General features: G+C 38.6%; 2 protein-coding genes, 1 long non-coding RNA gene and 1 pseudogene across 3 annotated transcripts; 3 read left to right on the forward strand and 1 right to left on the reverse strand.

The window, feature by feature from the left end:
• Positions 1–10,804: 10,804 nt before the first annotated feature.
• LOC145786318 (uncharacterized) lies at positions 10,805–11,679 on the forward strand. Its single transcript, XR_014291283.1, has 3 exons — positions 10,805–11,035; positions 11,268–11,386; positions 11,662–11,679. It is a non-coding gene; the product is annotated as an uncharacterized LOC145786318 (long non-coding RNA).
• An 8,631-nt stretch (positions 11,680–20,310) lies between these two features.
• On the forward strand, positions 20,311–24,316 carry LOC145786837 (uncharacterized). Its single transcript, XM_082598577.1, has 4 exons — positions 20,311–20,923; positions 21,158–22,693; positions 22,923–23,471; positions 23,841–24,316. Exons 1-4 carry the CDS (start codon positions 20,311–20,313, stop codon positions 24,314–24,316), a joined length of 3,174 nt encoding a protein of 1,057 aa, XP_082454703.1.
• Positions 24,317–34,500: 10,184 nt separating this feature from the next.
• LOC145787028 (U6 spliceosomal RNA) lies at positions 34,501–34,597 on the forward strand (annotated as a pseudogene).
• Positions 34,598–43,704: 9,107 nt separating this feature from the next.
• LOC145786645 (uncharacterized) lies at positions 43,705–46,584 on the reverse strand. Its single transcript, XM_082598340.1, has one exon. The coding sequence runs from the start codon at positions 46,499–46,501 to the stop codon at positions 45,599–45,601; it is 903 nt and encodes a 300-aa protein (XP_082454466.1). The 5' UTR covers positions 46,502–46,584; the 3' UTR covers positions 43,705–45,598.
• Between the last annotated feature and the right edge of the window lie 8,082 nt (positions 46,585–54,666).

Here is a 54,666-nt window from a genome sequence, read left to right on the forward strand (position 1 = left end):
TTGCTCTGAAAATAAATGAACCAAATATTCGTACCAGCCGATGTCGTTCAAGCAGCAACACCCCTTCTTCTTCTGATGATTATTTTGGACAAGTTTATGCAGACGTTCTATCCAATGCTTCCAATTTTTTTAGCACACGCTACTCTGCGAACAACTTAGAGTTTGTAGAAATTATGGAAGACTTGCTGAAAGGAGATGTAAAAGCTTCATCAAAAGATATAACACGCCATTTTCCGGATATTAATTCAGCGGAATTGATTTCCGAAATCCGAAGATTCAGTACTTATAAAATCTTCAAAAATTTAGCTCTCACAACTAGTGACGATTTGTGTTCGTATTTAACCCTTTTTCCTGTGACGTATTTGGTCACAGCGGTAAACCATAATCTCTTCGTGGGAAAATTGTAACATAAGATTCCCAAATCCGTTCGTCTGCATGCAATGACCGAACAAGAAACACGCCTTTGAAACGTCTATTCAAATTGTATTTCTGTAAAATTAGCCCGCGGCTACCGAAAACGAGGGGGTGCAACGCCGTACACCTCTAAAAACTGTCACTACAGAACAGATTAATTGGATAAAAGACGGAACTTTTGTCCAGCTAGCAAGCACTAGGCCAACAGTTAAATGTGCGGCCAACTTTCAAGCAACCATTTCACGAATGACCAGAATAGATATCAATATCTCAAATTCACGTATGCAGTAGGCTACTGTGACGCAATAGAAAGACATTGTCACGCAATTCAAAACAGGTGTTCGAAGCTGGTAATCCTATGTTTCCTGTTTAAACAGGTTTCAAACTGAAACAGGCCTAAACAGGTTTAAACAGGTTTGACACAAGTCTTATGAACGATGTGCAATTTTGGCACATTTTCTAGCAATTTCCATGACGTAATATTCAGTAGAGCTGAACGGTTTTTATATGACGTTTGATTTGGTGAAAAATTGTCTGGAACAGTATTTTGGCCAGTTGACTTGCGGACGGGGGGGTCGGTTCAACACTATCACTTTGAGCTCGTGTAACTCAAAAACTACGCAAGATAGATCAATCAAATTTTCACATGGTGTAGATAATTTATCTGACAACATAACATCGAAACTCTTTTGCAATTTGTTCAACAGCGCAACTTGAAAAATCAAATAATTTGATGGTTAATCATATTTTTTTATTTGACTGAATTGCTTCTTAATTAACTTATAATTGAGTGTGACGGGTTAATTTCATTGTGTAGATTTTAATCTCTTACGCGGAGACGTCGTCTACGCTTCAATGAAATCGTAATTGGCGTCCGACTTGCGTTTGCTTGTTGTTTTGCCGGAGGCATTGTAAAAAAAATTTGCTTTGTTTCAACATTTGCAGAGAATGAGACAAAATCACCACAAAAAAAACTATTTCAAGTTCTTTTTGAGCCACATGTTTATTAGGGTGGCTCATTTTCCTTGATGTTCTTTAAATTTTTTGTCAGTTTGGAATAATGTTCCATTTTGCTCACTGATATTTGTAAACCAAAATTTTTTGTTAGGTTTTGACCTTTGACCCTGGTTCACCCAAGGAGAAATTCTGAATTTTTCTGAAAAATTAGTAAATTTCGAAGTGGTTTAGCAATATCTGAAGAGGGGATTTCTCAAAATTTGACCACGTGATTTTGACGTCACTTCCTCTGTTAACTTCCACATGGAACATCTTCACCCTACTCCTAGTCTGAGAGTCACTAATAGTGCATGCTTTTAGTGTCATTTTAGTTGATTTTACAGCCTTTTCGCAGTCAGTGAATTTATAACACAGACCAACAAAAAAAATTTGGCACAAAAGATGAGAGTCATTTTAGAGTATTTCAGGGCACCTGATTCCGAAAATGCACTTAGTTTTTTCGAATTGGCTCTAGTTTTCGAGATATTCGACAAGAAAAATATTTTTGAAATCGTTTCTCAAAAGCTCTCAATTTGCAAATCACTTATTTTCAGCCCTGTTTACCATTATGATGTCATAGTTCCACTTGTCTAGTTCAATTGGTTCATATTGCAGGAAAGTTCAAAACTCAAGCAAAGGTTGAAATGAACTGTGTTTAACGTAAGGGAGACATAAATATTCAATGAGAACAGTTGTGAATCAGTAGGCCTACATCACAAAAAAAATATCCCGAAAGTCATGTGTTTATGAATGCAGCTGTATATTGAATAGGTAGGCCTACTGAAATGGATACTGTACAAATGAAATTTTATTCTAAAGCCTTTGCTAAGGCCAAGTCTTTGCTGCAAGAAGTTTTTTTCTGGTCTATAGGCTAAATAAATGGCATATAGGCTAATAAAATATGCCTTTGACAAGTAGGATGCTGTACAAACAACCCAGATATATTTTGCTGCATGAGGCAACGCAGAGGAGCAACGCATTCTGCGATAGATACAGCGCTATATAAAAACAAGCATTATTATTACTTTGACATGAAGCTGGGTGATCAAGATAAGTCCTGGGTTACTCCTATAAAGTATGCAAACATTGCACGCAAACCCGCTTCTGGGCTCAAGGCTAAGAAGTTCAGAGTGCCATGGCATCACCATGAAAATTGATACTTCTGCACGGTGAGGATGTTCGAAGGAAGTTGGAACATTATGTTTACATGGAGTGTGCAAGGCAGTCATTGCATAGACGTTGCTATTTCTGTTTTTTGTTTGCCCTCTCTAGTTTCAAGTGGTGATTTGCTTGAAACAATAAGAAAACGGGCATGACTGAGAGTAACCTCAATACCTTCAGTAGTGTTTTGGAGCAAGGTCAAGTTTTTTTCTCAAAACCATTTCTACCACCTACTGTAGTAGTTAAAGATTTAGTTATCAAAGTGGTAGCTGGAATCTTGGCTCCTCATCTCGATCAACATGGCATTCTTGACTCCAAGGCCGAGATTACGTTCTTCCGCAGCAAGGATAAAATTCTAAGCAGCTACTTTACTGAATAACATAACTTTGTATTCTGTAATTATATAAATGGCCTTAATACCTTGATGGGGTGTTGCTCAGTAGGCCAATCATAATAAAGAGTTGCGTTTGTTCATCGATAGCTTTGTTTTGCTCATTTGTCTAGTTTGTTAGCAAAACAATGTATGCATTTTGTTTGTACTTAGTAGCTTACTTAGCAAGTCTGATACTGTTGAAGTCAACAAATATATTAATGCAAAACGAAAGTTATATATTCTACATCTTGTATCCTCAGGCTTACTTCACATCATATTTTGATTGTTACTAGGCCAGTAAACGTTAAATAGCTGTTTGTTTGGGTTGTAATCAACGTGATTGGTTCCAAATAGCGTTTATACAACTCAGAAATGTGCCTGGGATTACTTCCAGTTTTGTCTATGTAGTAAACGACACGACGTTAAATCTATAGGGCCTCAAAATTACGAAAAAAATAGTTTTGCTGTAACTCAACAACTAGAGCCAATTCGAGAAAACTTAGTGCATTTTCAGAATAAGGGGCCTCGAAATACCTTAAAATGACCTTAAAATGCCTGCCTTTATATAAAAAAAAGTTTTGTTGGCCTGTGAAAATCGATAAACATCGTCAAATGATTCAAGAAACTGAAAGCAGTAGATATTTACTACGGTGAAGGGTGCACAAAGAAAATCATGTCTGAAATGTGGTAGAATTCGATATTTTGAGAGTAATACAGGTGTCAGTGTTCATGGAGTTGCTAATTAAACCACTTTGCTTGCTACAAGTTTGTGTTACTGCCTCTTATTGTGTCCATTAAGATGCTAGAGTGCATTGGAAGATAGCGGGTGAGCAGTTTCGGGGATAAGCAAAAATTCGATATTTTGAAAAAATTCAAACCAGGTGAACCAGGGTCAAACGTTAATATTTTTTTGTGAAATTTGGTGTAGGAGATACATTTACCAAAAGGAACAATATTCCAAACTGACGAAAAGTTTAAAAGAAAAAAAAAATTTTTTCGAGATTTTGCGCCAGCCTAATGTTTATAGTCTACACTTTTTCAAACGTACTGTCATTACTTGATATTGGAACTAAATCAAGCAAATTTTTTTTCACATTCACACTGTCGAATTTGGTTATGCATGATCAAGAAACACTTTGTATTTCACAGCACATCTCAGGAAGCTATTTATTCGTTTTTAACATTATTTCAACGTCTAAAGAGGTTGAATCGATGTAAAAAGTGTCTGATTTGCTGTCTGGGTAGCGGTTGAATACAGAAAAGTAAGGTAGCCTAATGGTGTCACGTGGTATTTGACCAACAACCTATCCAAAGGTAGTGACTTGCTTCGATAGGAGCTTGTTCCATTTTAGGCCATCATGCACTCCAAAAACAAAGAGCGTCTAAAACTCCTGACTGATAAACTATGTCACGATGCATTCCAAAGTGATATGTTTCAATACTTACCAACAATGATCACTTTGAATGAAACAATTTTGCAAACAGTTGTGACAAAATGTAGTGATAATAATTGTTTAGTCAAATCGTGTTGGTAGGCTATAGAAGAGGTCGTTTGCCAAATGGAACTCCCGTTCTGCGTGACAAACTCAAAGTCGTGGCATAACGATACAAAAAATAGAAAAAAAATCTTTTTCAGGCCGAGTGCTATTGTCGTAAAAAAACAAAAAATCACTAAAGTGTTGACTTTTTCCTTGGGCAAAATTGAAGGTTATTGATATTTTAAAAATGCACGTTTGTGTCAAAATGATGGAAGTGTTTTTTTTTCATGTTGTTAACTGGATTTGCAAAATAACGTTTTTTACATTTTTTTTCTAATTTGTTGGACATGCATTTTGTGTCAAGTTATTTATTACGCATTAGAAGATTTCTTTCTGTTCAAACTTTGAAATAGCATTTTAGATGCAGTTTGCGGTTGATGGCGTTACTGCAAAAGTCATCTTTTGTCATTGACACACATCCAAAAACAAAAGACGCATAAACTACTGCTGGCTGATAGACCACGTCACAATACATCATAATGATGTTTTTCCGAACCGAAGACCCAGAAAACCAATTTTGTCGTATATTAGTTTAGACGTCTGCAGACGTTGAACCAATGACAAAAAGTGATTTGCTGATTTGAAACAAAGTGATTGCTGTTTCCAATGTGCAAACATTTTGATAAAAAGTAATCAAGTTTAGGCCACGCTTTCTGGTCCATTTAGGCTACTATGGTCAATCAACTCACGTTGCAAACAACTTGTTTTGTGTAAAGTCTTGCTTGTAAAAAATCGAAGTATAAACACAAAAATGAAGTAAGCTATATTTACAAAGTATTATATTCTTGAATAAACCATAGTTTTAAAAAAAAATACTTTGAACAGGTTTCATCTGATAGAAACTATAATTGATATCATCGCGAAGGATCAAATAGCTGCGAAAATCACTTCAAGCAATTCTTTGGGGTGATTTTCATTATGCAAACCAAGGTGAACCTCAATATACATATTTTTATGCCAAACGATAAAAATCGTTCTTTCTTTTTTTCAAGGACAAGGAAAACGATCCGTATAAAATATAATTCAATTCAACATATTTTCCCTATTTTGTCAGATATGCATTTTGTGTAACAAAGCTTTAGAAAAATTGCTGAGTATGGTATAGCGTTTGAGATGCAGTCAGGGAATACCACTCTATGGTTGATGGCGTTATTACAAAAGCCAATCTTTTGTCACGAAAATGTATTCGAAAACAAAAAGGCGCAAAAGCGCTGACTGATAGATTACGTTACGATACGTTACAAAAACGAGGCATTGATTTCAGATTCTTTCAACCCAACAAACAACTTTGCTCCAAATGACACAAACGTCCAAATTTATGGAGAAAAAGATATAGGCCTACACTGTTTTGTGAAAATAAGCTTTTGAAGACCAAAACTTGAATAAAAAGTTTGCAATTATTGAGTTGGTCCTAATAGTGTTTCTGCTGAGATATATCAAAACTTTTCAATCCTCGTATAAAAAAATAGTTTTGTAATCTCTCAAGCAACTGCAAAATTACCATTTAGGTAAAGATTCAGTGCTGATACAATATGCACAATGCTTGTCAAAGCACAGTAATTTAGCTGCGCGTGTTTTTCCACAAAAGCCAAGCAGTTTAGATAGTCTGTGCCAAGTTCTTTTCAGTATCCATCAATCTCTCGTTTTCATAAAACACTTTCACAACATCCATAAATATTCATGTGAATATAAGTGTACAGGTAGGCTACATGCAAAAGTTTATTGGCGGGTCAAGAACGCATTCCTTGCTTTCCGACAAGAAATCAAGAAACTTACCACATCAGTCTGTTTGTTTTATGAGATAAACAGAGTTTTGTCAAGAATTTTCCTACTGCTTCTTGTTATAAGTTAGAAACAAAATGTATTCGCCATAGAAAACAACGTAAAATTACATTTTTTTAGCATAGCTTATCGGATGCTCTCTGATAATTTCAAAGCAACTCAGATGTAATTAAAAGATTAATCAAAGCAACTCAAAACTCGAGTTTGCAAACAAAAGGCGGAATCATTACGGTTGAAAGCTTTACAACAAAACCAACTCATGAGATATCTGCGTCGCAGTTCCACGCACGGCGGCGCTCAGTAATCCTATTAATCCGTATAATTTGAAAACAAAAGGGCTAGCTAGTAGCTAGCTAAAATATCAGAGTATGTTATGAAAATCATGCCATATCTCTAAAACTATAGACAATAGCAACGTCATTTAAAGCGGAATAAATACTTGAATAACTTTTAGGAAAAGTCAAGAAATTTCAAAGGTGTGGATTGCGTAGTGCTTTAATGATATTGCTTTGAAAAGTACCAAGTCCCCACCGACCCCCCCCCCCCCCCCAACAGGAAATAGAGTTAAGAAAAGAAGAAGAAAAGCAGCTAGTTTATCCGAACATCACTAAACTTGCCAAGCTGTATTTGACCTTGCCGTGCACTTCATGCGAGGCGGAGCGATCTTTTAGCACACTGCGAAGAGTGAAAACCTACTTGCGAACGACCATGACGCAGAAACGTCTTAACCATGCCTGCATCATGACCGCTCACAAAGAAGAAGTTGATGCATAGGTGTACGAGCCAGGGGTGCAGGGGGTGCAATCGCACCCCCCAATCTGTCGAGAATTTGGGCAAGAATTCATATTTGGGCAAGATTTCATACTTATCTACCCTCCCCAGCAAACATTGATTGCTGGGCCAGCGTTGGCTATAAGCTGGGTATGTTGGCACAAGGCTGGCAATTTTGTCCAACATGTTGCCAACATTGCCAACATTACGCCAACAATTTCAATACTTCTTATTATGCGTTGAAAAAGGTCTTAAAGATTTTATTTCAGGTTTATTTGTTTTTAACTTTAAAAATACTAACACAAACCTCTTTTCATGTGGTATTGCTTCAAAACACAGTTGTGTGATTGGCTAACATTGGTCAGAAGCATTGCCAGCGTTGTGCCAATTCATAACAATTTTGGTGTTTTCTTTAAAATTATGCAAATGTATGCCATCATTTTGCTACAATTTTAATAATAGGCTATCAATGCTGTTATTATTTTCTGATACCGTACAAGTATACTATGAATACTTAAGACCAGCGTTGGTTAGAAGGGTAGCCAACAGTTTGCCAACAAAGTAGTTTCATTTCAGTTTGTTTATGCCAAACGAAGCAGAGGTCTAGAAAAAGGCAGGAGCAACAAAACGCGAACGCGATAACGTGCTTGATACCCAAACAGTTTAAACTTTCCATTAGCCCGACACGTTTCCACAAAATAAACAATTGCAACGTCGGCTATATGCTGGATGTGAGGGCACAAGATTGGCAATTATGTCCAACATTGCCAACATTACGCCAACAATTTCAATACTTCTTATTAAGCGTTGAAAAAGGTCTTAAAGATTTTATTTCAGGTTTATTTGTTTTAAACTTGAAAAATACTAACACAAACCTCTTTTCATGTGGTATTGCTTCAAAACACAGTTGTGTGGTTGGCTAACATTGGTCAGAAGCATTGCCTGCGTTGTGCCAATTCATAACAATTTTGGTGTTTTCTTTAAAAGTATGCAAATGTATACCATCATTTTGCTACAATTTTGCATTTTTATAATAGGCTATCAATGCTGTTATTGTTTTTATAATACCGTACAAGTATACTATGAATATTTAAGACCAGCGTTGGTCAGAAGAGTAGCCAATGCTTTGCCAACAAAGTAATTTCATTTCAGTTTGTTTATGCCAAACTGAGCAGAAGTCTAGAAAAAGGTAGGAGCAACAAAACGCGAACGTGATTTCGTGCTTGATACTGAAACCGTTTAAGTTTCCATTTGCCCTACGCGTTTCCACAAAATAAACAATTGCAATTCGGATGTGAGAGCACAAGATTGGCAATTATGTCCAACATGTTGCCAACAATACGCCATCAATTTCAATAGGGTAGCTTATTTCTTATTATGCGTTCAAAAAGGTCTCAAAGATTTTATTTCAGGTTTATTTGTTTTAATTTTTAAAATTACTAACACAAACCTCTTTTCATGTGGTTGCTTCAAAACACAGTTGTGTGGTTGGCTAACATTGGTCAGAAGCATTGCCCGCGTTGTGCCAATTCATAACAATTTCGGTGTTTTCTTTAAAATTATGCAAATGTATACCATCATTTTGCTACAATTTTACATTTTTATAATAGGCTATCAATGCTGTTATTATTTTCTGATACCGTACAAATATACTATGAATATTTAAGACCAGCGTTGGTCAGAAGTGTAGCCAACAGTTTGCCAAGTTTGTTTATGCCAAACGGAGCAGAGGTCTAGAAAAAGGTAGGAGCAACAAAACGCGAACGCGATAACGTGCTTGATACCCAAACAGTTTAAAGTTTCCATTAGCCGACACGTTTCTACAAAATAAACAATTGCAACGTTGGCTACTTCATTTCAGTTTCACTTGATTTATTCTTTGAAAATATTAATAGCCAACAATAAAATGACTCTTTAACTAAATGACTCATGTGGTTTAGCGGAGAAACACAGTTTCTTTAGCATACCGTATTCTTGTAGCAACAACGCCATGATAAAAATCGTTTGTTCATATTCAATTGCTTCAGACAATTTAGTGCAATAAATGTCTTGTGATTCAGAGGGCACATCCAGAAAGTTTAGGCTTTGGCGCCTCCAATACCCAACTAGCATAATCTGTTCTTGTTACATTGATTCAACGTCTGCAGACGTTGGTAAGGTAACTAACAAGCGATAAACTTAAAAACGTGGTTGCTAATTCAAGTTGCCAGGTCTTCATTTTTTTCTTGTGTTCAACAAAAGCTTTTTTAATTTTCAAGTTTAACTATACTAAAATGTGTTGTAATAAGTTATTTTTGAAAACATTTTTTCAGTACTAACCTCAAAATTTGCGTGCAGTTTAAGAAAATTTAAAACAACTTGTAAGCTTAATCGAATTCACTTGTTGATGTTTGGTAGCGCTCGACACAGCAGCATGATTGTGGTGATCATGTGATCATTGAGTTGCGACTGCACTGCCGCCGCGCTGCTGACCTGTCTGCAGACGCTGAATCAATGTAAAAAATTAACGATTGATGCGCTATCACTTATCGACTGTGTTCTGAGAGCAGTCTCGCTCACTGTCTGATTTTGACCACGTGGATGAGATTCTCGTGTCGCCAACAAAGGGGCGTCTTTACTTTAAATGTAGCAAAGCTTGCACAATAGGCCAGCTTCAGGAGCAGTCATGTTGCGTCGAAATCTCTCCTCAATTTCTCGAAGCGAGATTTCACAAAACGATCGCTACTTTTACTTTCAACGATTCGGCAATCGTTTTTTCTTCTCCCGCGGTGCATAGAACAATGCTGCAGGCACAATAATTGTAGTGAAAACTCCATTATGACGTCACTACTTAAACTTTGACTGGGCAATATGACGCGTTAAAGTGAAATAGGCAACAAAGCTTTAGAATGCGGCGATGTGTTATATCAACGTGAGGAGATGCAATTTAGCAGAAGAACTTGGTTTTTTTTGATGAAGGAAGACAAAGGCCATGACTTAATCCTTTGCTAAAGGGATTATGACGTCACTCGATTCACTTCGACTGTTCAAACATGGCGGTTGTGCGCAATACACAATTACGTGGAGAGCCGAAAGCACAATGCTTATGTGAACAGCGCTAAGAGGAATTTTCGCTTCTTGCATCGAAAATATAAAAAATCGAATTCAATTGAGATATTATGGCCGAAAGAAGTTTTAGAAATGATCAAAATGAAACAATAGGAATGACTTAGGACAATGTTTATGAAAACCTGGTAAGTGAATGTCTTTTATTCATTGAACCTGAAATAATTGTGTAAAGTCGTTTTTGTCACTAGGCTACGTTTACACAATTTAAAGAAAGTTATAAAACTCAATTTAGAGAAAGTTATAAAACTCATCAAATTTAGTGCCAGTGCTCATAGATGAGTGCTAAGAAGATATCAGCAAAGTAGCAGAGCTTGTGATGTCCCACAAAATGTGTAGGGTTTTACTCAATCTTTGATTTTGCTGCTCCGGCAGTGTTTGCCTGACTGCTTGAATGTGTTTGTATTTTTATGTCGTGTGGATAGGTCTGTGATGGTTGTAGAGTATTTGCAAATGTAGCTTTCATTGCCGTCAACTGAATAATAATAATAATACGGTAACATGTTTTATTTTGCGCCCATTGCGACAACGTAGCCTACAGTAGCCTACACTGCGACCTACATACGCAACACAACAGACGACTGGAATCCCAAAATAAACTTTAAACGTTGGCTGTCATTTGTAAAAGTCGAAAATTTCTGTAACAAGTGCTGAAGCTTTTTAATATGATGGATGAAACCCCTGTCATTACATTCGATTTACATTTTGCAGGTGGCAAATTTAAGTCAAGTTGTTGGCAAAAATGCAAGCGATTGTATCAGTGGACTTATTCCAACTATTATTATCGAACACAACACAGTTCAAGTCATGTCGAGAACAAAAAAAGAAAAAAACATCGTGAAGTCTAAGCACTCGTTTGATTGTTTAAAAAAGAATCTGAAAAAGGTTGCTCTTGGTGAGTACGGATAAATGTTTCTACTATGACTAAATGATTATGTCATAACTATGCCATTTTGCTCTTTTGATTAATGTATGATGTAATTGTGAAGTATATTGAGTAATGTATGAAAATGTTTTAGTGGTGTACTCGCATTGATGTGAACAACGAACATGGTGGTTAGTAGGCTATGTCGATGGTCGGCATTTATATACTGATTTAACACTTCTTTTTTTACTTTCATGATTAGACATGGTGATGGCGCACGACAAAGCTGCTGCCGTGCAGCAAATTGGGGAAGAGTTTCAGAGTGATTTCGAAATGGGAAGGACAGGCAAGGTGGCCGAAAACGGCAAAAACTAACTTTTGGTGAGCTTGTTATATGTTTGAAAGACAACAGTGAATGTGTTGCTTTAGTTGTTGAATAACTACTGTACACACAGAATGTATTGGAACTTGATTATCGCTCTGCGTGGCGCAGAATCGAATGATAAGTTTTTTGTCACGCACGTTGGAGAAAGGGATATTACATTGATATTGCAGATTGTCAATTAACTTCGTATTATCTTGGACGACAACTGATCAAAATCCTACACTGTTGCCAAACAGCCCTCTTGAATTAGATATTTTTGTTTCATTCGCAGGAATTCAGAATGATAAAGATACATAAGAAAAACCTGATGATGTGCAATGAATCTCCATCTATCAATACGATTTGATGTGGCTTGTTTCTAATAAATGTGAAAATATACGAAGCTCGACTGTTACTTTGCTTTGTCACAAAGGGAGTAGTGTTGCTTATAAATCCGTGTTGCTGCTGTTCTTTCGCCCAAGGATTAGCTAGGTTCAACAATAAACTTTTGGTGATGAGCAAGGTTTAGGTACAGAGACGTTTGGCAAATGTAGATGCCAATGCTATTCAGATGTTTTATGCACCAGCTTGCTTCGCATGACCAACCTTGGTCAAAGCGCGGGCATCACAATAGTCAATAGGTCAGATGAAGCAGCGTCATGGTGCATAAACGTCAACCAGAATTTAGGCGCCGGATGAAGCAAATGGTGCACAAGCCATCTTGCCAACGTTGGCCAGATACAGATGCCAACGTTGGCAAGATACAGAAGCCAACGTTGGCTAGATGCAGAAGTCGACGTTGGCCAGATGCATCCAAATGGTGCATAAAACATTTTGCCAACGTTGGCAAGATGCAGAAGCCAATATTGGCAAGATGCAGAAGCCAGCGTTGGCAAGATGCAGACGCCAACGCTGGCCAGATGCATCCAAATGGTGCATAAAACATTTTGCCAACGTTGGCAAGATGCAGAAGCCAACGTTGGCAAGATGCAGAAGCCAGCGTTGGCAAGATGCATAATCCAATGTTGGCAAGATGCAGAAGCCAACGGTGGCAAGATGCAGAGGCCAACGCTGGTCAGATGCATCCAAATGGTGCATAAAACATCTTGCCAGCGTTGGCGTCTGCATCTTGCCAATGTTGCGGCCAACTTCTTGCCAATGTTGCCCCAACAATCAATGTTTACTGGGTCTTTAGTCTTCAAAAAGAGAATTTTCGGAACATAGTCTACCTTGCTAAAAAAAAACTTGCATTGAAGCAGTGCAGTAGGCCTATTGAAAAGAACCCAGAAACCTATGTTGATAGCAGTGGCGTAGCTAGGGAATGTGCCGCCCGGGGCGGATTTAGATTTTTTCGCCTCTTCAAGAAAAAGCATGTGAAAATGAAATTTTTTTAATTGACTTAAAGTGGAATTATTGTATGTTTTGAACCAGTAGCGTAGCCAGTAATTTTGAAAGGGGGGGTTTTAAAGGCCGGCGGGCGAAGCCCGACGGCGTCCTCGCCAAAAACGACACCCAGCGGCGAGGGGTCTGGGGGGCCTCCCCCAGAAAATTTTGAAAAATTACTTTGGATTTGGTGCATTCTGAGAGCATTTACAACAAAAATGTGGGTATAAATCCCCTAGTATAAATATTCCTGTAAAATGGTGCTGTCCGGTGGCATAGCAAAAGGGTAAGATCATGTTTTCTTGGGAATTTTTCGGTAACTTAATAAAGCTAAGTCTCTATGTTTTCTTGTTGCTAATTCCTGGCTGAGATATTTGAATGTTTGGTATTGGCAAAACTCGCTCTTTTAATGAAGTTTCGTTTAAGATTAGGCAAACTTTGTTTTTGAGACATAGAGACTGAAAGCATCATTCTCAGTATCGTGACGTCACATGCGTGCCAAAGGGGGGTTGTAACCCCAAAACCCCTCCTCCCCCTTGGCTACGCCACTGTTTTGAACGTTGCCATTCTGTTTTCTTTTATTTTCCGTGTACTTTTGCATTATCAACAAAAAAACAAAACGTCCTGTCTGAAAGTGCCGCCCCCCAGACGTGCCGCCCGGGGCGGTCCGCCCCCCCCCCCCCCCCCCTAGCTACCCCACTGGTTGATAGCAGGAGTTTATTTGTAGCCATTTGTGATGTCCAGTTCCTTCTGGGACTAGAAGTTTTGAAATTTATATTGTCATTTACAAATCTCCTGGCAACATACTTACGGTATAGGGAAAGAAAATGGACATAGCAACAGCCCAACAAACTGCACTTGGAACTATTTCCACTTCAAGAAATCACAGGAATGAGGAAAAGTTCATTAACATTTGGAATGACGTTCATAAAGCCTTCAAAAGTTTTCAAACACACAGTGAACGAGACTTAAGTACCTGTATTTCTTTTCATCGTCAATCAAAACCTTCAAAAAGGATGCAAGCATTGTGTGGTAAAAATACAGCTATAAAAACAGAAAATGAACAAACTGACATGGAAAGAGCACGTGTTGATGTATGCTATGATATGAATATGATGCTATTGACAGGGTCACTGCGGAATTAACTGGAAAGGTTTACGAACAAAAGTTCGAAAGTACGGCTTTCTCCTTGCAGATGTAGGCTAGTGCTGAAAAATAATGTCAACCAACAAAGCTTGAAGTTGATATCTAAATTCTACACCGTGGAACAGGATTTCCTGGAATCGGAATATCTACTTTTTCACCAACTTACAAACAGCAGCGAAATCAAAACTGCTGTAGGCTACATTTAATTTGTACAACGTACAAAATTCCTAATTTCAAATGGATTAGATAAAACTATGCCCCACTTTGCAAAAGCTGCAAAAATTCTAGCAACAAGTCCTGCAACTTCATGTTTAGCTGAGAGCAGGCCCGTAGCCAGGGGGGTTCTCAGGGTTCCCGGGAACCCCCCCTTGAGCCGAAAAGGTCCACATTTTGGGGAAGGTGTAGGCAGTAGGCTAGTGTACATACGATCACAGGATCAGCTGAAACCTTCCAGATAGTTCTAAATAAGAGGTTTCTGGAAGATAAATGGAAGATTGAAAACATTTTCGTCCCGGACGCGTTTGACGAAAAATAAAATGATTGATTGTACACTGTACAGTACAATAGCAAAGTCATAAAATTTGATCATTGCTGCGTCATAATGCCTTGTGTTGCGCTAGCGAATGTGACGTAAGTTGTTTAACTCGTATTCTCTCGGTTACAGAGTTTACGTAATAGTTAATCTTTCTTGCATTCTACCTTCTGGATAATTCTCTTGATAAAATCTTATAAATATGAATACAGTTCTCGTGATAAAAGGTAAGTTAGTTGACGTGAGAACAGGCAACGGAATTATGGACGTGTGTTGGTTTAGTGCAGAGGTGACGAACCTGCAACCCGCGGGCCGCATGCGGCCCGTTAAAGAATTTTGTGCGGCCCGCAAAACAATTTAAACAAAAATCCCACTAAGCAAAAAAATTCAATGCTTCAATGTTATTTTTTAATATTTTATACTTCAATGCTGCATTAGATAGCTTCAGCTGTATGATTCGCATGGGCTTTTGTTTGTTGTTTGAAACAGAAATTTCATTAACTGATTTGTTGTTTCGAAGCATACTGGTCGAAACATTTAGTCAACTTGAGCAAAAAAGATAGAGCCAAAAAAAGAAGAAATCATACTCATATGAAAGCAAACGCTTCGAAAATTAAACTGTCGTCATCATCAGTGCAAGTACTGTTGCTTTATCCTTTTTGATGAAGTTGATTTGTTTTTATTATAATTTTAACTGTGTGGTTTTATTACTTTCATCTGCCGTGTGTTACTTTTCATGAATAATATCTTGAGTCGCTTCTAAAAGATTTCATAGTAAGTTATGATTAAAAAGTTGTGTGGCCCGATAACTCATGTGTAATTGGTGGCCGGTCGATTGGTCGACAGACATTTGGTCGACAGTCATTTGGTCGATAGACATTTGGTCGACAGGACGTTTGGTCGACAGACAATTGGTCGACAGACATTTGGTCGACAGGACATTTGGTCGACAGGACATGTGGTCAACAGGACATTTGGTCGACAAGACATTTGGTCGACAAGACATTTGGTCGACAAGACATTTGGTCGACAGGACATTTGAGTTAGAGTTAGGGTTAGGTTAGGTTAGAGTTAGGGTTAGGGTTAGGGTTAGGTTAGGGTTAGGGTTAGGGTTAGGGTTAGGGTTAGGGTTAGGTTAGGGTTAGGGTTAGGGTTAGGTTAGGTTAGGGTTAGGGTTAGGGTTAGGGTTAGGGTTAGGGTTAGGGTTAGGGTTAGGGTTAGGGCTAGGGCTAGGGCTAGGGCTAGGGCTAGAGTTAGGGTTAGGGTTAGGTTAGGGTTAGTTTAGTTAACCCTAACCCTAAAATGAATCGTTCTGTCGACCAAATGTCCTGTCGACGAAATATCTTGTCGACCAATTGCCTGTCGACTAATTGTCTGTCGACCAAACGTCCTGTCGACCAAATGTCTGTCGACCAAATGTCTGTCGACCAAATGTCCTGTCGACCAAATGTCCTGTCGACCAAATGTCTTGTCGACCAAATGTCTGTCGACCAAACGTCCTGGCGACCAATTGTCTGTCGACCAAATGACTGTCGACCAATTGTCTTTCGACCAATTGACCGGTTACCTGTGTAATTGACAAAGTGGCAGCGACCGCAAAAAGTTTCGTCACCCCTGGTTTAGTGGATAGTGTGGGATATACTTTATGCTGAATTACAGTGAAATTCGCTGAAGCTTACATGTGTTTGTCCCATTGTCCCTTTTTTTAAGAAAGAAATTCCATAGACCACTGCAACTGATGTTCATTACGTGAACCAACAAAAATCTCTTTGGACCACTAAACATTCCAGGTGGACCACCAATGGCGCAAACTGTTATATTGCAAATTGTGTAGTAGCTTACATAACCTTAAAAGGGCATCTGCCCCCCTCCCACTTCCGGCACCCCTGTCGGTTCCACTGTGGATGTGCTATTGTTAATGTGAAAATTGTTTGTACCGGTATTTACTTCGTTTTTGTAATGTTGACAATTTGAAGTTTGTTTTGTTTGTTGGTATATATATTATGTACTTCCCCTTCTTATGTTTTGATTGCTTGCTTGTGGACACACCAAGAAGAAAGTGTTTTCAAAAGGTCCATATTTTTGGATTTGGGAACCCTCCCCTTGAAAATGTCTGGCTACGGCCTGGCTGAGAGGTCTTTTTGCGAATTACGACGACTGAAGAGTAAGACATATCTGAGATCAACAATGGGCCAAACACGACTGTCAAACTTAGCTTTGTTGTACTTGCAAAGACCAACAACAAATAAAGTGGATGTCAATCGCATTGCAGATATATTTGGACAACGAAGTGGGTGAAACAAAATAATACTTCTTTTAAATTTGTACATAGCCTACCACCAGTCTACCACTGTATTTAATTTACTAATCAATACTTTTTAGTTTAGTTTTGCAGTTTTAGAGCCATGCACCGGTAGTAGGCCTACTGCATTCTACTGGTTTGTTAGGGTAGTGTCAATTACTCCGTCGTCTGCTGTTGAATATATTTGTACAGGTTTATATTTTTACCGTAGGCTATAGCCTACTATTTTTCGCAGCAGACAAAATAAAAGATTTCTCTCTCTCTCCCTTAATGGTAGACTTATACTAATCATACCAATGGCTTTGTGGAAGCAGGTGGAAGTCTTGTCAGTTAATGCATTATGCTGTTTTTTTTTCTTGAAGGCTATTATTGCTTTTTCTTACTAGTGTAAGCCTACTTTTGTTTAGGCGCAGTTGATTACATTTGGGCAAAAATTCTTTTGCACCCCCAAAAAATATGCTTCCCGTACACCTATGAGTTGATGTACTTGACAAAGACAAAATAATTGCGCAGTTTATCTCCGAAAGCACTGTTCTGAAAAACACATTTTTTGTTTAACTATGCTATGGAGCGCCTTTTGTAAAAAAGTGTTTTATACCTTTCGTTCTTTTCCCCACTTTGGGCTTCTCGGGAAAATCGCTTCTGCGTTGCATTATAGCATCTTGTTTCTTATCTGTGTGCCCGCTAGGAGCGACTTATCGTATGAACCCACCGATGTATTGTGTGTGTGTTATCGTGTTGTATCAACAATAGTAATGTAATTATGGAACTAGTACAGTATTGCAGTTTTCGTCCCGCAACCCGCACATACCAATCACAAAAAATATGCGGAACTGAATTACCAGGACCAGACGTTGTTGCGTACCAATTATATTTATTACTTGTTTCCAATTCGTGTTAGAGGAGACACAGACTTAAATGTAAAACTAGGCTAGCCCCACAACCTAGCAAAATCGCCGTTTTGAAAAACGCACAAAATGACGTGACAGTATGTGTTCGCCCGCCCAGCTATTTTGAAAACTCGGCGCCTATGCTAGTCACATGCTATTATAAGTAGTTTAGGAGCTGGTATACAAGTCCCCCCCCCCCCCTCTGGTAACTCATGACAAAAAGGAATTGATCAAAACAATTGAATTGAAGTGTGTGAACAGTAAAGCAAAGGTAAAGTAGATTCACCCTATATGTTTGGTCGAGTCCTGTCTTTGTCATGAGTTACCAAGGGGGGGGGGACTTGTATACCAGTTCCGTAGTTTATTGCATCACCACTATCGTTGCTGCGAACACTCCATGCACTGCGAACGATGCACTGTACATAGTATTTTGTATATGTAATTTGTAATTAATATGTTTAATATGTAATAATATGCCGTATGTTCATTGTTTATTCTTAAATGTTCGTGTTGTTGATTTTTTGTTTTTATATTGGTTGTAAGGTTCAGTCGTCCCCGCATGGTTTCATCAACTGGCACACCTCCAGTTACTTTAGGTATGTGGAGCCAACTGGTTCTTCCAACTAATTCATCTACTTTAAACTGTTAGGTTTGGTGGCCGTGCAGCCCGTGCTTAATTTACTTTCGTGTACGTAACCTTTAAATTTGCATCGCATATATGCACGTTTTAAACTTTTGTAGTTTTCCCACCTTTTCCTTTTGTTGGTTTTGTTCCCGTTCACTATTTGTAACTTTATCATTGCTGTTGTTTTCCGACAAAGAAAAATAAATTGAATTGAATATCTGTTCGATTTCGGATGACAACAGTTTAAATGCTCTTATTTATGGATATTATTTTATGTTAAATTTTCAAAATTTATAATTTCCACATTTTGGCAACATTTCCACTCAAAATTTCCATATTACCACTAAATTACCACAAATTTTTTCATTACCACATTTTTACCACAAGCATGATGAAAATTCCACAATTGTGGTAATGTAATTACCACCAATGTGGAAGCGCTGTCGGTTAGTTGAAAAATACATCTAAGGAAAGGATCCCATTCGAAAGGGACGGAGGTCACGTTCTGATACACCGCTGCACCTCACAGCCCGTCATTTTCCGTCACACATACTTTCAACACCAAAGAAAAGAGGTATTTTTGCCGAACCGGAAATTAGGAAGTAGGCTACAGTACCGCTATGGTAGCAAATTGACTTCGATCTCTTCTAGTGATTTGAAAGAATTTAAAGATGAATTGTCGCAGTGTCTGCTTTACGCGCAAGCTTATGGTCAGCGTGATAAATTGAAAGGACGTTTTGTTTTGGATTTGGCTAAGCGACTCCCGTTTGACGCTAAGCAGCGTTATCTTGACTTTTTAGGTGATCAGTATGGTGGCACTGATGAGCCTACTTTTCAGAGTTTGTTCGATTTTGTTGTACGAGAGGAAACGCGTAAGTCGACTGATTTTAGCATTATGCTAATGGGCGATTCTGGTGAGTCGCAGCATTTTAAAAAGTTTGGCAAAGGAAAATTGCCTTCATGTCCGGTTAGGCAGACGTCGGTAAAACCCCACGATAATGTGATGTCAGGGAGTTCGCAGTACTCAACTGCTGTTGGCGCACCGCGCGGTGGTGAGGCCAGACGAAGAGACCTACCGGCATGTATTTATTGTTCGTCACGTGGTCAAGTTGAATATAATTTTTTGTCTAATTGTAAAGAATTTTTGCGCTTGACACCTAAAGATCGGAGAGATATTATCGTGAAAGCTGGCAAATGCTTGAATTGTTTGCACCAGTTGGTTAGGAACTGTAATCATGCAAACAACTGTCGTCAATGTGGGCCTAGCAACGATAGGAAACACTTTTTTCTTCTGCATGATTTTTATGTGACGTCACGTGATTCTCTGGATTCGATCGGCAAAGATGATGCTGGTGCCAGAGTTCCTGTGCGCAATGTTAAGATTGGAAATGTCAAAGCAGCTTTTAACCGCGTTACTGCTGCTGTTTTGAATCCAATCACTGGCAAATCGAAGTTGGTGCATTGTCAGCATGATCCTGGTTCGCAGTTGACGTTTGTTTCGAATGATTGGGTCCGGGACTGGGTGTGCGAACTTGGCCTTAAATCGTATGATAAAGCGTCGTTTAAAATGGATACTCTGGCTGGTCAGAAACCTACTTGTGCTAATCTTGTGTTTCTCGGCAGTCGAGTGTAGCAGGAACTCAGCGATAGACACGTGTTTCGCCCATTAGGCTGGGCTCAGAGGCGCAACTAGGAGGGGTCGTCTAGTCAGCATGACAGCCCCCTTTAAGATTTGCAACTTCGAGAAGACGGACGACTAACTAGACTAAGAATTATCTACTACTTAACGTGTGTCAATTCAAGCTACGTTCTATGCATCCCAAACTTGTTTCACGCTCAAGTCGCATAAACCGCAATACAAAATATTAACAGACCGTCATTTCTTCGCGCAATATGATGTCATAAATATAAAATGTTGTTTCTGTATATAATACACCAGTAAACAGACAGAATATGACATTTGGCGACGAGGAAAATATTTAAATCTGTAACCTATTAGTTCAAGAGGTCCAAGCAGACAGTGAATTGTTCTTATCGAGTTGTCCAAACTACTAGTGAGCATCATGAATGGAGCTGCAGTTACCTGCGAAGTGTCAGCTGTATTACCCTTTGATGTCAATGGTGATACACAAAGCCAGGGACAACGTTGGAAGCGATGGAAACGGGCGTTTTCATTGTATATCACTGGAAAAGGTGTCACCAGTGATGAACAAAAACAGGCTCTGCTGCTGCACACTGCTGGTGTGGATGTGCAAGAAATTTATTTTTCTTTGGTTCCAGACAATGAAGGTAAAACTCTTCAAGAGACTTTAACATTGTTGGATGATCATTTTCTTCCTAAGGCTAATGTACCTTTTGAACGCCATGTTTTTAGGCAATTGATGCAAAAACATGATGAGCCGGTGAACAAATTTGTTTGCAGACTGCGACAACAGGCAGCTATGTGTGAATTTGGTGATTCATTGGATACCCAACTTCGTGATCAAGTAATTGATAAATGCCATTCCAATCATTTACGACGAAAGTTTTTGGAAAAAGGAGATGTGCAGTTAAATGATATATTAGCTATTGCTAGAGCACATGAAGCAGTTAATTCACAGGTTAAAATGATGGAAAGAAAATCATTAGAACCAAGCATGCAGCATGAAGTAAATTCAGTTCCTATACAAAGAAAGAGTAACATTAAGTCAAAACAGGGAAAAGACACACAAGAGTGTTTTGCATGTGGATTATTTGGTCATTTCAAACTTGACAGGCAGTGCCCTGCAAGAGGGAAGAAGTGTCACAAATGTGGAAATCTGGGACATTTTCAAAAGAAATGCAGATCAAAAGTAAGGAATACAACACAGTTTTATCAACAAAGAAATGCAAAATCTAAAACCTTTTTAAAATCTAATGCCAATCAAATAGATAATTCAGGATTGGGTGAAAATGAATTTGGAGCATCAACTAATGTCTTTTCAATGAAAAGTTCAACACATGGGCTGTGCAGTGTAAGTTTAAACATTGGTGGTGTGTCTGTGGGAGACATGTTAGTTGATTCCGGTGCATCATGCAACATTGTGAACAAGCAAACTTGGGAATGGCTGAAGACATGTAATATTAATGCAACAACAAGGAAATCTGCTAAAACATTGTACGCGTATGGAAGTAAGAAACCAATTCCAACATTAGGAACATTTACGGCAAAAGTTGAGTCAAAAGTTACACAAAAAGTATGTGTTGCTGACTTTGTGGTAGCAGATACCGATGGACACAGACTATTGGGCAAAGACACCGCAGAGACTTTAGGTTTGTTGCATGTTGGTCCAATACATGTAAATGGTGTTAAATCTGGTGCTAATAATGTTGAACCTCGAGTTGATAATGACATTGTGTCTAAGTATGATGGTTTATTTACTGGTGTTGGCTTGTTAAAAGATTATGAGTTAAAATTGCATATTGATGATTCTCTTAAGCCAGTAGCTCAACCTGTTCGAAGAATACCATTTCCGATGAGAGAAAAGGTAGATGTAAAGTTAAATGAACTGCTTGATGCTGATATTATAGAAGAAGTCCCAGAAGGACCATCAAGTTGGATCTCTCCATTGGTAGTCATACCTAAGAGTGATGGTGACATTCGCATTTGTGTTGATATGCGACAAGCCAATCAGGCTATAGTTAGAGAGAGACATCCAATTCCCACTGTTGAAGAAGTGTTGTATCAACTCAATGGTAGTACTGTTTTCAGTAAGTTGGATTTAAAATGGGGCTTTCATCAGATAATGTTGGATGAAACGAGCCGCCATATTACAACATTTGTTACACATCGAGGTCTATACAGATATAAAAGGCTAATGTTTGGACTGAGTTCTGCTCCTGAAAAATATCAGAAAATTATTTGGGATTTATTGAAGAACTGCGATGGTGTTGCTAACATTGCAGATGACATTGTCATTTATGGAAAAGACAGGACAGAACATGACAGTCGATTACATGTGGTACTGGAAAAGTTGTTAAAATCTGGATTGACTTTGAATAAAACAAAATGTCAGTTTAGAATGTCAAAGCTTACATTTTTTGGACATGACTTGCACCAACAAGGGGTAAGTCCCAGTGCAGAGAAAATTGCAGCTATTCAAAAAGCACAACCTCCAACTTCAGCTAGTGAAGTCAGATCATTCATGGGTCTTGTTCAGTTTTCAGCTAAGTTTATCCCAAATTTAGCAACCATTGCAAGGCCTATACTAGACTTGACCAAAAAGACTGCAAAGTTTGAATGGCATAAAGCACACCAAGATGCATTTTTGAAATTAAAAGCAGCGATCACAAAGGCTGATACATTGGCATATTATCGGAATGACTGTAAAACAAGAATTGTGACAGATGCATCTCCAGTTGGTCTAGGTGCTGTGTTGACTCAGTTACAAGATGGAGTGTGGAGAGTCATTTCTTATGCATCTCGAAGTTTGTCAGATGTGGAAAAGAAGTACAGCCAAACGGAAAAAAGAAGCTCTAGGGTTGGTTTGGTCTTGTGAAAGATTCAATTTGTATGTATTTGGAAGACATTTTGAACTTGAAACAGATCATAAGCCCCTGCAATACATTTACATGAAGAAATCAAGACCATCAGCAAGCATAGAACGCTGGGTATTGCGTTTACAATCGTTTGATTTTAGTGTTATCTATCGTCCAGGGAAAACTAACATTGCTGATGCATTGTCAAGGCTAAATAAAGAGCCCTATGAAGAAAGCAAAGATTTGGAAGAACCTTATGATTATGTGAGATCTATTGTTCTACAAAGTATGCCAGTCGCTTTATCTACAAAAGAACTTGAACAAGAATCAGCTGCTGATCCACAGTTGTCAGAAATTAGGGACTATATTCATTCAGGAAATTGGTCCAAGTGTACAGACACAAGCTTTTTGCATGTAAAAAATGAACTGTGTACATATGGAAACTTGTTGCTCAGAGGGACAAGACTCGTTATACCTGCTACGTTGCGTGAAAAGGTGCTCAATTTGGCACACGAGGGTCACCAAGGCATTGTCAAGACAAAACATCGATTACGCACAAAGGTGTGGTGGCCAAAGATCGATGCTGATGCAGAAAAGATGTGTAAACTTTGTCACGGATGTCAAGTCACCAGCGACTTTTGCAGACCAGAACCAATTGCTCGGGTATTGCCACCAAGTGGGCCTTGGCAAGATTGTGCGGCAGATATTCTTGGTCCATTACCAAGTGGTGAGAACATTTTAGTAGTGGTAGATTACTTTAGTCGTTTTTACGAAATTGCAATCTTGAAATCAATCACAAGCGAAAAATTGATTCAAGCGATTCTGCCCATGTTTTCAAGGTTTGGAGTACCTTATTCATTGCGAACTGATAATGGTCCACAATTTGTATCGAATGATTTTGAGAATTTTCTAGAAGAATATGGAGTAATACACCGCAAAACAACACCATTATGGCCTCAAGCAAACGGTGAGGTGGAACGACAAAATTGAACATTGTTAAAGGCAATCAAAGTTGCTCAAGTTGAAAAGAAAGATTGACGGTATGAGATCAACAAATTTCTAATGGCATATCGTTCAACTCCGCAAGTTTCTACAGGTTCTACTCCTTATTATATGATGTTTCGCAGAGAAATGAAGTCTAAATTACCTGAACTGTGCCGAGAACCTCAGATCTTTGATGAAGGGATTCGAGACAGAGACTGGAAGGGTAAAATAGACGGTAAACTATATACTGACTTTAAGCGACGTGCTGTCGACTCAGATATTCGGGTTGGAGATGAAGTTTTGGTTAAAAGTCAAAAATCAAATAAACTTTCTGCAAATTTTGATAGCGCTACCCAACAGGTAGTTAGGAAGGAAAGGGGGGAAGTGACAGTACAAAACAATGAAGGGGTTCAATTGACACGAAATTCGTCGTTTTTTAAGAAATTGAACACCAGTGATGAAAATGTAAACTCACCTCCTGCGGACATGACCTTGAACGCTGATTCGAATGAGTCCTCAATACCTGTAGGCTACGTACTCGTCCGACACGTAATGTCAGTAAACCTGCTCGCTTTAACGATTATGTAACTTGAAGGGACTAGAATGCAAACTTGTATGCCTATGATTCCTTTTGTTCTTTCGTTATAAAGACTAGCTCTGGAACGCATGTCTATTTGCTTAAACGTCATGTCAATTGAGTGGTAATCTATTTAATTGTTCGCCACAACAATTTCAAGATCAAAGTGTGAAAAGTAGAAGCAAACGTATTAGGCTAATCATGATTTTTGGAGTATGGCTATATTGCTTTTGACAGTAAATGTTGGTACTTAAAGTTCATCTGTGTATACCATAGATTGCATGAATGATGCTTACGTAAACGAAACCTAATGATGATGCGTCGTTTGGTTCAAGTGCTCATGGTTTTTATCACCTCTAGCTTAATGATCATTTAATGTAAAATGAGTTTTTATCCAAATAAGTAATGCCTTGGAAAACTACGTTTTAATCCGAGAAGGAAGGGATGTAGTGTATTGAAATGTGATTATTATGTTATGCTTATGACCGGTTACCAGATTGTCTTTTGGCAACCCTGGCAAGTATCCGGAAGTACATTCTGTTGTCAGTAATTAATCAAAGTACCGTAGAAGTGCATGTTGTTTCTGTATATAATACACCAGTAAACAGACAGAATATGACACCACATGCTTTACTCACTCCCCTCGGTTGGTTGGCTTGTGGTGGTAAGTCACGCTTAGATGAAAGCGTTGCTAATGTGTGCAGAGTGCAGACGTCTTCAGAGTCGGATGCCATAGCATGGTTTACGATGGCAAGTCTGAATTTCGAGGAACTTGTGTTAATGATGTAATGTTTTCAGGTCCTGATTTGTTAAACCCTCTGGTAGATGTCTTGGCTAAATTTCGGCTTAGTAGATTTGGTTTCGTGACCGATATGACCAAGTACTTTTTTCACATTTTGGAAGCTTCAATACGCAAGCCCGGTTTCATTGAACTGCTTACGTACACAGGCAGTGCCGTTCGGATCGTGAACGAACGCCCTTTGGTACCTTTGAGTGACGACCCTAGGGATTTTACTGTCATCACCCCTGCCTCACTGTTGACCCAATACTTAGACCCATACTGTGCTGTTGGGCAATCACATGATCGTGACCAACTAAGAAGGGATTATCGGTTCAATTTGTCACTTTCTCAGCAGTTTTGGAGTAAATGGATAGATTTTTACTTGCCAGGGCTTCAGGGCCGGAAAAAATGGTTAAAAATGGCCGAGAATTTGGAGCCTGGTCAACTTTGTAGTGGTGGGTTCTCTCCAAGACATTGGTAAACGTGGGAAGTATCGACTTAGGAGGGTGCATGAGGTAGCCTAGTTCCACAAATTAAGAAAGGGAAGCCTGTGGTTCGTAGAGCTAAAGTTGCCGTCTGCAACTATGATGAGAGTACGGGGGAAGTGAAAGTAGACTACGTGTTGAGGGATATTTCGTGCCTCGCCCCCGTAAAGAACACTTAGGCCTAAGTGTTAGGGTTTGAGCCTGGTTCTGTCTGCGGTGGCCGACCCTTGTCTGAGCCCACAACAGTCGATTATTATTGCAACCATTGTATATAGCGTCATTTTAGCGTGTACCTTTGGTACCAATTTCATGTATCGTCGCGTATTATTCTTATTGTTGTTCATTCTTTGCATGCCTTTTGTATTTGCGTATTAACTTAAACGTGAGTGATTCAAACAATTTGTGTATCGTGTGTTTTTATTCATTGGCTCAAAATTGTCCTTAAATTTTTTTTTAGTTAGGCCTATGCCATGTTAGACTGTCATAACTAGGGGCCGTTATGTTCCGGACAATTTTTAAATCAAACGTCACATAAAACCATTCATATCTACTGAATTTTGGCGTCTGACGTAATGGACTATTGCTAGAAATAAGCAAAGATTGCATCACCTCTGGTCACACCTGTTGAAACATTACATCATCGTTAAATCTTGAATTACGAGATATGGTGTAAGCCAAAGCCAACAGGTGTTGGAATAGCTTCATAATGCTTATCATTATTAAGTCACAATAGCTGCCTACGTGCGTTTGAGATATTGTAATCTATTCTCGTCATTTTAAAATTGTTGCTTGAAGGTTGGTCGCATATTTAACTGTTTTGCTTAGTGCTTGCCAGCTGGACGAAATTTCTGTCTTTATCTCAGTAATTTGTATTGTAGTGACAAGTTTTAGTGGCGTACGGTGTTGCGTCGCAATTTCGACAGCCTTGAGGCTAATTTTACAGAAATACAATTCTTGAATAGACGTTTTCAGAAGAGTGTTTCTTTTCGGTCATTGCATACAGACGAACGGATCCGGGAATCTTATGTTACAATTTTCCCACGAAGAGATTAGGCTATGGTTTACCGCTGTGACCAGCCTGATATATTGATTTTTTGTGGGTGGATATGATGCTTGCTATAATCGGGCCACAGCTATGGGCTAGCTTAGCTTAATAGTAGCCTACGGCTGAAAACCTTATGCAATCGGGGTGGAAACCATATGGAAATAGGCTAAGTTTAAAAACTTCTCTACCAATGTTGCTATCAACCTGTAAGCAGTGGCGCCGGCAGAGGGGGGAAGGCGGGGCAGCTGCTCCCCCCAATGTTTTGGGCATCATCTTTATTTTTTTATATTATTACATATTGTTATTTTTTTTTTAATATTTGGATCCCAACCTGAAGTCAACTCAAGTTGCAAAAGGGGGGGAGAGGGGGGTAAAAGTTTTCTCTTTTATTTTAAACTGTCTTGCTCTTCTTGCTGCTGTTAGCTTATTATTACGATTTTGTGATTCTATTCACATACTTCGACTGCTGCCCTGTCACGTAACAATTATTGTTACCGGCTGTTCAGCAGATTGGCTCTTGCTTGGTTCTTGAGTGGTGGCAGTGCATACAGCATGGGTCATTCAATGTTTCAAGGATATAATGTAGATTTAACTCAACGAAGTTTACTAAACTAATACAGTAAGTATAACCAGTGGTTTGATGACTATTTCTGGCTGGAGTATTAGGAAGCTAAGGATGCCACATTTTGCTTTCCCTGTCAAGTTTTCAACAGCTTGGTATGTTATAGTCCTGTTAATATTAGTTAAAGTTTATTCTATTAAACTGCAATTATGCTCCACCAGTGTTAAATGATTTTTATTCTTAATGTTTCTTTATCCTATCCACGAAGATTTCATGCGCAATATAATGACGATAAAGTTTAAAACACAAAATGAGCGAACGATTATATTATATCAGTTACGAATTAAGATGCAAAAAATGTAGTATGACGAAATAATGCAACTAAAGTCAACATGTTCCTACGTTTATTAGACGTTAAAATACATTTCACTTGTAGTAAAATTCTTTTCTCATTCTTTTATTTCTGAGGATATTGCATTGCTTATTGCCTTTAAATTGGAAGACTTGAGTCCCCGAGAGCAAGATTGTGCATTTTTTACATCGATTCAATGCCCTACAACGTTGAATCGATGTAAAGTCAGCAGATTTAGCTGGCTGGGGTTGACGTTTTAATTGATTATTTTTACTTTTATCGAAGCTTGTCTTTACGTCTAATAAACGTAGAAACGTGTTGACTTTAACTGTATTGTTCCGTCATACTGCATTTTTGGCATCTTACTAAGAAATATAAAAATTGTTCTCTAATGTTGTGTTTTAAACTTATCATTTGATATTGTGCATTTTCCTGATGAAATCTTCGTGGATAGGAAGAAAAAATATTAAGAATAATAAATCATTTAACACTGGCTGAGTATTTATTGCAGTTGAACTACGCCCGGTGGCCGTCACAGTATATTTATTCCATTAACTTTTATTAGCCTCAATTTCCACAATGTCATAGGCCAAGGCTTCCCAAACTTTTTTGCTCGCGACCCCTTTTAATCTCCTAAAATTTTTGCGACCCTTTACGGTTGAAATGATAAATAGTGCGATATAACTTATAGCCTACAATTGTGATATTGATGAAAAGGTTTTCAAATGAAAACTTGAAACAAGTTAACGGTACTCAATGACTTTACAGTTTACACGCAGCCTACTGGAAACAAAATAAAAAAAAATCAAACACATTTATTCAGATGGTTGTGAGTGTGATGGATGTGACATCTTTTTGCTACAAAGCAAGGCTAGCCGTGACTCAGTTGGTTAATGCTAGTTCCAAGGCGGTTTCAAAGCTGCTTACAGTAGTTTTGATAGTTGTTTGTCAACGTTGAAAACGCTGACTCACACAAATTGTCGTCGTTTTGGCTCCAGTTTGTGTCCGAGCATTGGTTTTATTTTTCAGTCGGATGTGACTTTGGAGGCCTAGTCTACAGAGGAAAAGACATGGGAAAAAATCACATTGTATAGAGAGTTGGGAACGTGCTGGTTGTATTAGATTTTTTTCTAATGTTTTAATTCCGTGCCTTCCCTCGTTCTCTTCTTCCAGATTGACCTATCACTGGCAAATTGTTTCCACGATTGTAGATCAATGTTTGCTGGGTCGAGGGTCGAGGGAGACTTTAACTTTATCTTTGTAATTGCATCGTTCGTGAGACGATCCTCTCAACGAGTAGGCCTACCCAGCATTTGCCTCAGTTTCCTCTGCTGGAAATTTTCGAGACAAATACGTCAAAACAAACACCAGGAGTGCGGTTGGGCCTAAAGCTGAATCAGGTAATGGCAGACATTCCGCTTTAACGTTAAGCCAAAAAGTGCAAAGGTGTTTTGCATAAAATTTATAAATTTCCACAAAATTTAAATTTCAAGTCAAAAGATAGATCAGTAAATTTTATCGGAGAGAAGTGCTCGGTAGGCTAGCTACTTTGTTTATGCGTTGCAAATAAGTTTTGGATTCAATATAATTTGGTATTGTCCAATTCTAGAAGAAAATACTTCTGAAACTGGTAACAGATTTGACAAACGTTTAATAACCAAAGGCTTTAGCATTTGATTTTACATCATTGTTAACCACAAATTTTTCAGCAAATGAGAACGTTTCAAACGAATCATTTGCAACTTTTTGTTTCCAGACGTTTGTGTTGATAAACGCATTAATTTTAGATTTCAATGTAGCCTAAAAACATAGATGTTTTCTCTATGGAGGGACAACTTTGTTCAGTTTTTTAAGTAAATCTGATAAATAGCATAATTTCAAGAACCAGATGTCATTGCCAAAACGGTGGGCAAAGTCTGCATTTTTTTTTCTTTAGAAAAATCACGACTTCAATTTTAAACACTAATACGGTAATCTTTTTAGCTTCAACTTTTAAAAGCCATCTTAGGCTACTTCACATTGCAATAAATGGTTTTAAATTCCTATGCCGTTTTACCACATTAATTTGCGAAACACGCGCATTGAGTGCCCGACTCTCTATAACGTACAGTTAATAACTTGCACAGAAGTGTTAATATGCACTAGTTTGTGTAAAATTGGTACTCTCTCCGCGACCCCTGAAGTTCGTTATGCGACCCCTTGCGGGGTCGCGACCCCCAGTTTGGGAAGCCCTGAATTATAGGCTACGGCGTAGCCGCTACGCAATACACATGTGACCGCCTCTGCGTTTGATATATCTACTATGTTTTGACGTCTGTATTTTCCAAGCATGGAGAAACGTTTTCACAGCGTTTCGGTACAGTATTTGATAATTTCTCTGTCAACTAACAGACTAGTCAAAATCATGAGGCATATTTAACTAACAGACTGTTGAATAATCAGAAAGTGCATTTGTAAAAAATGGTTTTTCAATCTGGAAAAAAGCTACGCAGAATTTCGCTGGCCATGGCAGTTGCAAGTCCCATACGGAATCAAACTGTGATTTATTTTGAATTTTATTTTTTTCAACAGATCAGACATGTCAAAAATGTGGGACTTTGGTAGGCTATATTGCAGTAGACAATAGCAGTAGAAAACAAGAGAAATTAAATAATATAGCTATCACTGTCTTGGATGTCTTGCACCAGTGGCGTAGCCAAGGGAGGGGGGTTTTGGGGTTTCAACCTTTCAAATTGAATTTACTAATGTAAATACAATGTTTGCAAGAAAAGCTTTAGCCTATGATGTAATTTCACGTAAAACTGCGCAAGGATGCAAGCCATCTGTAACTACTGAGATCGCTTGTTCGATCTAGATTAACGTCTAAACAGCTATTCGTTATACAAAAAACCTGATTACCGTATATCAGAAATAAAGTAACTTCATTGTCTCAAAGCTTTTTGTTTGACAATCATCAAGATGTATGACGTCTACGACGTTACATTTTCTAAACTTTGAGTTGACTTTAAAGCATAAAAGTTAGTGACTTACAGGAATAAGATCGCTTTTTGGTTCAACCAAGGAGAAAATTGATAAATAATAAAACTGTAATAATCTCACAAAAAAAGCAATCAACCTATGTCTCTAAAACAAAGTTTGCCTAATTTTAAACGAAACTGCATTAAAAGAGCGAGTTTTGCCATTACCAAACATTCAAATATCTCAGCTTGGAATTAGCAACAAGAAAACATAGAGACTTAGCTTTATTTCCGAAAAATGCCGAAGAAAACATGATCTTATCCTTTTCTATGCCACCGGACAGCACCATTTTACAGGAATAGCCTATTCATACCCACAATTTTGTTGAAAATGCTCTCAGAATGAACCAAACTGAAAGTAATTTTTCAAAATGTTCTGTGGGAGGTCCCCCAGACTCCCCGCCGCTAAGTGTCGCCTTCGGCGAACACACCCTCGGGCTTCGTCCGTCGGCCGTCAACACCCCCCCTTTCGGCCGTCAACACCAGTCGGCCGTCAACATCCCGTCTTCGTACGGGTGTCGGGCTTTTCCACTCAACCATGCACCAATGGGGAATGGCTTCTTCCTCCTCCTGTGAATGTGGTGCCGAGAAACAGACCGCAGACCACATCATCAATGACTGCTCCATCTTCAAGCCACCTAACGGAGTGGAAGGTCTGCGTGTCATGGATGATGAAACCAAAGACTGGCTTCTCTCTAGTAGCCTTCCAGTGTAGTCCGGGAACATCGTGAATCTGGGGTGGTAAAAGGATAGACCCTCGGCCCCAGACGCTCACACGACGACGACGACGAACCCCCCTTCTAAAATTCCTGGCTACGCTACTGTCTTGCACTGTCAATATTTTGCCCCCCCCCCCCCCCATTGTTGAAGGTCTGGCGGCGCCACTGCCTGTAAGCTGAAAGGAGAATTAGAGCGTAAAATTTTTCGATTTTTTTTTTCTAGATGGCGTGAGGTAATGGTTACGCGCCCGCTTCAAGATCACGCGGCACCAGTTCGACTCTCGAGGTGTGCGCTTGAGCAACGCATTTCAGGACTGCTCTCCATTCAGCGGCACCTATTGGACGGAATAATTCTCGGCATCAACACATCAACAATCGGAAAACTACGTTCTGTCAATTTCGGTAACCGGCCCTACGTCAAAAGCCTCTACAAGTAGGCCTATAGCCTATGCGAAACTATCAGTAATAACCAATCAAGGCTTAGTCAGTCCGAGGATAAAGATTCAAAACCAACCAAGCAGGTGTTCGCAGGAAAACCACTTTTCCAAAAGGCATCATCATATAAGATGCAGTCAAATCAAAGTCATCATGGCCAAAGGATGTGGTGGACAATCGTTTTACAATCCTGGTCGGGATTTGTTTCGTAATGTTGAGTGAGTCATTAGACTGGGCATGGATCCTACATTGGAACACCGTTGGAGAATTTACCACGTAACAGATTCAAAATCACATCAAGAAAATTAGTTTAAACAGTAATGCCTAAGCCATGCTATTTGAACAATATAATAACATGTTTTTGCAAACCGTCAACTTTTGGGCCAGATAAATTACGTAAAATAGTCGAGCCATCATCACGATACTACTCAAGCATCTCCCTGTCAACAATAGAAGGAAGTTTGTTCAAAAGAAACAAAAAAACCAACTAGAAATCCTTATCCCCATCAAATGAGCCCATGGTAACGTCAAACAAACCATCTTTTTCAGACCAAGTATCACCACCATAAAAAAGCAATGATTTCCTGTTGTGGAAAATTGTTTGTAGCCTATAATATAGGGGAGGGGGGGATAAGATAAGCAACTTTTTTGCTCAAGTCGCTTTTGCAAAAAAAACGTTTCGTTTTGAAATTTTTAAAAGGGTGGACTTGAAGCGCTAGTGCAGGGGTCACCGACCTTTTTGGCATGCGGGCCACTTTGGCACTAAGGAGAGCTGTGGCGGGCCGCACTAATAAAATGTTAGGTAGGGCGACTCTTATCCTAGAAAGGAACGCATTTCGTACCCAGTATCCAGCGTTACATGTTGTTCATATTTATGTTAGAATACCGCAGCAACAGAATTAATCGAACAAAGCTATTGCCAGGCTAAGCTCCTTTTACAACACTTTTGACTTTTTTAACAATGCCTAATAAACGAGGCCACTTGTTTTGCGTACTTACAGCGAGGCGAGCGGTTTCATCAGAATATTCATCGCCAAGCAAGAGTGGTATTGTCACTTCGCTTCACAAAAGATATCTTGCAATTAACAATTTCAGTAAACAAGGAAATGTTTGACACATCGCAATACAGGTGCCCAACAATAGTGACCTGCAAACATATCAGCGAAAAATAGGCTCCAATAACAGGGAAAAAGAAACCAGGCACCCATGAAACAAACGCTTGTGGAAATCACCGAAAAAAACGTTTCTACCGTAACTCATGAACAGTGTTCCCTCTAAAAAAGCAATGAGGTGGCTTTTCATCCTTTTTGTGAGAGTCTATAAAACCATCTTTCGTTTATTATAGACAGCTGTCACTCATAGGCGTAGCCAGGGGGGGCGAAAAGGGCCATGGCTCTCCACAAATTTTCAAAGTTTGGATTCCGAAGTTGAACCCTTTGTTGAAAATATAATATAATTTATATAAATTTATATCGTTTTCCAAGTCATCTGGCTATTAACACCCCCCAGGACTTGTTTTAGACACACAGAAAGCCACCAATCAATTTTGCAAATCGTAAATCGTGCAAAGTTTACGCAATTTACGCTTCTTTTAACTAATCTGTTAAAGCAATTTCAGAATCGCTTAGTTTTTGTGTAGCTGAGTTTTTTGTGTTCTGTAATTTTAGCCACAGTTTTTTCCCGTTTGTGTGTAACAGCTATCAATCAATCAATGTCTTATTTTGTCAGTAACAGGAACATAGGTACATGTTTGAAATATGCAATATACACTGTACAAAAGTTACACAAGTTCCCATACCGACAGGGAGACAACGAGACGACCATACGGTTTACTGGTCAATTGCCACCCTACGGAAATTACGATTTTGCCATTTAAAATAAGCTTACAAGAGAAAAAATAAAATAATTGAAACGTTCCCGCGCTTCAACAACAGCATACGCACAAAAAAAAACATATTGATGATAACGTAGGCCTAAACACAAATTTCCATGAAGCAAGCAGAGAATAATCAAGTTTCCGAAGAAACTGACAAGTTGGTTTCCATAACATATCACTTACGATGCACTGTAGCTTTGTAAAATTAACGTTTTGATCTCTTTTTTGAAATAATGAAATGATAAGTTTTTTAGCCTACTTGGAACCTCTGACCAGAGCATTGGTCCCAATACCTGCATGGACTTTTTGCCAAATTCTGTGTTTGATCTATTTATAAAATAGTTGTTGCTTGTTTGATATCTTGTGTTATGCTGATGAATAGATGAAGCATTTGTAAATAAATCACAATACGTAGACGGATACTCATTCATATGAACTTTGTACATATGTTTTTTTATTTCAATGTTATGTAAGCCTATGTCTTTTAGTTTCAAGATGTTCATTTTAAAAAATAAAAAATTAGCTACCTTTAATAAGTTAATAGCTGTTTATCCGCTTATAAATTTCATACAAATATTACCCTGAAAGTGTTTCCAGAAAGCGCTATAATCCATTATTTGAGTGTAATTTTGCAAAAATTTTCCGGGGGAGCATGCCCCGGACCCCCCTAAAATACGCGTGCCTTCGGCACGCTCTAACCTCCCATCACCTTTATTGCTTCCCTTGCTTAACCCACCAGGATACGCCACTGCACATCAGGTGGCGATGTCTTAAATCAAACACTTTGTCGTTCTCTTCAATTCATCAAATATTTGGCCCCCCTCAAATTTTTTTTCTGACTACGCCACTGCTGTCACTTGCGGTGCTTATCAGCGTGGCAAAAATTTGTTGATTAACAACATTTTGCAGTACTTGCTTCGGCAGTAGCCTACATATACTAAAATTGGAACGATACAGAGAAGATTAGCATGGTTCCTGCGCAAGGATGACACGCAAAATCGTGAAGCGTTCCATATTAAAAAAAAACACATTTTGCAGTAGGCCTACTAAGCTAAATATTTTCATAATACAATCAGAAAAAGTCTTTAAATTTATATATAATATTTTTCCAATTTATTATAAATTGAGTTGGCACACTGACCTATTGTGCCAACAAAAACTTGCATAAAGGACACCGCTCGTGAAATGCAATAACGGTGAAACGCACACTAGTGTTTACATGACATTTGCAAACTTAAAATAAGCAACTCCATGCTCACAGACAATTTCGAAATTCAAAAACAGACGTTTTAATCAACCACTGGGACAGTGTGGCTGGACATCGCATTGGAATAGCCTAACTTTAAGCGACCCCCCACCTAGAACTATATAATCTGATTGGTTGGTCGGTGGAATCGTATGCAAAGCGAAAATATGCTTCCTGTAAAGCATTTTTTGCCTTCGTGCTCTTTAGCTCCTCAAGAAAAGTATTTTTGGTTATATTTGTATGCTGATTGCTGATGCCTTCCACGGGCCACAGCGATACAGCGTGGCGGGCCGCATGCGGCCCGCCAGTTGGTGACCTCTGCGCTAGTGGATCAAGATTAAACAACACAGTCTCCGTGCCTGGTTAAAGACTTTCCTGTTAGCGTCAATGCTCCTTTTTAAAATTTGCTATTGCCGACTTTCATCCATCCATTACAGAGGAACTCTTGTGCAAAGCAGGGATATCTACAACTACTTGTAGATATCCCTAGTTGATATCCCTAGGTAGTTGTAGATATTCCTGGTGCAAAGCAATCGATATTGCCTAATCATTTGACTGAGTGACATCGCCCAGGGGCGCCGCAAGCGGAGGGCAAGGTGGGTGAATGCCCCTGCCCTCAGTTTTGCTGTGGATATGGGGGCAATGGTGCCCTTTTAAGGTCACGTAAGCTATTGTAGCCTACATTTTGAAATATAACAATTTCTGCTATTCGCTTTTAGCTTAATTATAATCTTTCATTTTTGCTTCGAAATAATATTCACGACACAAAATTCTGTAGCCTATCACAGTTGGTTACATCATTATAACATATCATGATGCCCTTCCGTGCCATTGTTATACCGGACACTTATTATACAATAATGAGCATTATCGCTATATCTCATCTTGAAACTTAAAAAAAAATTGACCTTTCAGCAAGAAAAGTGCCCCTTTTTCATGATCCTGCCTCCCAGTCAAAAATCGTTCCGACGCCTACCCTTAATGTTTCGCATGAGTTGACAAAACACTGAAAATAGCATCCTCCACACCAAATTTTGAGTTGCACCGAAACAAGACCACAGATATAGGTCTTCTAGTTTTAATACCAGACGGTACACAATCCTTAGAAAAATATTGCTGTTAATGTTTAGCTTAAATTTAGCCACAAAATTTGCAGATGCAAGATTTTCATAATGGAAAAAAACGTCTTCCATTCCCTGTGTTTTGTTGAGGCAAGTATGTCACTTAACTCTTATTCCTAACACCCGAATAAGTTCAAGGAGCTTTTGAGTCACAGGCCAGCTTTGCAATCAGTCGTGTTGACAAGAGGTACTTTTGGACCAGGGATGTTTTGTTAGTAGTGTGTTGATTTATAGGCCCGAGGCCCAAACATCTTTTGAATCACAAAAAATAGGCAAAGAAAGTAAAGCCATTTTGTTAGCTTCGTTCATGATAACTCAAGTTGTAGCCTACTTAAAAGCAAACATCCTCAGGCAGTAGCGCACCCAGAAAATTTTTTAGGGGGGGGGGCTAATTCAAAAAAGTCGGCCAAGTGATTAGCGACAATAGTGACAGTGACAATAGGCCAATATACCCATCCCTTTGATTATTTAAAGGCACTCACGGCTCACAACTCACCCGTTGCAGATACATCAGGATTTTTTCTCTCAATCAGACTACAAGTTGGCCTACTGAACCCCATGCTACTAGCACCTTCAGCATTCTCATTTCTACGTCTACTCTTGCAATCTTCTATAGATCTCGACTTTTCCTCATGAATGACAAAATAGAATTAGCTTTCTGTTTGCCAACACAAATAAGTGCGAAAACAACAACTAGCACGAAAATAGTTTGAAACAAAACACTAATTTTGTAAACAGTAGGCTAAATTTGATGTGGACGTTTTTCCTACTTACAAAACATTCAAAACTGGTTCGCATTTTGAACTATAGTCATAGACGCCTTCGTCTTTCTGCTCAAATTCGTATACAGTTTTACATGTCCGTTTGATTCGGCATTAACGTACGGTACATCAGGGATGGAGGAACCATTTTAAAAGTAGGTGGGCCCAAAGGCGTAGCAGTCAAAAGTTAATCAAACTTCTGGGGGGCCTCGCCCACCAGACCCCCCATAACATTGCTGCATTCCTAATACTTCAAATCGCTTGTACATTGTGTTTTCATGATTGCCTTTTATGCCAACCAGCGAAAAATTTCCGTTTTTGGGCCCGATTTAGCCAAACAAATTACAAAATTGTTAAATTGCTCTATAGCGCTGTACAAAATATGGCGATGTACACACAAATAAAAAGGCAATATACACACACAGTTATAATACCAACCTGGGATAGCCTAACTAAATAATCTGCAGCATTATACAGTAGGCCTACGTGCATGCACTGCACAATATGTAATGATATCATTGTTTTAACTTTAGAGAACAATTACATTGATTTATAGATTACTCCACCAATCACACGCAACCACACCCACACGTGCTGCCCATCAACAGTGGGCTCAACCGGCTCAACAAAAAAGTTTGAAGATTAGTTTTCATCATTGAGCTATCAAAGATAACACAGGCAAACAAAAATTTTTTTTTAAAGCACGGCATGTGAGAGTTATTTTAGGGTATTTTGAGGCCCCAGATTCCGAAAATGCACTTGTTGTTTTCGAATTGGCTCTAGTTTTTAAGATAGCCTACAGCAAAAACTTTTTTTTTGCAATTTTGAGCTCCTCGTGTCGTTTATTACATAGACAAAACTGAAAGTAATCCCAGGCACATTTCTGAGTTGTATAAATGCTATTTGAAACCAATCACGTTGATTACAACTCAAACAAACAGTTTAAATGTAGGCTATTTAACGTTTACTGGCCTAGTAACCATGGGCTCTATCCAAGGGGGGGTGAAGGGGGGTGATCAATGCAAAATCACCCCCCACTCATTTGGCTTTTGAAAGATTTTGGGATATTTTATTGATCAAATTTTTAAAAAAATATTACCGCTGTTATCACTTTCTTGAATTTTTTCAATATGAATTTTTGATTTGGCAATCCTGAACTACGAGCCAGGTCCCAGACAACAAAATCCGTCAATTTGACATTGATTTAACGTCTGCAGATATTAAATCAATGTAAAAATGTCGGATTTTGCTGTTTGGAGTATTAACCCCTTAGTGCAGGCCCTTAGGGGCAAAAATGAGCATCTTTAGGCTAAACGTGTTACACATTGTTGTTTTGCATTTTTTTGTAGTTGATGAATCTAACTTCAATTTTAGTGGGTGCCGCAACTTTTTGGGTCACGTGATCACCCCCAAATCGGGGATTCCCCCCAAGTCAATTTTGAGCTCTTTTCACGGCATTTTTATGCAATTAGATACGATATTTTTTTACATTTGGACTGACTGCCAATACAAAATACACGAGATAAAAATGACACAAAATTTTGTTATTAATGACGTCATTTTGACGTCATGTATTAATTTTTTGCTTGTTTTTTTCTTATTGTAGTCGCTTGTTTGTTGTTGGTGTTACTTTTTTGGTTACAATAAGTTACCAATAGTTTTTCAACTGACTTGATTAGTATTGAGTGTCAGTACTAACATATTCAAAATCTTAAGGAATCCAACTTCCGGAAAGTGGTTATTTTCAAGATAGCTTCCAAGATGGCCGCCAAACCATTGAACAAAACAGTAAATTGACCATAACTCGGTCATCATATGACCAAAACATGTAGTTTTGGTGTCGATATCTAGGTTTTTATACCCTGTGAAGTCAATGAGACTATTCTCAGAATTGTTGAATTATCTGATAGCCTATAAATTCAATATGGCAAACCAAGATGGCCGCCAAACCATTAAAATAACAGTAAATTGACCATAACTAGGTTATCATATGACCAAAACGTGTAGTTTTGGTGTCTATATTTAGGTTTTTATACCCTGTGAAGTCAATGAGACCATTCTCAGAATTGTTAAATTATCTGATAGCCTATAAATTCAATATGACAATCCAAGATGGCTGCCAAAACAATTAAAAATGTACAATAACAATGTATTGTTTATTAAAAAACCCGGTAAATTTCTATCACAGGGATTTCTATATATATTTGGGTTAACTGAGCAGGCATAAAGAGCTCATACGATGTGGTCATGTAGACTCTTGACATAATCAGCGTAAAGAAAGCAAATGGATCAAGTATTACTAATGCTCATCGCTGTCACTCTCGATGTCATCGTCTGTAATTATGTGATTGCTGTATGGACACATACTTTTGGTAAACATCTTTTGGTACTTTTGGTGAACTTTTGGTACTTTTGGTAAACATCAGTTTGGCATGGTCCACATCCAGCATGGTATGGTAGCACGTATCTCCGGCAACTACAGTGAGGTGAACACGATTCGCAATTGCAGTGATCATTTTCAGTAGGTTGTCCGGGGCAGCTTTCATGTCCGTCATGATTGGAACCATCTGATTATTGTCTACTTTCCATCCCCAGTCTAGAGCATCCATACCATCGTCAGTAGCCTACCCATCCTGACCATAATCTGGTAGTAAACTCTGAGGCAGTGGAATTTGGTATAGGATGATGTAGGTGGCAAAAGTTCATGGTGAACAAAGGATTTGGCTGTTTTAATTTTCTTGACCAATGTATTGTATCGCTGTGTTTCTAGGTTACTACTGCCATCGTTGCCAAACATAACGGTCATAGCTTTGTTTCCAAGATCCTTAATGATGTGGTCTGTCTGATTTGGGAGAATAAAGCAATTTGCACATTCTTTGATTATTGGTTGACTTTTTACTAGTTTCTTGAAAGCGTCTTCTTCCCGATACCAAATAGGCTATCCTTGACGTTGAATCACAACCGGTGAATGCATGAATGAAGAGGAGCTGTGAGCATAATTATGTCTGGTCCGATGATTGCTTTAAGTTTGTTGATGTCGTGTATCTTGGTTGAGTAAGCCTTTTCGGAGCGGAAGTAGGCCTAGAGGTCTTTAATGTCTGGGTCAGTGTCAGCATAGCGTAGTATCAATATTAAAAGGTCCGTGTCTTCACCAATTAAAGTCGTACTATGTCGATGAGGGCTGTCCATCTGCCGTCTTGACGATGTCAACATCTGCATCACCTGGAGCGTTCCTCACATTGCAGCTTCTATTCCTCAGTTGAGCAGAAGTTAATCCTTCCTTGTTGGAAGCTCGAGGCAAGAACTGCTCCTTTTTTCCAATGAACTTGGTGTCTACAGTAAAGTGAACAACCGGGTGGACGTTCATGCCGCGTCTTTGATGGGTATTGTCTTTGATAGACGGACCACCATATCCACCAAAGACCACCGTTGCTAAGCGATAATGACGAATGGTAAAATCTGCATACGACTGTGCAATAGACCTATAACTGTCTCCAGTTTCAATGGCACTCGATGCAACAAGAACCCTCCATCAAGGACATAGTGATCGGTTTTCGAGGCAGATTCTTTCACTACTTCATAATCGGCTGACATCACACTGCTGGCATGTTCTGTGATGGCAGTAGCTATTTGAGGCTTATATTCTGCAAGAAACAGGGTCTGGATGTTACGTGGCTGTCACAAGTAATACTCGTCTTCCTCTCAGCTAGTCTGAGTTTTTGGGAAATGACAGCAACAAAACTGCGTTATATCAACTGGTTCAACAAGCTGTTGATAACTTCAGTCGATCCAAACTTGTTTACGATTGTTGTAACATCGTTAGATACAGCTCTTAACAATCAAACATTGGACATGTCTGAGGTTTCCCCATGTGATCACGAAGAGGCAGACACCCGTATGTTTCTCCATGTGAAACATGGAAAATCCGATGCCATAGTCAAAACAGTAGATACTAATGTGGTAATTATTGCAATTTCGTGTTTTGACAAGTTAGAAATCTGTAAACTATGGGTTGAATTTGGAGTTGGAGAAAAAACTCGCTTCATTCCAATCCATGATATTGTTTCATCTTTACCTCAATCTCCGATGATTTGCGCTTTTTTACTTTTGTTTCATGCTATCACAATCTGTGATACTGTTTCGTCTTTGGAAAAAAAGGCTTGGGATTGTTGGATGCTTAATCTTACCGCAATGTGTGGCATATTTAACTCTCTGAATTTCTCAAGCTCACCTAGTTCTATAAATGACATACAAAAGTATGTCATAGCTCTTTATGGCAATGGTCCTACTATCACAGATGTAGACGAATGCCGTTATATGATGTTTACCAATGGTTGCACTATTGAAAAGCTGCCACCAACGTCAGCTGCTCTGATGCAACATACACGCAGAGCGATACATCAAGCTGAAATACGGCAATCAAGCCTCGTAAATGTTCAGCAACTACCTTCTCCTTTAGCTTGGGGTTGGAAAAATAATGATGCAAATCAGCTTGTTCCGTTTTGTCAGTCTACTTGTGGCTCTCAATGTTCCTGTAAGAAAAAATCCATAAAATGCACAAGTTTTTGTTCATGCGAATACGAAACATGCAATTCGACCACAAAATATCCAATCCTCTCTGATGTTTCATCTTCAATCCACATTGACGTTTCATCTCCAATCCACACTGATCATTCAAGAAATGCTTTTGACTTTCTAAACTCTATCTTGTAACTTGAAAAAACTTGTCGTACACGAATTTTTTTAACATCAAATTACGTATGGTAGGAATTTAACATCGAAAACCGCTAGTTTTTTCATCTTGAATTAACAGTGTTATTAAGACTCTGACATTGCATCGTCTGGGGTCGTGTATTAATTTGATTTGTAGATCATAATTAGGCCTACATATTATTTTAAATTTTAAAGTGGCATGACCAAAAAGGAAATTCACCCCTGGTAGCTGCTCTTCTAGTTATTCCCTTGATGACGTCGTTATTGCGTCATACTGTACTGGAATTATTGTTATTGCTTGCAATTGTAAAATTTTAAGCATTTGCAAAACTTATAATGAGAGTATTTGATCGCTTTTTTCGGAATAAACTTACCTTTGGTTCCTGAATTTGAAGTTGTCTAGTTTTAATAATGTAATGATGACGTCATAAAAAATGCAATCATGACGAAACTACTTTTAGGAATTGTGAAATGGTTTTAGTAACCGGTACTCCAACTAAAACCAACAGCAAACGACCAAAATAGGTTAAAAAAGCAAAAAAAATACATGTGATGACGTCACAATCACGTCATCAATCAAATTATTTTGTGTTTATTTTGTCTCACTTATTTGTATGTGCTTTTTAAGTTAAAATATACAAAAATCAAATATGTAATTGCACAAAAATGACGTAAAAAGAGCTGAAACGTGATTTCTGGGGAAATCCCCGATTTGGGGGTGATCACGTGACCCAAAAAGTTGCGGCACCCACTAAAATCAAAGTTGGGTTGATCAACTGCAAACAAACAACGTGTAACACGTTTAGCCTAAAGATTCCCCTAAGGGCCTGCACTACCTGCCTGCTCATGCATTCGATGACTACATTCATTGCTTGGAAAGAGCTCATGTCTTCACTGTACGAAACATCTGTGCTGATTGAGTTCCGATCAGAATGAAGTTGATGCTGCAATGGGGGTCTGGGGGGCGTAGCCCCCCAGAAGTTGATATGACTTTTATCCCACTGTCCAAAAATCACCCCCCCAAATTCTTCAAGTGGATAGAGCCCCTGCTAGTAACAATCAAACTACGACGTGAAGCAAGCCTTAGGATACAAGATGTAGAATTATATAACTTGTGCTTTGCCTTAATTTATTTGTTGACTTCAACAATATCAGACTTACTAACTAAGCTACTAAGTATAAATAAAATACATACAGTACATTGTTTTGCTTAACAAACTAGACAAACAAGTAAAACAAAGCCATCGATAAACAAACGCAATTCTTTACTATGGTAGGCTGACTATACTGAGCAACACCCATCAAGGTACGAAGGCCATTATATAATTACAGAATACAAAGTTGTGTTCTTCAATAAAGTATAGCTTCTTAAAATTTTATCTTATTTTTTCTAAAATTTTATCTAAAAATAAAATTTTATCAAATGAGTGAAGAGCTCTTTTTTGGAACTCCTCTGATTTGCCGTTTTAACTACCTTTTCAAAGAAATTTGGCTTTCAAAAGTGGGTGGGCCAGGCCCACCCAGAAAATAAAGTAGGTGGGCCCAGGCCCACGTGGTTCCTCCATCCCTGCGGTACATCCGTATGTCCACTAGACATTTGACCACAAGAGCTTCTGAACTTTAAAATTGCCATCAAAGACAATATCATGGAGTGTTCTTTTTGTAGGCTACAGATCGAAAATTCTCGGCTGACTCATTTAAAATTTTACGCAAAGGCAAATCTCAATTTGAAACCAAAATTCAGGAAGCAGTGTTAATCAAACGCTACAACCCAACTTAAACAAACAATTAACTTATTTGATGGAGGTACATCCGTAGGCCTATGTCCACTAGACATTTCACATTTACTTGATGTAGGTATCTAAACACTCAACATTTACTTGATGTAGGTATCACGTTCCTTGTGGTGCAGATTTTTTTGTACCGTAGTTATTCATGTAGTTGCCTTTTCCTAATGTAATTTTACCTTCAAGAAGTTGAAGTTTATTGCATTTTTATAAATATTTTCAGGTTCCTAATGAGGGCTTAAGTTAAACCGAAAACGTTCGACTGTTAAAACTATTTGTAAATAGCCCTATGTAAAATATATTGTTATAATGTTTAGCCCTGTTGTATTGTTGTGTCTTATTCATATCTAACCTGTAAGCAAAACTTATTAATGGGGAGCATACAAAAACTTCTTTAGTGGCAAGTTTAGGGGGGGCTTGAGCCCCCTTAGCCCCATGCTGGGTGCGCTAGTCCTCAGGTCTATATGGAATCAATGTAACACCGTGTCTTCAAGCAGCAGCAGATTTTATTCATGGCGGTAAAGAAGCAGTTAATAAAGTTTCAAAAATTTCTCGGTCCGATACCACAGTTTATCGCCGATAATACGTCACTCCGTATAGCGACTAAACCACTAGGCACATGACTTGGAGATTATTTTGGAGCACGACGCATATGCGCAGACACATAGATTGATACAAAGTGAGGGATATGGCGTTTTATTCATATATTTTAGACCTAACAACAACCCTTATGCTCAAACCAGTTGTCATGGGTTTTCTATTTTTTACTTGGCATATCAATGCTTTCAAAAAGTTGTGACGCTTAAAGTGTTGCTCACAAACAAGTTGCAATCAAAAGTTAAATTTAGAGGCAGCACAAAAATCGCCTATCGCCTACATGGCGTGCACGTACGTATCTGCGTCTACAAGTCATGGACTCAAATGTTTATCATCAAAATTACAACATAACAAATAATTTGTAGGTACAAACAAGTCAAACTAATAAACAAATTTGGCATATACAATTAGTTTATTATACATGCAAGGCAACAGGCTATCAAACGCCAATACAAACGGTTTTTACAAATACGCTCAACCACATAATATTTTTGCTTTTTAAACAAGTTGGAAACACAAGAAACACCGCTTTCAAATAATTGAATAAAAACACTGTAACGAGAAATATGGGACGTTGTTAAGCAGCATACGGTCAGAATATAACACGCTTTATTCTGTCACATTCAACCACACAGAAAAATACAAATTAACTACAAGCCAACATAAAAACAAAAAAATTAAAGAAAAATACACATAAATTATCTGCAAAGTGCTGGGAAAAATGTATATACATACATGGCATGATAGAATATGTGTATAAGCAGGAATCCCATTGTAAAACATTTCGAAACTATTTATCAGAGGCTTCTTTCTATGACTAAGAGTAACATACATTACTTTCTACTGCACTAGGAAGACATAAATATGATGATGATGGCCTTACAAACACTGTACCATATGTAGTTTATTGCACAAAACAAGGATAAGATTGAAATGCTTATCATGCACTATTTTCATGGCAGCAACTAGACAATTTAACAGTCAAGGTTGGGTTAGGAATTTTAGCCAAGAAAACGATCCATTGGAAATACCATGCGATTCATAGTGCAAGCATAAAAGCACCAGGTTTAAACATTACCGTAGTAATTTATGGCTAGTCATAAAATTAATAACATTTGATCAACATTATATTGCATTGATGGTTAGCAACAATCACCAGATCAACAGACACTGCATTGTGAAACAGTCAATATTGGATGAGTTTATACGTCAATTTAATTATAAGTTTAGACTTTAGAGTCAATTGATTGTGGGAATCTTTATCTTCGGACTGAGCAAGCTTCTTTGCATAATCCTTGTAGTTTTACATACTTGTAGAGGCTTTGAACCACTGTCGCTGGCCCGGTCATCGAGATTGACAGAATGAAGTTTTTGCTTGGTGCCAATGAATGAAAAGCTGTCCTTGAAATGAATTCAAATTTTAAATTCCTACATAATTATTTACTTTGATTATTTTATTAGCATCCGACCAATAGATCCATATTTGCTACCAAACATGCGAAAAACAAAGCAACACAAGTAGTAATCACAATAATCCAGTTAACAGATAGAGTTTTGTAACAATGCTGTTTCTAGCAACTACCCAACCAACAACTGTCCTTCAAACTTTGTCGGTTTTGCTACTGTACTTCATTCCAACTCTTTCCTTTAATGCCAAAAGCGAATTCGGTTAAAGGTCATGTACCTGAATGGCAAAAGGAACATTGCGAAAACCTCGCAAGAGTTGTTCAAGCAGACCGGAAGTTGGAGATTATTAACCATTTAATAACCACCTTTGCTATTGCAACAATGTAACGTCACAAAAAAACTTCATCATCCAATTCATTATTTGATTCCTTGCAACACTGCTCCGACTCCTCATGGATGGTATCATCTCTTAATGACAATCTCATGCCAGGGTGGTGATACTTCTTAGTACATGCTGCATCAGGTCTTACTCCCTGGTTTGAATCAGGGCTAGCATCAAGAACCTTTCCTTCTTCTATGCTGTGCATAAAACGTGAATTAAACGTGGAATCGCTTGCACTGTGCCGAAGAGAAGGTTTCAGTGATGAGAAAAAACCCCCTGATCTGGTTGGTTTTTGCTCTTGTGAGGTGCCTACTTTTGCAGACATCGTGCTACTAGAATTTAAAGTGCCTGGCTGTTGGTAACTAAAACTTCGTTGGAATGAATGATAAAAGCGACTTTGCTTATCTTTTCGTCTTTTATTCACTCGACTATGCACACTGCTTGATTCAGAGGATAAACTTGAGTTTTCTATAAACTTGTCATCACTTTTTGAGCTTGCCCTGCGCTTGCTCTTTCTAGTGAACCTCTCGAGCATTGAGAGGTTACTAGAGCTTGCCACATCAATGTACTTGGGTGGAGGGGGGTCCCCACGAAGCTTTGATTCAATATCAGGAATGTTGTAAGTTCCAATCGTGGTCGGAGTTAGTGGAACAACCTCGTGGAGCTCACTGAGGTCTTCAGCTGCCACTGGAGCATTCCTGTCATTGATTTCAAAATTAAAACCACAGAAACTGAAGCGAGATGATGAACGACAGAACAAACACAAGCAACAGAGAGCCATACAAAGCAGCATAACAATGATCATGCCAACCAAAATATAGTCTGATGCACTTCTCATCATATTGTCACTTTCGTTAGCACTTGTATTGACCATGTGATTACCACCAAGGTCGTTGATGTGAGACTTCATGGCTTGGAAAGATTGTTTTCTAACTGATGATGAGGTTGACTGATAACTGGAACAAAACTCAACAACACTATTTCCTAACAGTCTTTTTTACAGAATTTCATAATCTTATGTTAGACAATATAATTAATTCTTTTACAGAACATTTGAATATGTAAATTTGAAAAATTCAGACGTTTAAATTAAGTGGATTTGTAACCTTTCATTAAAATGCTAAATATTTCTGACAAATGTGCTACTGTGAACTATCATCCTAAGCTGCTCATACTTTCAGTAGCAATACAAGAATGAGGAAGACAAATTTGTGATAAAATTTGAAGTTTTGCCAGTCAACTACGTCACAATTGATCTTCACCACAGTAACAGGAAACACAATGCTCTGCAGGCGATAATAATTGGTTTGGTAAGAGATGTTATGCAGAATTAGTTATTTATTTTAATTCATCCTAATTAAAAAAGTTAATTACGGATATGAGCAAAAACATTTTGTGTAACTATTGAGAAGAAATTTAACAACATATAAAGATGCTTAAAGAGGTGATTGGTTGGTGCAGGACAATATAATAAAAGCTTTGTAGCTTACAGTGCTACGCAGACTCGCAGAGTGGTCAGTTTTAGTTCCTACAAGTTTTAGTTTTACAATGATTTTCTACTGAAGATGGAAAAGGTGGTGGAATGGATGCAGTCGCAGCTAGAACATATGCGACAAACGCAACAGCAAGAAGAACAGGCACGAAGATCGTCGGCAGCCGTGGCCGAGTGGTTAGCGCGTTGGGCTCGCAGTCGAGAGCCTGCATGTTCGACTCCAGCCACCTGCACTTACTGTTGTTTCTCTGGGCAAGAAACTTTACGATAATTGTCTCTACCTAGTGATCGATTTCGAGTAATGGGTAGTATCAAATTTAAGTCATAAGTAGAGTAGACAACTGGAAACAAACATTGCCGTCGGCTGCAGCGTGGGTCAGGTGTATGTCGGAAGGCGTACACCGATGCATAGCGTTCAAGTCCGCTTTCCCGCAATGCAGGATAAAGATAAACAAACAAGGCACGACAACAAATGCAGCAGCAAGACCTTCATCATAATGAACAACTTTTTGTTTTTCGTATCCAGGCTTACACCTGGTGGTTGAAGATTTAGATTAAGTGGACGGGAAGGCAAGGAAGCCAATCTTCATGTCCACCTTCAGGCATGCCTTTGAGGGGTCTGCAACTATTCGGCGAGTCCAATTCGGCTAATCCGATTCGGCGAGTTCCCTATTCGGCGAGAACCTTTTTTGGCGAGTGCCCTATTCGGCAAGTTTTTGAAATTTTATTTTTGAAAGGGAATTATCGGGTACCGTAGCCTAATTATAATAGCCGTTTTTACATCGTTAAACGTTGAAATCGTGCAGAAAGGAATAAAAATAAAATGTTTGAAATATTAAATTAAAATTGGTTATGTCAGCTCAGTTGAGTTGTTTTTATTTCTGACCATCATATGAAAAACAATACACGTCAACATAGCAAAGGTAGAAGCGACAAAACGCGAACGTTAAAACGTGCTTCAATTCGTCATGTCAGTTCAGTTGTTTTTATTTTTGATCATGATATCTAAAACAATTCACGTCAACATAGCAAAGGTGTAGAAAAAGGTAGAAGCGACAAAACGCGAACATTAAAACGTGCTTGTGACCGAAGTAAGTTATTGAGTTGAAAGAAATTTGGCACGGTCGCAACACCTTCAGAAAAATTTAAGAAATAAAGAGAAAATAATAAAAAAAAAATGTTACAAAAAAAATCATGTTTCAGGCCTCGAAATTCGTTTTTGTTGACGGCGGACAAACGTGTCCGGTCTGAGCAGCTATTTCGGCGGACAAATTAAGTCTCACGGCGGACACACGAGTTTTAGCATCGCTCGTCATGCGCTTAATCAGTTTATCTTGATAATTCTTCGCCATTTGAGAAGACCAACGACGTGCGCTTGAAAAGTCAAAGCGCCGTGTAGCTGCTTAATATGCCGCATATCTGATTAACTTCCACCGAACGAGGTCGTGTAGCTTCTTGCGTCACAATGCTCTGGACACGAGTCAGAAAAATTCTACACTAACGCTACTATTTTCTGCTGTGCAAAGTTTCACTAGGATTTTTTCTTTAGGTTTATTTTTGCGTGTCGTGTGAGCGAAAGTGAATTATTTTCCCTTGACCTTTTCTTTCTTACTATAATACCAAAACTTAACAAATTTTGCTGCATCTTGCTGTAATAGCCTACTCGTATAATTAAATTTTGTAACCAACCTTGCCTTATCAATATTACTCGGAGATCAAAGCCAGACATTGTGACGTAAGACTTGAACTAAGTTGCGCGTGATTACTGTAGAAAAACCGTACTCCCAATCTCCCATCGATTTTTAGCGAAGAATTCACCTTTGTTACGCTGATTCGATGTCATCAATCGTTAAAGCAACGTAAAAATCGAAAGTTTTCCTGCTTGAATGGAAGCTAAGGATATCATACAGATACAGTATTTTCATTTTGCAGATGCGCGCTAGAATGCACGGGAAATTATATTCTCGCAACAATTGTTCGTGCTATGCAATGACGATTTGTATCGCTAGTTCCTGTGTTATTTCTCGGCGGACAAATATGACCGATCTAGATGGTACTTCCCGCGGACATCACATGCTGTGACGGCGGACATGACCGCCGTGTCCGCCGTGAATTTCGAGGCCTGTGTTTAATGTCTATAAGTTAGTATATATTTTTGAATAGTTAAAATGATTAGTTTGGATCAACAAATGTGTGGCCTACAGCTTGGATTGAAAGGAAATTATCGGGTACCGTAGCCTAGTTATCCCGACCAGCAGAAATTGCCGTTTTTACATCGTTTTAACGTCGCTACATGTTGAAATCGTGTAGAAATGAGAACTTTGCTGACTAGGATACGTTGAAACTGGGAAACATTCACAGAAGCCCTTCGATTTGTTCCAAGAACTTATTTAGCCTAACAGTTCATTTGTACATTGATTCAACGTCTGAATACATTATCTTAAAAATGCAATGTTTCGAAGGGCTTCTGTAATTGTTTCTCAGTTTCAACGCAGGCCTTAAAACTCGTGTTTTTTTCCGGCAGCTATCGTGGCCTACCGAGAGCACAAGTAAATAGCATTAAACTTGCAACAACGTTAAAATAATCACTTAGCGTTGTTGAAGTCTGGGCGACGTCCTGCAATAGAATCGTTGTACCACGCATTAAATGCTTTATCGGGATTGTAATCCGGTATTGCGGCTTGCGGGACCATCTAACGACCCTAAATTGTTTTAACTGCTTGCAGCTCAGTAAATTGTTTCAACTGCATACCGCCTTTCATTAAACCTGACCATTTATTCCGTTATGATGTCACCATTGAGGGTGTGAAGTCACTAACCCACAGCGTTCTCAACTATGAAGACACGTGTTTTACCCAGGAGGGATGTCAACTAACCTAGTTCTCATTTTTAACAACGATTCAATGTCCGACAACATTGAATCGATATAAAAACGACAATATTGCCAGGGGATGTAAATTAGCACTTCGGATTAACACTTCGTTAAAATAAACATCGGGAATTGCAAACAAGACTTACAGCGCTGGTGATCGCAGCTGGATATATTCAATACAACAGTAGTGACTATGATGCGCTGACCTAATTTTGCGTCACTCTTTGATACTACATATTTTCGACATTTAATCCATGATCATTCTATTGCGAAATCAAATAATTAGCTAGAAGAAACCGACGGCCAAACGTGGCCGACGAAGGAGGTAGCACAGGCGGTCATTCAAGCACTACTTAGCGGCCATGGCCGCCGGCTGCTATTATGCTAGTCATCAAAGTTCTCTTTTCTACACGATTTCAACGTTTAGCGACGTTAAAACGATAGGCCACACATTTGGTTAGCCTTTTCATTCTGTTACTACAATGTAAAAATGAACTGTTAGGCTAACTGGGTTCTTGGAACAAATTTTTGATGGTCGGGATAAGCTACGGTAGCCTACCCAATAATTTCCTTTCAATCTAAGCTGTAGGAGTGTAGGTCACACATTTGTTGATCCAAACTAATCATTTTAACCATAGGCGCCTAAGCCGTGGGGGCCAGGCCCCCACGCATATTTCCGCGTGGGAGCAACTTTTTATGCGGCATTGATACATAAAACAATAGATGAACTAGCGATCGGCAGCAGGAAAACATTTTTAAATGCAAACCGCAACAGCTTCGCAGTAAATAATCACTAGAATGAGTAGCGATGCTACAATCCCACACCAGACAAAAAAATCTGTCATTCTTACGTTGATTTAACGTCTGCAGACGTTGAATCAATGTAAAAATGACTGATTTTGCTGCCTGTGACATAGCAAAAATCTACCATTTTGCGTCGATTCAATGTCATCAGATGTTGAATGCACCCAAAAACAACATAATTTGCTACGTTGACGCAGCGTGCGTTTAACTTAATGCGCTTGCAAACAGCCTCGCTGTCGCTTTCGAAAGTCGAAACCTCTGCAGAGAATTGTCGCGGCAGTGAATCGGTTGCTGTGAAAATGAACTTGAAGTCTCGGCCCGAGGTTACCACTAACCAACGTAACAAGGGCTGGTACAAACCGCACTGCCCAGTGCCCACAGTCGAACAAGCGGCATAATCAACACAACAACGGACTCGCGCAAACTGCATGGCGCACACACGTCCGTTGCCATAGAAACCCGATCAAAGGCGGGGAATATGCGCATCTTTTGTTTCATCTGCAACATGAAAACGGGCGTATAACAGCGAATTGAAACTTGAAAGCTGGTCAGCCATAAGTTGCGATATTGTAGTGAAAAGGGAGCAATGTCAAGTCGAAAACTTAATCAAATGTCTCCCTGTAACTATTTTTCAAGGGCTGTTTACGGATGTCAGCAACTTTTAAATTTATTAAAGGTGACGTGCTGTTGAATTGATGTAAACATGAATGATTTTGCTTTCAACAGGTATATTTTCAAGCATATGATCAAGTTAGTATTTTCATTCCATTTACAGTATACCTTTTAGTAAACCTTTTCGTCTCTTGTTTCATGCTAATAAATCTAGTTCGTTGCTAAACTTTATGTTGCGCTTAGCTTAAAGAGTCGCAGTCCATCAACCGCTAGCCAACGCAGACGCATAGCATGTGTTTTGGTAGAGCTTTGTTTATAATAATTAACGGTAGGTGACATTTCGCTGAATTTACGTTGCTGCTGATGAAACACGCTTTCGCCCCCACGGCCAAAAAAATAGTTAGGCGCCTATGATTTTAACTATTCAAAAGTACTAACTTATAGACATAAACATGATTTTTTTTGTAACATTTTCTTTGTTTTATTTTTGCTTCATATCTTGAATTTTTCTGAAGGTGATGCAACCATGCCAAATTTCTTTCAACTCAATAACTTACTTCGGTCACAAGCACGTTTTAACGTTCGCGTTTTGTCGCTTCTACCTTTTTCTACACCTTTGCTATGTTGACGTGAATTGTTTTTATATCATGATCAGAAAGAAAAACAACTGAACTGACATGACGAATTCAAGCACGTTTTAACGTTCGCGTTTTGTCGCTTCTACCTTTGCTATGTTGACGTGTATTGTTTTTGATATGATGGTCAAAAATAACTGAACTGACATGACGAATTTTAATTTAATAGTTCAAACATTTTATTTTTATTCCTTTCTGCACGATTTCAACGTTTAGCGACGTTAAAACGATGTAAAAACGGCAATTGCAATTAGGCTACGGTACCCGATAATTTCCTTTTAAAAATTTCAAAAACTCGCCGAATAGGGCACTCGCCAAAAAAGGCTCTCGCCGAATAGGGAACTCGCCGAATCGGACTCGCCGAAACGGGCCATTCCGACTTTTTTCCCGTGTGAAAAACTATCACGTGTAAAAAGCAGCTCTACAGCTGACCTTTAAACAACTCAAAGCAACAGTTGTACGTGCAGTACTGTAAAAACTGAATTATCTTTTTTTCCCGCATGAAGTCAATCAGACAACTAGACCGATACTTCCGAAGTCACGACGATAGCGAGCAAATCCTATATTATTTAGCAAAAGCTGAACGCTATGTGGTAGAGAAATCCGTGTTAAAACCGAAACAGCTGAAGATCAATGCCTTTATTGCTAATAAACAATGAACTTCTCTACTACTGTATGTAACGAACTGTATTGCGCAAATTTCCTGTACCTTTTGCTGTAGGTTTTTTTTTTTTTGAAACAAGTTCTTTGTTTACTGTATTTTCTGCATGACTTTTGTCAGTTTGGTGGTACACAGTAAACCTGACTGGATTAGATACCCCTTTCTTTAATCAAAAGACAGTTTTGAAATAGTTTGCGATAGTTCGTCTATAACGTCAATTCGGCTATAACGTCAGTTTTTGCAATCCCCTAGAGGTGCCGTTATAGGCGAATTCTACTGTATATAATTCTAATCACCATGTTAACAACTGCAGATTTAAAAATGCAATCTGTCATTTCTGTAAACTTACCGAGCATGTACAATCTCCGCCTGTCGTAAGACGGCGGTTTAAGCTATCAGGACGGAAGCGAGAGGCCAATAGCCAACGTGTTGAAAATCTTGACAAGTTCTCAAAGAAACTACAGTCAAATTCAAAAAGAGGCTTTGTCCATCATCTTCGCTTTGAAGAAATTCTACCAATACCTCAATTGCCGTTAAATTTGAGTGTCTTACACAGACGCCTGTGCGTGGGTTGATTAATATGTGGACTTGATGGAATGATGGGGCACATTCAATAAGCATACATAAACTTGACAGGGCCACAGCTTTGTATAATGGCAAGACAAGCCGAGACGATTGGAGCTGGTGACATGCTGTAGCTTTCATCTGCCTGCTCTGTCGTTGAGGACTTGGGTACGGTACTTGTAAAGTAGCAATAGAGACCATTGCACTAGTTGCCATGGTTTTGATCAAAGAGCTTTGTTGCGTGGCAAGTGTTACCAGGGTGAGGATGGGAACTACAGTTAAGGTTTTGAGTTTTACTCTCTACCCAGGACTTCAAAAGTTTCCAAATCACAAGTTTTAGTATTTAGCAACTTTGAAGTTTTCTTAAATTATGAAAAAATTCTTTAAAAAGCAATACTAATGTACTAGAAGATGTAGCCACGTGCCCATGTCCTATAGTAAATAATACGGTATTTAAACAAAAAAGTAAATACTGAAATATGTTGCTTTATTTTCGAGTCCAGACTGATGGTAACAATGTCTACAGCAATGTTACAATTAAGGCAATTTGATTCACTGTATCAACTATATACAGAATCATAACCTGGTTTTTTTTTCGGTTATTTATTGGTCATTGACCGATGTTTTAGCAAAATGTTCGAAAAAATATATATATAGTCAACTTATAGTCAATTCACTATATATGACCAAAAGTGACTAAAAATGACCGAAATAAATAAAAAATGACCAAATTTTTTCAAGTCAATTCGGACAAATGACCAAAAAGTCTCAGCGAAAAAAAAAGGAAGTGGCTACACTTACGGCGCCGTAAATACAGCCGTTTCATGCCTTTTTTTCATCTTTACGTCGCTTTTACTGCGCATGTGCGCTGTTGCTGCGTCTGCGCGCTTGCTGCGTATTTTTTTCTTTTTTCACCTTCTCTTTTTAAGCGAAACACATGAAAAAACGTGCATATATATAAGTTCTAAATTCAACTGTTTCTGCCAAGTGAATCTGTGGCGCGTGCGATCTTTGTCTGGCTCTCACTCAAAAGGTATGAGTTCGATACCGCCAGTGGTGATTTTTTTTAAACTAAATTCTAACCCGATGTGACTCAATCGTTTTTTTTTAGCTACGCATTTTTATGACCGTATTTAGTTCTGACCATCACAATGAAAAACAGTATATATATATATATGACAAACATAGCAGAGGTCTAGAAAAAGGTAGAAGCAACAAAACGCGGAGGTTATAGCGTGCATGATACCAAAGCAGGACAATCAGTTTGAAATATGGCACGGTCGTAACCGTGACGTCGTCGTAACACTTTAACAAATTTTTTTTAATTTAAAACAAAGAGAAAAAAAAGGCTAGTGAGTTTTTTTTCTTTAACAGTTAAAATGAGTAAAAAAAAATTCTGAATTTATAAAAATTTTAGGTGTTACGACCGCCGACC

This window comes from Aplidium turbinatum, chromosome 17, assembly GCF_918807975.1.
Source record: "Aplidium turbinatum chromosome 17, kaAplTurb1.1, whole genome shotgun sequence".
Lineage (NCBI taxonomy): Eukaryota > Metazoa > Chordata > Ascidiacea > Aplousobranchia > Polyclinidae > Aplidium > Aplidium turbinatum.

Bases quoted from the DNA above. Each gene is read 5' to 3' on its own strand.
- LOC145786645 (XM_082598340.1), bottom strand. From the start codon at position 46,501: ATGAAGTCTCACATCAACGACCTTGGTGGTAATCACATGGTCAATACA.
- LOC145786837 (XM_082598577.1), top strand. From the start codon at position 20,311: ATGAATGGAGCTGCAGTTACCTGCGAAGTGTCAGCTGTATTACCCTTT. The intron at 22,694-22,922 runs GTTTGTCAGATG...TCTATCGTCCAG, and splicing joins CATTTCTTATGCATCTCGAA to GGAAAACTAACATTGCTGAT. The intron at 23,472-23,840 runs GTGAGAACATTT...AAGTTTCTACAG, and splicing joins TCTTGGTCCATTACCAAGTG to GTTCTACTCCTTATTATATG.